Raw genomic sequence first — 68992 nt, 5'->3', positions numbered from 1 at the left:
CATGAGCTGAGACATCCCCAGCTCCTCAGCAGCCCCCTCCTCTACCCTCTCCAGCCCTCCACACTCTCTCTTTACCCCTTTTGGCCATTCTCTGCTGGTTCCCACCCTACACATCCCCTTCCATTTAGAGATATCATCAATTGAGTATCAGAGCTCAGCTGGCTGCTATTTCAGATGTAATCCCAAGCCCAAGGACCAGGCAGCACTGTTCAGTCTTTCCCTCAGTGCTCACGGCTGAGGCATGGCTGCTGAGTCAGCATTCTGCCTGACCCACTATGGCTCTCTCCCCATGGACAGATGGCAAACTCTTCACTCTTCCAGCAGCTCCTCGATAGTTTTACTGCCTGTTGCTTTTTTTTGGCCTCTGTTTACTTTTCAAGGTGAACTCAGCAGAGCGCTGGGAAAAGGAAACCTCCTGCAGAGTGTTGCAGCAGAGAGCAGATTCCCACAAGGCTTCATTCCACTGCAAACAGCAAGACTTTTGTTTGTTTTGGCAGGGTGAACTCAGCAAAGGCTGAGCCCTGGACCTCTCAGAGCTGGTTTTCTGTGCTGAGCACCTCTGGACACCTGCTTTGGTCTGGTCTCCCTGCCAGCTCCTTCCTGATGTCTCTGACCCTCTTCTAGGTCAGGTTTATTCTCCAAGAAGCCTGAGCCCACACTGGAAAGTGGTGTTGGCTGGAGAGTGGGGATGGATGGTCTCTGCTTCCCTCTCCATTGCTGGGCAGCATTTACCATCCTTCCTGCATGCAGCACCTCTGCCCAAGCCATTCCCCAGCCTGGGTCACACCTGGTGTGGCTCCTGCCTTGGGAACACCTTCCTTGTCTCCTCAACAGCCCAACACCACAAAGACAAGGAGCAGCTCTCTGCATTCAGCCTTGTCCTTCCATGTGAACAGGCTCTGGCTGCCACAAACTGCCCCAAGAAGCAGTAGAGCACAGGGACCAGCAGGAGCTGCTCTGGAACAAGCAGGTTCCTTGCCTTGTGTTGCTTTGCTTTCGTATGAAGCACGAGAGAGAGCAGCTGCCTGCAGGGCACTTTCCTGGAAGATAATGTCATGCTTAAGGAGGAACTTTGCTTTTTTTATTAGCCCTGTGATGTGTCAGAAGAGCCAGGTCATCTTTGACTCACTCTAATACCCCTGAGCAGCAAAACTGCATCTTGTGACTGATGAGTATTTCTTACTTAGCAGCCACATCTGTGAATGAGGTGCTAATGCTCTGGAATATCCTGCAGCAATTTGGGCATTAGGAAGCTGGAGAATATTAGCTGAAACTTCCCTGCTGTTTTCTTGGGAAAGGGAAGAGCTTTGAGAGGCCAGGACAGACATGAGAGCCCAGCAGCCTGTTTCTCCTTTACCTAGGAGAGCCTCAGAGCCTCTTTAGTACACAAGAGGTAAATGTGTCAAGATATAATCAGAAAACCTTGTTGATTCAGGTAATCACTAAAGATGCTTCAATCTCAGAGCATCAGCTTGCCAAGAAAAACCCCATCCAAACTGCCCTGGCCTTGTTTGAGTTCCCTGGTGCTGAGCAGCCAGGGCTGTGGGTGGCTCTGGGCAGGCAGAGCTGACCCAAGGAACCCACCGTGGTCCCTTCCTCAGTCAGACCTGCAGCATCCCTCCCAGCCAGCACTGAGGGACCTGACAGGGATTTGGGAACACAGGGGCATTTCCCAGCCAGTGTTTCTTTTCTTCCTCGTGGGGTGGCATCACGTGGCTCAAAGTCAAGTTCTCCAAAGTTGGGATTGCATCACTGATCCGTGTCTCCCAGCAACTGTGCTGTGTTATGTGCTGCAAAGCAAACTGCCCAGGGCCCAGCAGCTATTTTTAACCCCAGGCAGGCCACAGATATAGGATAAATTCCCAGGAGAAGCAAACACCTGCCACTGCTTTTGCTGTGCCACAGCTGAAAGCCACTGAAGACACAGCAAAGTGGAGAAACCCCAGCTGGGAGGATCTGGAGGACCAAAAAAGAGCAGCTGGGCAGCAGTAAGGTTGAGTTAGTGTTTCTACCCTTAAATCTCAGAGCAATCAAGGTGACTTTCCTGAACTGAAGCTTTTGCCAAGAGAAAACAGACAAGAGGTGTAGATGTGTCTCTTCTGCAGCCACATTAAACCCATCCTTCAGCCAGGATGGACAGGTCTTGAGAGCTGCAGTGAGGCACAGGGCAGCTCAGGGGCTTGGAGAGAGCAGGGGGATGAACATCAGCACTGGCACAGGAGAGCCAGGGATGAGCTGCTTTAGAAATGAGCCCCTCACATCTCAGCATAAACCCCCTTGTTGACACACACCTGCCAGAGGAGCCTCTTTCATCCTTCCACGTGAGCAGAGACGAGGCTGGAGCCCAGAAGCCATAAATTAATTGGAAGGGAACTAGCTGCCTTTGCTTTCAAACAGAGGCACTGCAGATCTCAGCAGGCCCATCACAGCTTTCTGCTGTTGCCTAAATGAATGCTCTTCTGGCAGGGTAGTTGCCAAGATGGGCTCTGCTGACACCTTTCTGGGGCACAGGGGCAGCTCTGGGGCCAGTCCAGAGCTGTTGGTAGAAACAACCTCCTCACCACCCACCCTGAGACCAGACCAGGGATTCCAGTCAGCCTCAGGCCCTCCATCATGTCATTAGTTCCTAATCAATACAACAAGCCCCTGTTGACAGACAGACCCTGGGGCAGAAGTGTCTTCCCAGCCTCGCTGGGTTCAGAGGCTCTGCTGCTCCCCTGAAGCCATCTCCCATTGCCAGGCCCCATTTGGTGCCCTCCCAGAGTGTGGCCTTTGTGCTTGGGGCCAGGGCTGTTTCACAGGGTCCTTTTGGATGGAAAAGCCCTTGAAGCTGATGGAGTCCAAGCCCTCCCCTCAGCACCTCAGCTCCACAGCTTTGGGACCCCTCCAGGGCTGGGCACTGCCCCAGCTCCCTGGGCAGCCTGGCACAGAGGCTGACACCCCTCTCAGGGAAACAGTTCTGCCTCAGCTCCAGCCTCAGCCTCCCCTGGTGTTTCTATTTATTTATTAAGAAATAAAATGAGCAGCTACCAGGAAGATGCACCTGAGTGGCAGCAAGACACAGGGGCCAAGCAGGGCTGCATCCAGCACAGCCAATGGGCACTGGTGGGAAGCAGGGGCTGGTAGTGGGCATGAGGGCAGCTCAGAGGGGTGAGGCAGGAGAATCAAGAGGGATGGGAAAGCAAGGCCTCAAGAGGCATCCAAATCTTGCCCACAGTGAGTCTGCTGAGGCCAGAAAAAGGGATATTGCAGCAAGTGAAGGGGGATGTGATGAAAGAGCAGGTGGGAGTTTTAGCTTTAGGAAAGGCTTAGCAAGGTTAAGCAAAGCCCTTGAGGTGGCCAGGATGTGATGACACAGGAGGAGGCAAGAGATGAAGAGAGGTTTCAGATTCTGACAGAGCAGCAGCATCCTCCTGGTGTTGCTGAGCTCAGGGAAACACTGAGCTGAGAAGCAGAGGTGAAAAGCTCAGGGTTGGCCGTGTTGGGCTTGAGCAGCTGGTGAGACATTCACGAGATGTCAGAGAGCTCCTCTGAGATATGGATTTGGACAGAGGGAGGAGAGCCCAGAGCAGAGATACATGCCTCTGAGTCATCACCATAGAGATGGTATTTCAGTGTAGCTGCAATGAGATTACCCAGAGACAGAGCACAGGAGGAGAGCCACAGCTCTGTGAACTCCTGCCACTAACGAGCCTCAGGCAGCAGCTCAGCTGTTGGCCACCAAGGAGGGCACCAGGTAGCCTCAAGTGGGACACAGTCCTGGCAACGCTGAGAGCCACAGCCACAGCCCTGCCTCACCTCCAGAGCCTGATTTGGGCCTTCTTCAGAAGATGTCTGTCTCTTCTCCGCTGGCCACACAGGGAATCTAGGTCCCCAAACCATTAGTCACTGAACTCAGGCACACAAAAGGGGACAGAGCTGAGCTTCAGCCCTCCCTCTGCAAAACAGGGGGAACCTCACACAGCCCAGAGGGAAGCCACAAGGAAAAATGCCACGATAGCAAAGGAACCTCTGGGCTCAAGGGGAGGGGGAAAGAGGGACCACAGAGCAATGCCAAAACAGGCTGCTGTGAGGTGACACAAGAGTTCCATCACCACCTGGCCAGGAACAGAAAGCCCACATGGAGCAGAGCTGATGGAGACTGAGACCTCTTGGCCTCCTCCTGCAGCATGTCCTCCCTGATCTGCAGCACCTAGAAGAAGGTGGGACTGAATAAGGAAGAAGGATGTGAATGGTGCTTTGGGCATTGCACCCAAGCCTTTTGCCCCCAGGCTTCATGCCCCAAGCTGTGGTTAGTCCCAGAGACTCTGACCAGGAGGTGGCAGGCTCAACTCGTCCACGGATGGTGGCGGCTCTTCTGCAGGAGGGTCTGGCCTTGGGACAAAATCCCTGGTAAGGCAATTCTAACCCATCACCTCAAAAGGAAACCAGAGCATCAAAACGCTGGAGGAAGAGGAGGGAAATAAAGGAGGAGACTGTTTGAGCTTCTCTGAAAAGCAACCACAGCTTGGGAGAGCTTTTCTGCAAGCAAAGACAATTCCTGGCAGGGACACGGTCGCGTTTAACACGGCTCACGTGGGGAGAACGGCCACGCTGCTGTTGGAGGAGGCTGCTTCTCTCTGCTCCTGTTTCAGATAACTAATATGAATCAGTGGAGAGGAGGAATACTTCTGCATCTCCAGCCATCCCTCCCCACCCCCTGGCCTTCTGGTCCCTGGGAGAGCATTTGAAAAATTGCAATTGCTATAATTAGAAGTAACACTCACTTTCCAAGAGGAAACTGTGCAAAAGGTTGACTTCCTCTTTAATGCCACTTCAGCTCGTTAAGAGCCACATATCTGCAGCTCCAAGGGTGAGGGGATTTACTGAGCAGCAGTCTGGATCTCTCAACAAGAGTTTCCTCCCACTCCCAGGTGAAAGACACCAGGTGCTAAAATGCAGAGGAGACTGTATGCCCTCCCTCTGCAAAGAGCAGAGGCCAGAGGCATTTTCAGTGACTCATTATCTCATCATTATTATGTGTTGCTCCCCCCCCCCCAAGGCTAATTAACACTGCTGCATACATCAGTGGCTTGGGAATGCCAAAGACATGGGGAACTTCGTTGCTGGAGCTTTCAACAGAGCTACAAGCCACAAGTGAGCTCCTTGTGATTCCATACAAGGAAATATTCACAACAGACAACAAAAATAGCCTCCATCACTACACGTTATGATCACATCAGAGAGCTCCCAATCTCTGCACTAATAAATGATGCCCTCCCTCCTCACCAAAGCCTTCACCCAGAGCTCTGCAGACACTGATTAACCCTCCCAACACCCAAGGCTGAGCTGCAGTGACACGGGCACAGAGGGCAGGCAGGAGTAAAGCACAGCAGGGCATCAGCAGCGAAGCCTGGACGGTAGCAACTGCTCTCTCTTCTCCAATAACCTCAGTACACAAGGCAAGTTTACAGTGTATCCTGCCCCTTCCAACCTTTCTGAGACCTCAGGGCCAAAAGAAGCTGCTACATTTTCTCCCTCTCCCGAGTTCTTTTTGCGCTGAGCTCGGGAAGTTGTGATGGAATAAAGCACAGCCAGAAAGGCTGTCAGCCTTAACTCAGAGCTACTGAGAGCCACAGAAGCTCCCCACTGCCCCTAGCACAGGGCTCTGCTGGTTAAACCTCTTTGCATTCAGAACATTTGCCTTCCTTCTAATTTGAACATGCATTTTGCATCCAGATGTTGCTCTTCACTCAGCCCTATTGTGCCACAGCTACCTGTGCAACGTCATTCAAGCACCCCAATCACATCTCTTCCACAAGCCAAAGGCAAAGGGTACTTTCAGCTCTCGTTGCAGCACAGCACCAGAGCAGTTACTGGAAATGCTCCTCTGGCCATAGCAGCTCACAATCACAGAGCCTTGGGAACTTCTGCAATGAATTTGCTCCCTCAGACCTCCCAGACCCTCATTAAACTCATCAAATAAACTCAGGTTTTCTCAAACCATCCTTGACACAAAGGGCATTTCAGCAGTCAGCCCCAAGATGGTTTTCTTAAGATAAAATTAGACTCAGTTCCTTTATCTATCAAAAAAAACCCCTTAAAAACACATTTTCCCAAACTTTCAGACAAGAAACCAGGCCACATATTTTTCACTCCTTTAAATCCAGCCTCAGGAGTCAGATGTGCCACCCCTGTGTGGTTTGTTGCCTTTGACCTCCTCTCTAATGCCAGAATTAGATGTGTGTGTGTCAGCCCAAGCTGCTGATTCCTCCTGCCTCCCCCCCAAAACATCTGCAAGGCAGCGAGCTGCTTTCCACAGAAGCTGTGGCTCCCATACAAGGCCAGCTGGAAAGGCTTGACCAAGTAAGAGATTTACTTGGCTGAGCATCATTTAATTCTCTACAACTCAGAGTGGGTGGGGGCAAAATACAATCAGAAAGCAAAACACCATCCCATGTTGCTTGCTTCCACAGGGGGAGTTGAGTTCCTGCAAGTGTCACACTCACCCCCAGACAAGTGGGGAAGAAACTGTGTGGTGGGAAGTTAAATACCTTCCCTTCTCCCACTTGCTTCAGAGGGAAAAATGCCTTGGATGGCTAAGGTCCTCCACCAAATCTGCTCAGGGAGGCTCAGGTCACCCTACATGTGCCTGTGCAGACCCAGCCTTGTAGTGTTTTGAAAGAGAAAGGTGATTGTGTCAGGCAGATGGATGGATGGATGGATGGATGGATGGATGGATGGACAGGTGGGCTGTTGTCTAAATAGCCTTCATATTTTTCCTATGACATTTGTTTGCAAGGGTTTAAATTATGATTCTTCCTTACACTTTGAAAGGATCTTAAATGCTTAAATCCCTATGAAAAACTAAAGTACCAAAGCCTGGCTGCAGATTACATTCTTTAATCCAAAAGGAAAGCAGAGCACTGGGGTTTAAGGGCTGCAGAGCTCTCGTAGAAATACCCTCCAAATACTGAGCTCCTCCTAAGGATCAACCTGCTACAAAAGTGGTTTGGTGCCAGATTTGGATCCCAGCTACATCACAGCTGTGCTGAAGTGAGTCCACCAAAACTCGCTCCTCCTTCTGAGTGAGAGATCAGAGTCTGGATGTGCAGTTTGTCCTGCTCAGGGACACACCACGAGCAATAACTTTTAAGGCAGAGGGCCCAGATGCTGGCAGAGGTATGGGAGAAATCATTTAGCTGCATCTCCTCCCAGTGAGTGCAGGGAGAGAGCTGCAAGTCCCAGAGAGAAATGCTTTCAGCAGGATGAGCTGCTGCTGCCCTCCAAGCAAAACAGCCATACATCCTATGTGCTCTGCTTCCCCTACTCAGAACCACAGCAGCACGAGGCTCCTGTGGTGCCTGGCAGCCTGCAAACACGGCCCAGCACTGCTGGGCTGCCCTCAGCTGCAGCTGGGTCCAGAGGGTCTCTGTCAGAGTTGGACAGTGGTCACCAGCTCTCCAATCTGGGTTAGCCTTGCCCATCCCCTCCATGCCCAGATATGAGGGGGACATTGCAGGAGAGGCAGGTTGCCAAGGGCAGCATCAGCCCAAGCCCATTTGTAGCATAAACCACAGATGATAAAGCCCCAGGGGAGACCTCCAAGTTCCCCTCAGTCTTTATTTATCATCCTCTTTGTGACAGCCAGCTTCCACCTTCCCATGCTGAGCACAGCATGCTGTCTGCAGGAACTGCACTGCTCACAGGCAAGCCCTCAACTTCCCAGCTTCTGCCCCAAAACTGAAGCACAGCCAGAGCACAAGCCAGCATGACACCACAGCAGCCCTGACACCATCACCCTGCCCATCACCTGCACTCATGCCCTTCGCTTGCTCCCGTGCTGCACCGTGGGAGAGGAAGCTCCATTCTGCTTTAGCAAGAACTGTTGCTCTCTGCTGTGGAATTACAGAGGTGGATCTACCAAGGATGGGGGGGAAAAATGGAACAAAGGTCCACCCCCAACAGTGGGAGTGCCCTGTGTGATCTCCTCACCATGGGGACTTCCCTGCCAGAGGAACATGATGGTTGCCAGATGCAGCCTGCAGCTGGGTCTCATTGCCAGGGAAAGGCTTCTGACTTCTGACTATTCTGTTTACTCTGCTAAAGACCATAATCATTCTGCTAATTGTTTGGATTTGTTTGGGTGGGTTTTTTTAGCAAGCTCCTATTTTTGGGAGCCCACGTGCTGCGCTCCCTCTGCTGGCAGGCTCGCTTGGGCTGGAGGAAGGGGGAAAGCAAATCCCTGCAAGAAAGTCACACCACAAACCCTTCCCAGGCTCTGGCTTTGCTAAATGTGCTACGACCTGAGAGTGGCATTCTTCTTCCAGCTTTATACCTCACAGCTTGGTTGTGCTGAGTCTGGCAATTAAAAAAGATGGGTGTCTTGGTAAAAGTCATGTTCACAGCAATGAGCCAGGTCTGTGCTGCTGGTGATGGTTTTGAGCTGTGGTGGTCAAAGGAATGCCCTGAGCGTGGGTAATTACACTCAGGGGGAAACTGTGAGTGACAAAACATGAAAGCAGAACTTAAAAATCTTGATTACAGAAAACCTCCTAAGGGCAGGAGGCTTCTCCCAGGGAGAAACAAGGGGATGCTTTGGAAAGGCACCTTCCCAAGCCCATGCCAGGAGACACTTCACAGTAGGATATCTGAGTTCTCCAAGTTCAGGCTGCACTTTTGCTTCATGCAAGTGACAGACAGCACCAAACAGGCCCTGGACACAGCACAGATAGCTCATGATAGGCAGCCCTGCACTTCTCTGCCCCATCACACAGCACAAGTGCTGCTGGTTTCCAGCCCAGTGCTGCAACTCGGCTCCATCTCAGACAGCAGCGCTGCTGCCACAGGATAACCCAGCACCTTGTCATCACAGACACAGAGAATGGGGGGTGGGAAGGGCCCTGCAGAGCTCATCCAGCCCAGCCCCTGCTACAGCAGCTTCCCCTGACTCAGGGGGCACAGGAACGTGTCCAGGTGGGGTTGGAAACCTCCTGAGAAGGAGCCTCCACACCCTCCCTGGGCAGCCTGGGCCAGGGCTCCCTCACCTCAGCACCAAAGGACTTTCTCCTCATGTGCCAGTGGAACTTCTTGTGTTCCAATTTGTGCTCCTTACCCCTTGCCCTGTCACTGGCCAGGACAGAAAAAAGCATCTCCCCATCCTTTTGCCATCCACCCTTTAGGTATTTATCCTAATCATGACCCCCAGCCTCCTGCTTTCCCATGGCACCCTGATTTTCTCTGATAACTTGAGCAAAGCCCAGTGCAAGAAAATCTCTCATGCTTCAGAGAGCGATTCTCAAACACAGAACCACTGTTGAGAGCCCCAGAGCAGCCTCCTCTTTCTGGAAAGCCCAGGAGTGGGATGAAGCCCAGTGCCTTGCAGCATTTACAGTGCTACTTGCATCATCAGGAGAGCAGAGAAATCTTTTGATGGACACGAGTCCAAGGCAGCAGCCAAGCCATAAAGCTAAAAGTAGGGGAGATTTTCATCAACCCTTTTCAGTAGGAACATTAGGAAATGGTATGGGCACTCTTCAAATCAGCCATAGCAAAGGTAAGACACCCCCTCATACAGATACTTTCTTGCTAAAACTATTAATAAACATTACATATTGCGTCAGTCCCTGAAGGTCAAAGCAATCTTTTTCCCTAGTGGAAGCTCTTAAAGAGGTTTGGGGAGTTTTTTTGAGCTGAATTTTATGACTGAATGTGCTCCTTTGATGAGGGCAATTTTACATCTGCTCAGGTAAAACACGTTGTCCATTTGCTTTCTTCCGGGGTTTTATTGTACCTATTTGGCCAATGACGCCCAGCTAAAAGGAATGAAAGAAGCTGGGAAATAAAAATGGAGCTCCTGGAACTGTTTGCCTTCATGGGTAAAAGAAAAAAGGCAACAAAAGCAGGCATGGGAAGCAGCATGCTTCAGTCCCTGCTTACTGAGATTGCACTCAACACCTTTTCCTCATATAAAAACCCACTCAACATAAAAACAACCACCCTTAATCCTTCTCCTAGCTAAGCCATTTGCAGAAGTTATAACATGCAAAGGAAAAAGATGGCTGTGGCCAGCCCAAAGGGAGACAAAGGCTGCCTGGCACAGCCACCCTGCTCCAGAGCTGCCTCATATCAATCCCCCAGAGCTGGGGCAGGGAGTCGAGAATCAACACAGCTGCAAAAGGGAGCTGGGAGTGGAAACCTCTCTAAGAAACTCCAGCATGTAGTAAATTAAATCATACAAAGTGGCTCTTATCTCAGCTGGCAAGAGAGGGCAGTGAAGGGAGTGATACATGAGGAAAAACCCAAACGGGTTCGCCTGTGAAAATGATGATAATGATGAAGTATCAGCGCTGCCACGTGCCAAGAGCTCGGCCACCATGCAGCAACAGCACGTGAGGCACAGCCTGCCATGCCCAAGCCCCAGAAGGTTTGTTGTTACTATGCTGATGGTGAGAAAGGGTGCAGAGGAGCTCACGGGAGCAGCCCCAGAGGCAAAGGACACGCTGAGGAACCGCCGTCATGTTCCCTCGCACCGCCCCCAGCAACCAAGGCAGGGGAAGCCCTGACAGAAATCAGGTGCTGGTGCTGCTGCCCTGTGTAGACCTCAGAGGAAACCCCAAACCTGTGTGTGGGGAGCCACAGCCAGCCAGCTGACACAGATCTGGGTGAGAGCTGCTGCTCTCAGGTGGGCAGGAGTGGTGAGGAGGGGGGTCAAATGATGTGCCCTGCTCCTGGTAAGCTGCTCAAAGGGCAACAGGTCCTGACCCCAAAAAGGAGCTTCCCTTTTCTGTCTTCTTACATAAATGTCTACATAATAGTGAGCATCAGGCTCTGCCATGAGGCAATGCTTCAGCCCAGCGCTGGCAGCACAGAGAAGTCCCTGCCATGCCTTGTGCCACGACACTGAACTGTGTGGTATCAGCATTCAGCAGGTAATTCCCCAGGGATTCTGTTCCTCAATCTGGGATTTCTCCCAGGGCCTCCTGAGGGGGGGAAAAAAACCCAAAGAAGCCTCACAACACCTCAGGCCTGTTTCTTGGGTGCTCATGAGAAATCTGACCCATGGTGTTTGAACCCAAGCAGCTGCCTTTGGGGTTATTCTCAGGCAGGGTTGGCATCATCACAATCAACAGGCTCATGAAGTTGCCTGTGTTAGTTACTGAGGTTTTCTAGAGAGCTTTGCTGAGTCAGTTTGGGGTGGGGTTTTTTGAGCCTTATCATGTTTTATTTAGGAGACTTACTTAGTATAAAGGATTCTAGAGATTGAAGGAGCCTTTTGCTGGCAAGGGCAACATCACAGAAGCTGAGTTTCTGCAGCTCATACCCCATTCCCTTTGTATTATCAGTAATTACATAATGTCAAAAGAACCTTTAAGCAGAAGATGTAGGAAGACAATCTCAGCTCCCCAAACCTCTGGTGCTGAGTTACAGAACCACCAGTGAGGGACAGGTGGCAGATGACAGGCTGGGGAGAAGGCTAAAAGAGATCTCTAATTCTATCAGTTTAATGAGTCCTTTCCTTATCAGCTTCAGCCCTTGTCCAGGTCTGCTAAGATCAAATAACTATGAATTTGTGTGTGGCAGCTCCTTTTGTTACACAACCGACCAGATTTTTGACACGGAGCTGAGCTGTTCTCAAAGCCTGGCTGCTAAATTGAGCATGCAGAGGGCAGCTGAGCTCTTCTGAAAAGCCAGATTGTGAGGCTACAGGGCCTCCACCCACCCTGGCAATACCCACAGGCTGCCTCCAAGCAGTTTTCACCCTGAGACTTCCCCAGGGTGCAGAGCTAGCTGTGAGAGTTGAGACAGCCACGATGCTCACACTGGGAGCCTGTGTTCAGCTCTAACTGCTGTGGCCACATCCACAGCAAAGCAGCAGTGATCCAGCCTGTCTTGGGAGGTATTTGGCACTGCCCTGGGAACTGGGAAACAGTTTGGGGAAGGAAATCCATCCTACCTTAATTTGCAAAAGCGTTTTCCATCTGAAGCAGCCCTTGCTCTCCTCTTCCACCCAAGGAATGGCTCTAGCTCAGGAGAGGTATCTGTGGGGATAACCTTTGCCCCTGGTCTTCCTGCTCCTCTATAACTTTTAGGGTGGTGTAGAACAAGGGCTTCACTTGTCTCCTTTTTACCATCATGAAAACCAATGTTGTTTTACCTTGGACCACACGACTACCAGGGGCTGACCTCCTCTCAGGTTACTGGATAAGCACTAATGTGCAACCATTTATAGAGCTTGAACCCACACGAAGGCCACTTCCATCCACCAGCAACAAGAAACCTTGAAGCTAAAAGCCAAACTGCAGGTGGACTTGGCTTTATTAGGCATGGGTATTTTGGGTTTCTTTTTTTTCCCCAGCAGATTTGGAATTGAGTTGTGTTTTATAAAGCACAGATGAAAAATGGGCCTGTATTTGTCCACAGTATTTTCTCAGTGATGCACATGCATTGCCCAGCAAAGTTCTTCAGATGTTTATTGCCTTGCTCTAGAAGTCAGGAAATGAAGTGACACTTTGTATGGAAGAGACACAGCACATTTCATGTGCATGAGGACAGGCTGAAACAAGGGACCTTTTGAGCCACACAGCTGAGTGCAGGGGGTTTTTTCCCCTCAGATGCTTAGGTGACACTTAGCAGGAAAATAGATTTCAGTTTTGTAACAGGAGTTGACAGAACTGATGCCTTTGGAGATTTAAGACACATGAACAGGCAGCTAGATCTGCACTGGCTCTGGTTCAATTAAGTGCAGCAGAGTCAGCCTCCTGAGCTTGTGCTGGCGAGCAACACACAGCAGGGAGGTGAAAGCCTGGATGTTGTTCTAGGCTCACCAATGCAACCTTTTAATGAGCCATTTATGAGTGAGCCTTATGAATAACCCTTTTACTCTGAGTCTGGATTTATTTAAGGGTGCTGATAGAAATTTAAGAGGGTTTTTTTTCAACTCCACATGGTTGAGGAGAAAGTCCTTTGGTGCTGAGGTGAGGGAGCCCTGGCCCAGGCTGCTCAGTGAGGGTGTGGAGGCTCCTTCCTTGGATGGCTTCAAAACCCACCTGGACATATTCCTGTGCCCCCTGAGCAAGGGGAACCTGCATTAGCAGGGACTGGAGCAGCTCTGCAAGGCCCTTCCAGCCCCCACCACTCTGGGATTCTGTGACCTGAACTGCTTAACAGCTCTATAGATGAGCTAAAAATCATCTGAGCTACATTACCTGTACAGTAAAAGAAGCCCAGACACACACTCCATGCCCAAATACACTGGCACTGAAAGTACGTCAAACACACACACACACACAGATGCGTGCACAGGCTCAGGAGGTGCATCCATCTGCATGCCTGGGTGTGCACAGCTATTTGGAAGTGTATTCAAATCTGTAACAAATGCCTGGCCAGAACAGAAACTGCTTTTCATTCGCAGCCCCAGCAGATGCACACGCTGCCACAGCCATCAGGCCAGGCTCTGCACATCCAGCCTTCTTAGAAACCACCTCATGCACATTCTCTTGAGGCAAAGAGGTGTTGTGCTGCTGCCTTTGAACCTGCAGACCACATCAAGAGCGAGGAGGAGAACAACACACCGAGGACCTCAATAAACAGGGATTATCTTGTTTGCTGTAACCGCTGGGAAATGGCAAAGGCAGCCTCGAGCTCTGCAGAAGTCAAGTACTTTGCCCTATTTCTATAATAAAGGCTTCTCATGCATTGCTGCTTCCCACATGATGTGTCCTGAGTCAAACAGAGCTCAGGGTAGGTGGGGCCTTCACCAGACAGCCTGGTAAGACTTCAAAAGTTTCAGTTCCTGAACAGGTTTTGTAACAACAACACCCTGAAGCGAGAGATTACGAGACACTGTTTGCTCATGAGCCACTGGGGCTTCAAATAAACTCCCTGAGATGCTGACCACAGCGTGCACAGCTCCCCTGGCAGCACAGGCAGAGAAAACAGGAGCCCTTCGTGGTACCTGAACCTGTCAGAGGCTGGTTCATGTAGAACATGACTGACATCCCACTCGCAGAGTCCAGTGTCATCCTTCCAACCACTTCCTCCTCCTCATCACAGCATCCTGTGTGATTTCCTGCACTGTTGTGTAAGAGCAGCACAAATGAAAGGATTCCTCATCTAGAGAAAGCCATTTTCTGTCTTCAGCAGCTTCTCTTTCAGCTCAACTTACAAAACCCTTCCTTAAAGCAGTTTTCTGACAGGTTTCCTCTCTCCTCCTCTCTCTGTCTCGTTCTTTCTTCTTTTCTCCTGGAATTCACATTGTTTCTCTCTACAGTCAAAACCCTTTTCCTGGCTGCTTGGTGGAGTTGGGGTTTTTTAATAACCCCCAAATTCACCATTTCTGTTACAAAACCTAGTTCCAGAGCTCCAGCACAGCACACTTTGTGTTACATGCACAAGAGCTAATTTCTCACTGAGATCACTCATCTTAATCACTCCCAAACATCTTGGGCTTTATTTCAAGAAGAAATTCATTTCCTTCCCATCCTCATCCAAAATCCACTGTGAAGAACAAATGTATTCAGAGGCATTTGCATGCACTGTGCAGCATTCCTGCTGCTGTTAGGAGATCACCCTCCCCCTGGCACGTAAAGCTGCTTAATGCTCAAAGCCAAACTCTGACACTGCTTTGATGGATCCTAAATGGAGGTAAATTGGCATCTTCTGGCAGCTCCAGCAACTGGGTTTTGGCAGAAATTGAACCCCCTTTACACACAGATTCTTTGAGTTCCACTTGAACTGCCACCCACTTTCCTTTGTGTGTTATAAACCCTCCCAACACCTAAATGCAAGCAATGGCCCTTCCTGCTAGCCACGTTCATCAAGGTGTGAACCACCCTAGAGAGAGCTGAGGCAAAGGCAGACTGCTCATGCTCCACCATATCCCTCTGCTCTGAACATGTTACTCTCTGCACCTTCATGGCTTGGAGTCAAACCAATTGACTCAATCTCTTATGATTAAGAGCACTGTCAATGAAACAAGCCCCAGGACGAGTGGAACACAGGAGGAGCCGAAGGCTTCTTAGCGCTGTGAGGACCAAATGCATCTGTTGCTCCTGACCAACAGCATTTCTTGTGATAAGAATAGTTGCTGGTTACCACAGGCTGCCACATATTTATGCACAAATTCCAGCTTCTGGGAGTTAAAGCAGTATGCCTCAGGCCAACACTCGTGTGAAAGCAGACAGCTTTGGTTCACACGGCGTGCCGGGAAACCATCTCAGCTCCTGTAGCTGGTCCAGGGGCTTGTAATTATTCCCCAGCAGCTCTGGCAGGCACCCTGCCACCTTTCAGCCATAGCATCTGTGTTTAATCCCCTTTAGTATCATTTTCACCTATCACTGGCTGCTTTGTGTTAAGTTGCAGTCAGCTACGTTGTACATGAGGGGCTGAAGCTTCAGGTTTTGCTCTGGAATAGTGGTGTGACAGCAAGGAACCCACTTCAGTAGCAACCACCTTAATTCAACAGGAGCTGCTGCTTTATACAGACTGTTTCCAGAAGCTGTTGACCTAACCCTGCCTGTCTGGGCTTCTCTGTCGTGATGACATCCTCAGTGGGAGTCCCCTGTGTGTGTGTGACAGTCTTTTACTGGAGAGCTGTGGCTTCTCAGGGTTGGGCTCCTGCCCAGTGCTCCCCAGCTGCCCTGCATGCTGCAGCTACACAGCAGCAGCATCACAACTCTCCCAGCCACAGGTTTTATGGATGCTGATGTTTGCAATCTCTCCTGGGCTAATTACCCTTTGTGACCTCAGTGAAACAAGGACTGTGCTACTTGACATCTTCCCAGGCCTCTTTGAAGGATCTGTTGGTTAATGTGTGTGGAAGGTTAGAATAGCTGTGGTGCCTTCTGAATGAACAACAGACAGATTGGGATTTCTGGGTTGCCCAAATATTTGATGTCCAGTAGCTTTTACCCTCTTCATCACTTTCAGCCAGAAGTCATCAGCACACTCGTTGCAGTGTGTAGCAGCTTTGTGCTTTCTCTACTTGGCAAGGTCATGGCAGCCCTTTGTGGCCTTGACTCATGCCCTCAGCTCACACTGGAGCTGGGGTGGCCACTGCTGACCTCAATGTTTGGGCTGAGACTGAACCACAGTTCCAGGAACGCTGCCTGTCCCAGCTTCCCCACTCATGTGAACAGTGGAGCTGCAATGGCTTTCTCTGGTCTGTGCCTACCCCCCAGTTCCTTCCTTAGATTTGGCTCAGTTTAGGTCACAGACAGTCTTGGACTTGAAGAGGGCTGTGAATCTCTCAAGATGCACTTGATAAGCAGATATGGCCTGAGCTACTGAAACAAAACACAAGTCATGGCAGACTCTCCCTGGGATCCCTGATCATTTCCAGTCTTCTTCTTGTACTGTGCAGGTGACATTATTCCCTGTGAAGCTGTGTTCCTGATGCAGGTGTTCTGCTTCCATCCAGACACAGCTTTGCTCAGGACTGGAAAACACTTTTCTTTAATCAACTGAAGTGGACTTTGAATGTCATGAAGTGGCAGGGACTAAGTACACCCTGTATGTAATGCCCCATCTGTCTCCTGGGAAGCTGTACAGAGAATGGCCAGAGGACCTTTGGGCTCATCAGAAACATTACACTTGAATGAAACCTGAACTAAAACCAAAGGGGACAACCTGAGCCCACAGCTGGCAGTGATATGTAATTGCATATTTTGGAACCACACTTGAGAACAGCTTCCAGGAGCTTCCAAGCAGAGAAGCACAAACAGGTCTGGCAGGTTGTTTCTCCTTGCAGGAGAGAGGTCTCCTTGGGTTCTCCAGGTCCCATCCCAAAACTAGATTAAGCTGTTGGGCACATTGCAGCTCAACTGCCTGCAAAAGCTCTCAGGTGGACCAGGCCTGACTGTTTGCCTTGACAGCAGAAAAGCTGAACAAAACAGTGGAGCTCTAAAGAACCCTGATCAAATAAGCCTGGGTGGTTGTAAGAGGGATGCTGTGTGTGGTGGTACAAATCCCAGTGGAGGTCAGGGTCATTATTAGGCAGTGAACAGATGTCCCATGGTGATGAAAACAGCAGAGCATGAGAACTGCCAAAGATGTGAGTTTGCTAGGGTTGGAGTCCAGGTGAGCATCAAAGCCACAAGCAAGTTGTATATCTTCTGAGCCTGGCAGCAACAGTTTTATTCACTGGCCATGCTAAAGAAACTAGTAAATGAATACTAACAGCAGTGAGATCTCTTCCAGCCACTCCCTTGGCCAGATGGCCTGTTTTTTCATGTAAGGTATACCAGGTAACACAACACATCTCTGTCCTCATACACAAATATAATCCTCCTCTCACCTCCCTCTTTGTTTCCCCTCCAGCTTCCTTTGCACTTCACAGCTCAAATAAAGATGACTTCAAGCCAGAGAGATTCACACACACAGAGCACTATTCCCAAACCAAAAGCATCCCTCCACTTAACACAGCCCAAGAGAGAGCAAGGTATTTGCTGAGTCCACTGCCAAGAAAATGAAAACCATGCTGGCCTCCCACACCTTCCTGATGGATGACTGTTACTTCTAAGAAGCCAAGCCTAGCATAGGCAAAGAGCAAAAGAAAGAGGCCAGGGTTTCAGGCTGCTGAGAGCTGCAGAAAGCCTGCAATCACCTCAAAACCTGAGACTCTGCTTACCAGGAGCTAGGGTAAGTGAACCACCTGAAGATCTCAGCAGGGACCAGGCTGTAGCAGTGCCTAATGAAAGCAATGTGTCAGAGCTTTTCAGCCCTCCCTGAAATGTCCCTTCTCATTCATTCTCTGTGCAATTCAAGCCAAGAGGAGCAGAAATTAAAAGTACATCTCTTCCTTCTCCACATGTTCACGTTTCTCCAGTGCTTTCTGTGGGGTGCACCCTCTAATCTGTGCTGTGAAATGCCATTAAACTGAGGGCAAGCATCTCACCAGGCATCACACGTGCCTGCACCTGGCAAACTTCTCTGGCCTTACGTTAGAGAAGACATGAAATCTCAAATGGAAGTCTGCACCACAGACCTATGGTCCTTTAGGCCAGGTTTGAGCACTACTGGATCATTTAGCAGGATAAATTCAAGCCAGATCATGCCTGGGCACACAATTAACCCAAGTACTTAACACAGAGTTTATGCTGGCTTTGTGCCACCAGCAGAAAGAAAGACAATATCTAAGCTGGCATAAAGCCTACCAATACAGACTTCATGTCTTAACTTTCTATGAACCATTCTGCATGAGCTCAGTGCTTTGGATTTGTGTGGTCTGGCATTTTGGATCCAGATTTCCTCTGCCATCAACCTAGGAGTGCTGTTGCCATGCCTGAAGTGTCTGTTTCTCCACAGCATTGTCTTATGTCTTCTCATGGAAGCCCTCTGTCCAGTTTGAGGTTCTTGTTGTGGTCCATCATGCTGCTGGTGTATCTGTAACACACACTCAGGATCTCTCTCTCTCATGGCAGCCTTTCACTGTTGCTCCCAAGCTCCTGCAGAGCTGTGTGTGCATGGCATTGTGTGTACATTTAGTAACACAAACACCAGTGTTGTTTGGCTGCCTGGCCCAACAGATGCACACTGGCTCTTTGCTTGTGCACTTAGTGTAACGTTGCTCCTGCAGCCACAAGAACTGGCAGCACCCATCTCTTAATGCATCTTTCCAGTGGTCCTCAGTGGCATCTGATTCCTGGAGGGACCTGAGCTTCAGCTTGTCTCTGCACCACAGAACTCAGGTTGGATAAGTCTGGGCTTGCCTTCATTCATGGAAGGTGCTGTTTTCTAAGAAAACCAACAGAGTGCCAGGCTGCCATTCACTGAGGAACTTGGAAGAATCTACTCTCTGAGCTGTTTTACCTGCTGACACTTCTCACCCAGTCAGTTTTTAGCCAAGTAATCCCCCTAATTTCCAGCTCCAGGCTGGGGTTTCTCTGTGTAGTCTTTGGGAGAAAACCCATTCTGGAAAAGTTGCTTATTTTAGAACCCACAGCCTCAAGGAAGATATTTTCCCCTAATCCTAAACTAAATGATATCATACTTGGCTAGTGCTGTAACCATGGTACTGAAGTTATTTATGACTCTGAAATTAATGCTATAGTTAGCAACACTGGAACAGGGTTTCTTCTATGCTACTGTCCAACTGCCTCCCTCCCCCAGCACGAGGCTCCACTGGAAAGCAAGACAGAGTGTCTCCAGAGGGTCTTTAATTTGCAGTAAACAAAGTCAGCCTTTGCTGATCTCCAAAATCTGGCAAAGCACAAAGTGGATATTCACAAAGATGTATCTTCCAAGCAAAACAAAGCCCTTGGCTGTGGGTTTATTGATCTTCTTTTGTGAGGGGATTTATTTGGGTTTGTTTATTCGAGCTCTTAAAGTAAATGGTGATTTCCCTGCAAGGATCTGGAACTGCAGCGTGCAGAGCCAAGGGCTGGCAGGAGGAGGGAGAGCTCAGTGATGCACTGCTCATCAGCTCTAAGATCAGGGAATCACCACGAGGGCAAAGAGGAGAGGTCAGCTTTTATGGCTGGGACACTCTGTGAAGGTCACCTCACAGAAATGGGATAGCTTGTGTATACAAGGTAGCTGGGGAACAAACCAACGTTACTCCAGTCTGGTCCCTCTGCAAAGATCTCAGAGAAGGTTGGGAAGAATCCAGCAAAGAACAGAACAGAAGAAACACAGAAAACCACACAATGCTGGATCCCTCCTGGTCAAAGATCAGGCAGCTCCCTGCTTCTGTGCTGGAGGTGACTGAGAGAAAAGCTCCCGGGTGCATCCTGAGGCTGAGACAGCAGCCCAGGGACCCAGGCACCTCTCTGCCCCTTCAGGAGACTTGGGCCAGCAGCAGTAGCCTCTGTGTAGCCCCTCCCACAGCACATCACCTCTCAGGTCAGGAAGAGAACCACACAACAAGGCTGCACTAAATGCATTGCTAAGAGAAAAATGAAGAAGAAGAAAGCAGAGGGAAAAGGAGAGAGAGAGCCCAAGTACGAGACAGTGCTGAGGTGCTGCACTGAGCAGCCCATCTGCTGGGCCACACCAAAGGGCAGGCTGAGTGAGTTCAGGCAGCTCACAGCACAAAGTGGGCAAGCTGGGCTCCATCCCCTGTGCCTGCCTTTGCAGAGCACACACAGCCCAGTGGTTTTGGTTGCTCATGTCACTACCATGGCTTCCTTCCATTTAACAACCTGACTTCAGGTCACTCTGCTGCCTGAATTAAGCTTTTTGTGCTGCCTCTGAACAGCAGCTGACCCAACAGTCTAATTGTGCTCATCCAAGAATAATGAGGAACCCAGTTGTTACCCCTTTGATTTAGGGCTTTTCAGATACTCTGGCCTTCAGCCCAATCTGCTTCACAACCCAAGCTGATGGAAGAAAGGCTCCAGAGTCCCTGAGAGGTAGCTCAGGCATTCTGAGACAATGCACTGGGGCAGAATGCAGCATTTACTTGGGGGTTTCAGTTTTATTTTGGTTGACAGCCTAACCTTGTCATTCCCAGAGCTCCCATCCTCCCATTGCCTTCGTGGGATTTGAGACTGGGAGCCGCTTGCCTGGGTCTGGCTGTCTCTGACATGATTGCCTTCTTTATTTGTTGCTGGTTTAATTTTTTCTCCTTTTGACCACAAGCAAAAAGAAATCAATCATGTGCTACCCTGACAGCAAACTGCCAGAGGCCCTTGAGACTAGAGGCGTTTCTCCTGCCCTGGGAGAGCATAAATTTCCCCCCCCCCCAAGTGGCTGATAACTTGGACAGGGTTCAGGTATGTTTGTGCACATACCAGCAGTTAAACTGATTTCTTCTACTATCTTATCTGTCCATTTCTGGTTTTAAAGGGGAGGAAGTTTGGCAGGCCAGTTACTCTTGGAATGCACTCAGTAAACCATGGGCAAGAGAAGTGAAGAGCATAAATAGAAATAACCATAGGTACAGCAGCTGGGAGCCTGCCTGCTGGCTTCTATTCCTAGCTTTACCCATGACTCACTTGGTGACCTTAGAAAGCCACTTCACCTCTCCCTGCCCCAGCTTTCTCACAGGCAAAAATCACCCAGTTCACAGGTCACCCCAGGCAGAGGGACCCTGGGTCTCCCAGCTGGGTGTTTTGGGAGGAAAAGCCTCATCCTGCTCCCTCTGGCAGCCCCAGGCCATTGCACTGCTCAGGGCACAGCAGGCATGGCACCTCTCTCCCCAAGGGCAGCTGGCAACTTCACCAAGAGAAGTTTGTGAAGCTTTCTGGAATCCTTCAAGGAAAGGAAAAACATGATAACAGAAGTGTGACAGCACACAACACATCCCTGCTCTGGCCCAACTCAGTTATACACTGCCCACTTCCCTCCTCATTAACAGTGGCCAAAACACTGAGATATAAAAGCCAATTTGCTGCTTGCTCTCCATTTCTTTATCCAAGACCAATTCCTTGACAGCAACAACTAGACCATGACACTGTTAAGTCTGGGCTGTGTCTGCTCCCCTGCCTGTGCTGCCCACCCACCCTGCCCCAGCAGCTGTAAACATGTCTCTCCACTTTATTCCTACCCAACTAGAGCAGATTCCTGGGATGCTGATGCCAGATAGAGCCCTGGCCTTGGACTGCCAGTCCCATAGCAGGAACAGGATGAAGCTGCACTACTACACCAGGAACCTGCAAACACCCTGGAACGAGCTGCTGGAAATACTGAACCTGTTTATTTTGCAGGAAAAAGCTTTTTAGTGGTGCCTGGGACCCTCCTGTGCCAGTCAGAGGGGTGCTCCCCTGCACACCTCACCCCTGAGGCTCCAGCCATGGTGCAGCACAGGGAGGGTCAAAGGCTTGGTGCCAGCAGGAAAGCTGCAGTTAAAGCCACACACAGCCCATGTACACTGTGATCCCCCCCCTGCGTGCATGAGGACCACAAGCAGCTCAAAGGCATCCTGGATCAGTCTGATTTGTGTGTAAAAACAGGAAACTGCCCCTCCCTGTGCCAAAAGAGAGGAAGAGCTGTGTCACTGAGAAAAGGGGAAGGAGCAAACAGCTCCCTTTATCTTACCCAGGAGCATGTCAGAGAGGACACCGCAGTCAGTTTGGTTTGGGGGTGCTTCCAAGTCCCAGAGCAGCAAGAGAGAAGATCTCTGCTCCAAGAAGGCTCAGGCCAGGCAGACTCAGAGCCCTCCTGTTTTCTGCAGGAGAAGCAGGTGTGGGGAGTTGCTGCAAGCAGCAGGGCCAGGACCCTCCCTGAGACACCTTGAGCTCAGGCATTTCATCTGGGCCTCTGGTTCAAATTCCATTTGGGCTCGTGGCAGCTGGACCCAAGTGCTACCAGATGGTTGTTCAGTGACCTGGAGGAAATGAATCCTCACACACCAGCCAGCCAACCCTCCCCTCCTCCTGCAGCAGTCACAGCAGGGAAAGCTGAGATTGATTCAAGACTGAGGCAAAAGCAAGCCTTTCCCTTCAGAGACAGCTCCTCCCACACTGGAGCATCTGAAGGTCCTTGGTTTTGACATTTTTACTTCTGTGATGAAAAACATCTAAAGAGAGTGCAGGGATGTCAAAGAATACCTTCCCTCTATCCCACAGCCAACGTGGAAAGAAGAGGGGCAAGTGAAAAACATCCCCTGGAGTAAGGGGAATCAACCACTGACAGATACAAGCTGGGCAGCAGCACCTGAGCCAGTGTTTCCTCAATGCACAGCACCCTGCTGTCCTCTCCTCCACCATCTCATCTCTTCAGATGAAAGAGGTGGAATGCTTCTTAGAAGACTCTGAAACTTGGAGGAACTCTTTAGAATAAGCCAAACCAGCAGGTGGATTGGGATGAGGGAACAGGAACAGCCAGATGTCACAGCCGCCAGCTTAGGAAGAAATTGTTTCCCAACCTGTGCAACAGCTTCAGCCACGACAAAGGGCCCTTCAGTGCTCCCAGTGTGGAAGAGCAAGAGGAACAAGCCACATGAGTTAGCCTGGGAGCATCCTAATGTAAGGTGTAGATCCTGCAACTTGGTCATGTTTGCTCTGGAATTGTGTGTACATCATCACAGCTTCACCCACCTCAGTGCCACCTGATGGGTTAGAAATGGGGGCTGGGTGGTGGTAAACCAAAAGTGTTGCTCTGTGCATAGAGGTTGTTCCCAGCTTGGCATCTCAGTGAGATTCCTTTGCTGTCTCATAGCTAGCAGGTCACATACACACATGATTAGATGTGTCCATAGAAGAATCCAACCTGCAAATAAAGAGCTGCAGCAGAACTTGTGTGTTTGTTGTCACTGCTCCAGACTGAGATTGTGTGAGGGGAAAAAAAAACCCCACTACCCAGTTCAGATGGAGGAAATGGGAAGCACAAAGATTCATCACTCTGCTACTGAACAGAGCAGATTCCCAGTGAACTGTGAGTACCAAACAGTTGGAGATGAGGAAGTGATGGGCAGAGGCTTTTCATGCAAGTAGAACAAAATCAGAGTGTAGTTCTTGGGCTGGATTACACAACCATTCCCCTTCCACTCTCCTGCAAAGCCTTTTCCTTATAGACACTTGACTTCTCCAACCCTCCTCTCGAATACGCCTTCCCCATCTCTAATCCTCAACATCATCTTCCCCCTGTAGCCAAGGAGCAGAGACATTTCAGCAGCTCCCCAAGGTGCCCACAGGAGCTGCCCCACCTGCCTGTGGGCTTTGGTACAGAGGCCAGGACAAACCCTGCTCATTTTATAGGTGGAAGGTCTCCAAAGTGGCTCTGAAAACTCACTGTTTAAGAAAGAGATGCTTTGGATCTGTTGCAGCAGACACAGGTGGGAACAGGCTGGATTTAGCCCAGGTTTTTCCATTCTCCACCTTGGGACGTGAAGGAGAGGGCCCAGCTGTCCAGATCTCCTCTGCCAGCCCTGATTTCAGCCACAAGAGTAAAGGGAAGAGTCTGGCCACCTCACTTTTGTCCTTGACATCTCTACTTCCAACTGCTTTCTGAGACACTTCATAACAACTTTTCAGCCATCTTTCCAAACAGTGCTGAAAGCTTGAAAGAAAGTCTGAGATGAAGCCTGTGGTGCTGATGTGGTGCCCTCAAGGCCTCCTCAGCTCGTGCCACCCCCCAGCCAAGCTGCTACCTTACAGCAATTCCTTCCAGGAGGACAGCTCTCTGGTCCCACAGACAGGCTGTGGGGCTTTTAGCACCAGTCCTTTTGGCTAAGGCTTCTGCTAAGCTCCTTCTCCCTGCCTGCCTGCTCCCAGCTTGGCACTGAAAGCATCCAACCAGCTCAGAATGTGCCCAATCTGCCTTTCAGCAGGCTGGCATCTCTCAGGGGACCGACCTGGGTGCCTCTGAGGGCACTAACCCTGGCTGAAGCTTTTCCCACGCTTTGGGCATCAATCAAACGTCAGATCCGTGCAGATTCTCAAGTGTCTAATAAGGTCTGACTCTGTGTGTTGGTCTTTCTCACAGCTGCAGCCCTGGCAGGGTCATTCTTTACCCAGCTGGTTCCAAATGCAGGACCTGAACCCTTTACCTCTAGTCTGTTTGGGATAAAACTGGCCAAAGGGTTAAAAAAGTATTTAGAAGAGAGGAATTTGGAAGAACATGAGTGTGCTGCTATACAGTGGGATTGCACAAGCTCTGTTGCATTAGGAAATCAAAGTAATGGACCCTTTTCCCCTGAAATGGGATACAATTTGTAGTTGGTTTGCTCCTGGCAGTGCAAAAGCCCCTTTGCAACTGGTCCTGCAGAGAGGATCACTTCAGAGCTTCAAGTTGGTGCTTTGTCTTCAAGTTGGAGTACAGGAGAGACAATCCCTACACCTCAGGCCTCTGAAATCATCCCATGAGCAGTCACGGGGAGCAAGGGTGAGATGCAGGTTTGGAGCACAGCTGATAGGTAGAGACAGGAGATTCATGGCCAGGATGAACACCACCTGCACAATCTCAGCTCTGACAAGGGGCCTCATGCAGGGTGACAGTGTCTCCTTGAGCTCCTACTTGGGCTGGAGTGGCTCAAAGTACTGCTGTTGCTTCCTCACAGCTCCAGCCCTAGCTGTGTGGTTTTCAGTTGCTCCAGTCAAACTACCTTCTGCTGCTTGAAAAGCTTTAAAAGGCCCAGGTAGCTGGTTGGAGAAAGAGGCTTTTCTACAGCAAAACACCTCAGCAGGCCCCATACAGCCCTTGTATGCCTGCCAGCCTCTCAAGCAGCACACTGAGCTGCAAACACCCTGGCAGGACACAGCCCACTCTGCCTGTCCAGCCAGGCTGATATTGCAGGCTACTTTGGAGATGGGGCTTGAGCCACCGTTGACAGGATTTATCCATCAAACGGTGCTTTGCAGCCCCCTCAGGAGCCTTTGCTGTGCCCCAGCCCTGACACAAACTGACTCCTCTCAGCCGTTCATCAAACAAGGCTTCCAGCTCCCTGCCTGCAGTCACGGCAATCCCTCGGGAGGAAAAACGAGCTTTACAGGTGCTGCTTGTCCCAAACGCACAGCTTCCCTCTGACCGAGCCGAGGTCACCTCCGAAAATCAGAGCAAACGCTCCTGGAAGGTCCCTTTCGGGGCTTTTCCCTTCGGAAACGCCCAGCGGGTACCACACACCCGCTCCCGGCTCCAAGCGCTCCCGGGCAAGCGACGCGGCCGCTCCCTGCCGGGGGATGAACCGAGCCGGGCCGGGGATGGAACCCAGCCGCAGCCCGGGGATGGAACCCAGCCGCAGCCCGGGGAAGCGGGGCCGGGGAGAAGCGGGGCCGGTACCGGGGGCCCCGGAGAGCCGCTGCCGGCGGAGTCGGGCGGCATCTGCGGGCAGGCGCCGCTACTGCAGCCGCTGCCGGGGGCTGGACACGCGCAAAGAGCCGGCGGAGGAAGGGAAGGGATGAAGGGATATGAAGGGATGGGAAGGGATGAAGGGATGGGAAGGGATGAAGGGATGGGAAGGGATGGGAAGGGGGGCTGCAGGACCGACTCGGGGAGGCTGCGGCAAAGCCTCTGCCACCGACTGTCACCATTCCAAGGGCTCAGGATGGGTTGTGGCTTCGGTCCTTGATGCGGGCAGGACGCTGCCTGCGCGTCCAGGAGCCCCCGCTCCCAGCCCTGCTGCTCAGCCCAGGCTGGCACTGCGGGGGGGCAGCTTTCCGTGCTCAGAGCAGTGTTCTGGGCTATTGGTCAGAGCATTTGTGATTGTTAGAAATTGCTTCCCTGCCCTCTCTGTGTGTGTTTGAAGAGAAGGTGTCTGGGCCAAACCGTGGCACTGTCAGCAGGTAGCGCTGAGGCTTTGGCTCGGCGCCGCTGTGCAGATGCTTTGGGAGCTCCAAACAGTTTGTCCCAGGGGTCACTTCCTTTAAACCAAACACTCACGGTCTTCTCATCACCTGAAGAGACAGAGGGACTGGATGATCCTTCCAGGTCCCTTCCAACCCTTAAGATTCTGTGGTTCTCAAGTGGTGGAGTCTCTGTCCCTGGAGGCATTTAAAAGCCACGCAGACGTGGCACGTGGGGACGTGGTTCAGTGGTGGCCATGGCAGGGGTGGATTAGCAGTTGGGACTCAATCTTAAATGTCATTTCCAACCTAAACAATTGTGTGATTCTAAGAATCATGAGGAACCACAAGCCCCAGATCTTCACAGGGACGTCTAAAACTGCCAACCACGTGCCACAAAGCAGCTCCTGAAGATGTGGGAACCTTTCAGGGCATTTGTGAGCTTCCAGTTAAATGAAGGGCTAAAGCAAATGGGAGGGCAGGTGGCCCTGGGCACACAGCAGGGACAGCCAGGGCTCCAGCTGCAAGGGGAGGAAGGACCCTGCTACACCCACAGAGGTCCTTGGGCAGATCCTCCCTGGGCAAAGGCTCCGTAGCTCTCAGCAGAGCGAGCTGGATTGGGTGAGAAGAGGAAAATCTGGAGTACTGGGCAGAGCAGGTGGAAATGCCAGGAGGTGCTGAGCACTGAGCCATCCCCTGGGCAGGGGCAGGGCTTGGGAGAGGGGTCAAGGGCTCAGCTCAGCTATGCTGCTGACACAGAGAGGGAGGGATCAGGGTTTGGGGCTGAGCAGACACACGTAGGGGTCTCATTTAATCACGTTCCCCACGCAGCAGAGCACACGTCTGGAGGATTGAGAGAGACGTGGTTTGATCATTGTCTCTCCCAGGGAAATGGTTTTTAATGAGGTTTTAAATAATAAAGTGGGATAATTTCCCTGGCTGGCAAGATCATGAAATTTTTATGCCTCCTTTCTCTCCCAAAGTTTTATCACTCTTTATTTTTAGCGATACTTAGTCGCCGCCTTTTAGGGAAAAGAAAAAGGCAACAAAGCCACTGCTGCAGGGAAATCCACCTCTGGGCAAGGGCTGGGAAGCAGCCCCGGGGGCAGCTCCACAGAGCAGGGATCTCACAGGGACGGGGGGGGTTGGTGCAGGGTGCCAGGAGTGATGGAAGGTGCCAGGATGGGGTGCAGGCTGCTGGCACAACGGTGCAAGGATTGGGTGCCAGGACTAGGTGTATGGTGCTGAGTGCATGTAGTAGGTGCTGCTGCAGGATGCTAATGTCGGGTGCCCATAATGGGCACTGGTGCTGCTGCTGTCCTGGGTGCAAGGTGCCGGTGCTGGGTGCCCATCCCGGTGCGTGTGCTTGTGTGCGTGTGCGTGTGTGTGTGTGTGTGTTTTGACGTGAGGAAGTGCCAAAGCTGCAATTGCTTTAGGAAGTCAATCGCAGGGGCCGGGGGACGCCTGCGCAGTGCAGGCGCTCGGCTCCGCTCGGCTCCCGCTGCCTCTCCTCCCTCTCCCTCCGGTGCCCAGCCCGGAGGCAGCGCAGAGGCGGCGGCCGGGGGGCGGCGGGGCAGCGGACGGCGCTGCGGGCGGCGGCGCGGATGCCCGGACCGTGAGTACCGCCGAGCCCCCGCCCGCGGGATGCCGGGGAGGGGGAAACGCGCACGCACACACACACACACACACACACACACACAACATACACACGCGGGGACGGGGACACACGGGCCCATCGCCCTCGCTCGCCCTGTGCCCAACCCAACCTTCCCTCCCGCCGCTGTCTGGGCCGCCCGGGTGAGACCCCGTTTTGTACGGCCCCTCCCCGTGCAGCTCTGCATGAGCCCCCCGCGCCGTTCATCCTCCCTTTTGCACGGTTCCAATCCCCCCCCCCGCGCCTCCCCGCCCCAGACACGCACCGGGCACCGCGGCGCGCTGGGGCTGATGGAGGGGTCGGGCTGTGTGTGTCTGTCTGTCTGTGCGTGCGTCCGTGTGTCCGGCCGCTGCCTGTCACCATGTGCGAGGGCTGCGGCGGGGGGATGCTCCGTGGGGAACGGCCGCCGGGGTGGGGGGGATCCCGAGCAGCGAGAAGGGAGGGAGCCCTCCCCGCCGCATCACCCCGGGGGAGGGCAGGGCTCCTGCGAGGAGGAGGATGGAGGGGGAAGGAGGAGGACGGCACCCTCCAGCCGCAGGGCCGGCTGCACCGGGGCTTGCCCAGCCCCCGGGGGGAGCTTGCAGGGCGGATCTCCTCCCGGGAACCTCCCCTGCCCAGGGCTGCCCCGGCCTTCCCCGCACCCACAGGTGGGTGCCAGGGCGATGCCGGAGCATCCACGCACCGGCTCGGCCGGGCAGCTCCGGCTCCCCGTGCCCCTGATGCAGAGGTGTACCGTGGCTCGTTGTGGAGAGCCATCGGCAGCCCTGACCCGCCTGGCCGGGGCAGCGGGGAGCAGCGGGGCCGGGGGGAGGTTGGCTGAGGTCAGGGCGACAGCAGCGGCACAGCCACGGGCTTGGGCAGAGGGACCCGGCTCGGTGGGGTCAGGGCCGTGGCTCTCCCCTGTAGGGATCTGACACCTGCCTGTCACCCAACACGAGCCCATCCCACGGGCAGCGCCGTGGGATGCTGTGGCCGGTCCCGAGGGCGATGGAGGGTGCGGCGGCCGGAGCCGCTCGGCGCTGGGCACGGAGAGGTTCCCCCGGGAAGCTGCCGCTCGCCACCGCTTCCACGAGGCTGCTCTGGCGCAGATCCATGGCCTTATTTAAGAAACTAAACCAAAAAAGAGTGTGAAGTGAGTGGGAGGGATTCCCCCGCTGCCAGGGGAGCTGCTTCCCCTCGGGATGCGCCTCCACCGGCCCCGACAGAGACGCTCGTCCCGTGTCCCGCCGGAGCCCCAGCGCTCGCTGCAGGGGTGGCAATGGTTTGCTTTGGGAGAACTGGTCACCCCAGTGGGCACATATTTGAGGCTGTGTCCCAAGGGAGAGCTCCACATCACATTTCCCTACAAGGGTTTTGGCTCCTCCATGTCAGCCCTTGGCCACAAAGTGACTCGAGCCGCTGGTCAAAATGCGGTCGTGTCCTTCAGCAGTTAAACAGCCCCCTGCCTCGGGGGGTTATGGTGGAGAAGCAGGAGTTTAGTGACACTCAGTCAGGGTGTGAGTGACCATTTTGATACTGGTATTAACAAAAACAAAAGGAAGAGCCAAAGGCAGATGGTCAGGTGAAGCAACTGGGACGCAGAGAGGGTAAAGGAGGAAAACACTTTGGCAGAGTAAGTTCATGCTGAGTCTGCTCAAGGGGCAGGAGCAGCACATCTCTGCCACCTCCCCACATGCATCCTCTCCCATCTTTGCTTTAGAGTCTCACTTTTAGGCTGGACTTGGGCTACAGCATCTTGAGTTTCCACTGGGGTCATGCAACGGGAGTGGGTGAGCTCAGTGCTCAGGGCTCATCCCTGTGAGCAACAGGTCTAGAGCTGTGTCTCTCCTTAACCTCTGCAGCCTGAGCCCAAGCTGCCATGACTTTTCCCCTTTCATTTTCATCTTTGTGTCCTCTGGATACAGTTACTCTGAAAAGCCAGCTCAAAGGGAGGTCAGGGCCGCTCTTAGTGCCTCTCCTGAGCCATTCATGGGATGCTCTGCTTTCCCCTTCCACCTCCTCTTGCTCCTTGGGCCAGCTTCTTGCACCAACCTCCTCAGCCAACTCCCCCCCACCCATCCCCAGCCCCCCACGAGCAGGGTAGAGCAGGACAGAGCAGCCCTGGCAGAGCCAGGCCTCAGCCATCACCACCCTGCTGCCCCCGCGGGCTCTGGGCTCGCTCCTGGAGCAGCTTCCGGGTGAGCCAGTGCCCAGGGCCCTCACAGACACTTCCTATTACTCAGTTCCTTATTGGTCTCTGCACATCTCTTCACACATTTCCATGACAAAAAGCTCTTCAGAGCGGGGGTGGGTCTAAAGCTGCTTGTTTATATACATTATTTCATAGCTACCTCTTGATGTAGGGGGAAGAGAAGACACTGGACCTTATCGCTGGTTTATTTTCATCCCCCAACATGTTACAACATGTTTTGAGCCCGTGGGGAGGATGGAGGAAGAGAGTCTGTGGTGTAAGAGGGGAAGAAACTGAACTCAGCAGCTCGTGGGGCCTCCAGCAGCCCCAGCCCAGCCCCAGCCACTGCCCATCGCTGCCCCCAGCTCCAGGCAGCTCAGCAAACGGGCATCCACCTTCCTCTTCACACCATCCTGCACTCCTCACCTCCTCCAGCTCCTTGCCATCAGCACAGGGCTTGGCCAGCACATTTTTTTCCCCCCAGCTGCTTAGCCCCAGGTTTCCTGACGCAGCACAGGGGAGGGGGGCTGCAGAAAGCCCCCACTCTGCATTGCAGCAGCAGCTGGGGAACCACAGCATTGTGTGCAGCCACTTGCTCCCCTGGCTGCTCTCCCCACGAGCTTCAGGACACACTGAGCTTTTTGAAAGGAGCTGGATGTCTTAAATTCCACCACCTCTGTGCCTTACTGGGGCTGTGCTGGTCCCTGAGCCTTGGGGGGAGTCCCCTGCACAGCCCCCCCAGCCTGCCCAGCACCTGGGGACATGGGACTGGGGGTAAGGCTGTAGTGAGGGCAAAGTCCTGGCTCTTGCTGGATCCAGGGCACTGTATAAAACAAGGCAGCAGCCCCTGAGTTGTGGCTGATGCTTTGCCCTTCTGTGAAAGCACCAGAAATAGAATTATTTGTGTTATTTTTGGCTGGAAATCCACTGGGTTCCTCCTTGGCAGGGACTGGAGACAGAAACCTCTCGCCTGTGACTTCCCCCCCTCCCCAGCTACTGGGCTGGACACGGAGGGTGATGCCCCAGATCAGCCCCTCAGCTCCTCCAGGCCTGTGGGACCTCAGCCATGCTGGGAGAGCAGGGGAGAGCTCTGCTGCCCACCAATCCTGCAGAGCCTCCTGCCTTTGGCCATTCCCTGGCAGCAGAGATTGAACTTGGGGGTGGGGAGAGAGGGAGGGTGAAGCAGCAACAGCAACAAAAACAGTGGCAAAGTCCTTTGGGGTTCAGCTTTAACATTCATCTCAGACATGGAAAAAAGGGGTTTTCCTGCAAGCAGGCAAGTGGATGGCAGAGTTTTCTAACAAGCCACCCTTCCAGTTCTCTAACCACTTGGAAACAGCCTCAGTTGACCTTTTCAGGGCTCTTTGCTCAGGCTGTGAGGTTCTGCTGGGTTTGGGGGCCCAGCTCTGCCACACTCCACACTTGGCTTGTCAGCACTTGCTCACCCCAGAGGCAGCAGCACTGCAGAGGCTCCTGGGCAGCGATGGAGCAGAGCCCTGATGTCCCTGAGCCCAGCCACACTGCAGGGTGCAGGGGACAGGCTGTGGGTGCTCCTGGGCTGGATTTACTGCTGCTGCAGTGGAGAGGGGCTGGGGGAGCCTACAGAAAGGGTTTGTGGTTAAGGGTTTGGGTTTTCCCACTGCTCCCTCTCCTGCAAGCACGAACACAAGCGAATGCCCGAGCAGGTTCAGTGCAAAGGGCAGGAGAAGAGCAAACAGGTACATATTGGCATTAGCAGGCAGCAACCCCGGAAAAGGAAGGGAAAGCCTTTGAGCTAGGCTTGGAAAGCAAGAAAAAACAAGGAAAGATGCTGCCTGTGAGTCTGGTGTGGGGTTGGTCATGAGGAGAGAGCTTGCAGAGGGGATGTGGGGCCTAGGAAATGTGTTGGTGTGCCAGTGATGGGGCTCCTGTGCCCTGCAGTGCTACAGATGAGCCCTGCAGTGGTACAGCTGAGCCCTGCAGCATCCTGGGGCTCAGTGAGGCCTGTCACACTATCTCAGTGAGATCCCCAACAAGGGTCTCCACTGTTCCACTCACCCCATCCCACAGCCCTGAGTGGCAGCAGCGTGCCCAGCCAGAGTGGCTGTGGCTCCCAGGGCCAGGAGCCACCTCTGTGGCACAGGGGCCATGGCAGGGTGACAGCACTTCCTTCCTCCCCGTGCTGCCAGCTCCTCCCTGGGGATGGCTGAGCCAAACCCACCATCTTTCTTCCCCTTTGGTTGGTTAAATAACTGGCCTGGCTGGTCAGAGAAGCTGCTGGGAGAGCTGCTTGTTGCTCATCACAGCTGGGGCAGGGCAGAGCATCTCTGCTGCCCCAACACCTCTGAGGCTGCACCTCTGAGGCACAGGGCTCACCTCCACACCTTGGGGTTCCCCAGAGCTGAAACAGGGTATTGAGGCACCAAATCCCCCTTCTCCTGGGTGTTAGGCTGCAGGACAGTCTCCTGGGAGACTCCTTGCACAGCCCCTCACTGTTTTAACAAAGGGCCAAGGTCTGATGTGGGATGAAGGTTTCTTCCTGGTACCAGTGACAGCTCATCTCTACAAGCTCTGGTCCAGGGCCCCATGGTGGCACTGGGTCTGGGGGACATTGAGGTGTGCCCTCAGGCAGCATGGGTCAGGGCTGGCAGCATGCAGTGGGTAACCTCAGGGGCACAGGGAGCAGTGTTTGGGGAGCTCTGCCCCTGGTGCAGCCCCAGCCCAGCCAGTCCTGCTGCTGCTCGAGCTGCCTCAGCCCTGCCCTGACCACATCAAGGCCGTGCTTGGGGCAGGGAGCGTGGTGGGAGAGCAGGGCCAGGCCTGTCCTCGCTGCAGCCAGACCCACATGTGCCTCCTCCCATGCCCAGGCAGCAGCTCCCACGCTGCCACAGCTCTCCAGTGGAGCTCTGGGCTTGGGGTTTGTTCTCTTGTTGAGGCTGAGGGGAGAGTCACCCCTCAGCTGCATCAGGGAGTGCTCAGAGCCACAGGAGGTGACTCCTTTGGTCCTTTCCCTGTGATGCAGGGTCCCTCCTTCTCACCCCCATCCCAGGTTGATTCTCTGTCTGGTTCCTTGTTTCCTCAGAAAAGGCCATTCCTCATCTCATCCTTGGTCCTCCTCAAATCCCCATCCTCCAAATTCTCTGAGTTGAGGCAGAACTGGTTCCCTGAGAGGGGTGTCAGCCCTGTGCCAGGCTGCCCAGGGAGCTGGGGGAGTGCCCAGCCCTGGAGGGATCCCAAAGCCGTGGGGCTGAGGTGCTGAGGGCTGTGGGTCAGTGCTGGGCTGGGCAGGGTGAGGGCAGGGCTGGGACTGCAGCAGCTTCAAGGGCTTTTCCAAACTGAGATGATTCTGTGATTGTGTGGTAACTGCTCCTGTCCCTCCCCTTCCACACAGCCCCTGGGAGCACCTGGTGCTGCCTGTGCTGCGTGTGCTGGGATGGGGATGAGCAGCTCCTGGGCTGACAGCATCCCATGGGTGAGGAGCACCTCACCACTGCCCCCACAGCTCAGCTCTCACTCTCCCTCCCCAGCCACACCAATGCCATCTCCTTCCCTTTCCTCCTCCTTCCGTTTCCTCCTCCCTCCCTGCTGCTGCTGGGCTCCATCCCTGCGGTTTGGCCCCTGCTGAGTATTGATTATCCTGATCTGCTCTCACATGGATCATTACCAAATGCTTCCTAGGAGCCTGCCTTAACACCAGTGCTGTACCTCTGCTAATTGAAACAGAATTGTCAGGGTTTGCCTGGGTAAATCCCCCAGCTGCCTGTGGCAGGTGCTATTTTTACACTATGAAATAATGAAGTGCCATGCTGTGCCCGTCGTGCCAGGGCAGGGCCATGGGGCTGCTCAGCTGGAGAGGCTGGTGGGGTCCTTGTGGGGGGTTTGGGGGGAGGTTTAGCTCAGTGCAGAAATCCACCCCAGCTCCAGGGGAGGAGAGGGGCAGGGAGCAGAGGAGGTGGCTGCTCTGGCATCATCCTCACCCTGACAGAAGTGCTCGTGGTGGGAAGGAGCAGGGAGGTGTTGGGACACGCTGCAGTGTGTCCCAGCTGCCGTCACCAGCACCTGCCCCTTCCAGTCCCTGTGGATGGCAGAGAAAAAACTCACAGCCAGGCAGAGAAACTCCCCCAGAGGCACCAACTGTCTGCTGCCACGGGCACAGGCACAGGCACATCCACGGCGTTATCAGCAGCACGCGCCCGGCACAGCCAGGGCACGGCCACGTGGGCACTGTCACCTCCACAGCACCCACAGCCACGTGGGCACCAACACCCCCACAGCACCCACAGCCACGTGGGCACCAACACCCTCACAGCACCAACAGCCACATGGGCACCAACACCCCCACAGCCACGTGGGCACCAACACCCCCACAGCACCCACAGCCACGTGGGCACCAACACCCTCACAGCACCAACAGCCACATGGGCACCAACACCCCCACAGCCACGTGGGCACCAACACCCCCACAGCACCCACAGCCACGTGGGTACCAACACCCTCACAGCATCAACAGCCACGTGGGCACCAACACAACACCCCCACAGTACCAACAGCCATGTGAGCACCAACACAACACCCCCACAGCACCAACAGCCACGTGGGCACCAAAACCCTCACAGCACTCACAGCCACGTGGACACTGTCACCCCCACAGCACCAACACCCCCACAGCAACAATAGCCACGTGGGCACCAACAGCCTCACAGCACCCACAGCCACGTTGGCATCCTCACCCACCCCCACACCCCACCGGGACCAGGGGACCCCCAACCCCGCTGGTGCCCATCCCTCGTACTGGGGGGCTCGTGCCTCTCCCTTTTACATTGCCAAAGGCAGAGGAGGGGGAAGGAAAAGCGGGTCTAAGAATAGCTCCTAAAGCTTCCTGTGCCCCCGGCAGGTGGCTGGGACGGGCTGCGGGGGCGGCAGCAGCTGTGGGGCTCCGAGGTGACCCCATGGACGGGGAGGGGGCCGAGGGTTGGGTACCAGCCCCCCATCACCGCAGTCGGGCAGCGCCTGGTCACACTCGGTGGCCGCCTTCAGCCAAATTTGGGAGAGGTCGGAGGTGCCGGGCGGGGAAGCTGCCGGCTGGGCTCAGCCCTTTAAGAGCCACCGGAGAACCCAGAACGCAGGGGCTGCCGAGCCCTGCCTGCGCCGAGCCCCGCGGCGCCGGGCTCGCAGGGGCGGGTGCTGGGCAGCTCCTCCGAGGCACGGACACAGGGGCTGGAGCCGGCGCTGCTCCGCGCCGAGGCACCGCTGGGACGGGGCAACGCACCGGCCCCGCTGAGCCATCCCCGGGGGCTGCAGTGGGTAGAGGGGCTGCTCCTACCTTCATCCACTGAGCCATCCCCAGGGGGCTGCATCGGCCCCCCTGAACCATCCCCAGGGGCTGCACCAGCCCCCCTGAGCCATCCCCGGGGGCTGCAGTGGGTAGAGGGGCTGCTCCTGCCTTCATCCGCTGAGGCATCCCCAGGGGCTGCACCGGCCCCCTGAGCCATCCCCGGGGGCTGCAGTGGGTAGAGGGGCTGCTCCTACCTTCATCCACTGAGCCATCCCCAGGGGGCTGCATCAGCCCCCCTGAACCATCCCCAGGGGCTGCACCAGCCCCCCTGAGCCATCCTCGGGGGCTGCAGTGGGTAGAGGGGCTGCTCCTACCTTCATCCACTGAGCCATCCCCAGGGGGCTGCATCAGCCCCCCTGAACCATCCCCAGGGGCTGCACCAGCCCCCCTGAGCCATCCCCGGGGGCTGCAGTGGGCAGAGGGGCTGCTCCTGCCTTCATCTGCTGAGCCATCCCCAGGGGGCTGCTCCTGCCTTCACCCTGGGAAGCACCAAAGGGAATGGCTGGAGAGCTCGTGTTGTGGCTAGAGGATAAAAGGAGCCGTGGTAGGGGTGGGTGCTGAGGGCTCGCCGTGGCCACAGTGCTGTTGGAGCTGGTCCTGCCCAGCAGCAGCTCAGGGGATCAGAATGAGTGCAGTTTGGGGCTGAGCACCAGGGAGGTGGCAGCAACAGGGGTGGGTGGTGGTGTGGAAGGGTGAGAGTGGCCTTTGGCTGATGGGGGGGTTCCATCTGGACACGGTGGGGCGTGGGAAGAGGCTGAGCTCGGGGTCCCTGCAGCAGGCTGAGGAAGCTGCACTGGCTGAGCCGACGAGGGGCACATGCCTCAGCCCTGCCGGCGCAGCCCCACAGCCCCCAGGGACAGGAGAAAGGTTCCAGCATCCTCCACTCTCTCCTTCACCCCTTTTCTCCCCGTTTCCACCCGTGCTGAGCCCACGCCGCCAAGGCAGCAGCCGCCAGCAGAGGCCACAAACCAGCTTTGGTCGCCGGTGCGGTGCCGGGGCCGGAGCCCCCTGTGCCCACAGCACTCAGAGGGCAAACTGACTGGAGGAGACAAGCGACGGGCACCTGCTTCCTGTCTCGTCTCTTTTCTTGTGGGTTTGGCGTGTTTTTTCCCTTGAGGAGGAGACAAAAAACCCTCAAACAGCTTCTTTGTTGAGTCAGTGCCGGGCAGAGCAGCCGGGCTGGCACATCCCCCCTGGGGCACCGGCCCCTTCCCTCGCTGCCCACGGCGTGGGGGGAAAGCACCATCCCCGGAGGCAGGCTGGAGCTGCCACAGCCCGTGCCCAGGGGTCGTGTCCTGGCGTCGTGTCCTTGCCAGGCTGGCCATGGAGCCCTGGGCCGTGTCCCTGCTGGCGGCGGCAGCCCGCGGGTGCCGTGTGTGGCGTGGCAGGGCCGGCTGGGCCCCGCTGCTGCCCCGTTCCCCGCCGGGGCTTTCCCAAAAAAGGCCTGAACTCTTGGGTTGAGTTTGCCACTTCCCTTACCACTCCCTTTCCTGTCAGAGGATGTGCTGGGCCGCTTTGCTTTTCTCTTTCTCTCTCCTTTTCTGTGCCCTGGCCCTGCCCTCGGCCCCGGCGATGCCGCGCAGCCCCTGAGCCGGCCGGGCTCCCCCAGCCATGGCCAGGCCGCAGGTACAGACGCTGCCGCCGTGCCCACGCCGTGCCCCCCGCGGCACACGGCACGGGGTGGGTGCCCGGTGGGCTCAGCACCACCGTGGGTGCTGCTCTGTGCCCCCTGCAGGGCTGGCTGCAGCAGGGGACTGTTGTGGCCCGTGGCTGCCGTGGCACTGGCACCCTGACCACAGCTCCCGCTGCAGCCGGCACGGGGCGAGCTCGGGGGTTGCTTTGCTGGGAGTGAGCAGGGCTGGGATGGGGTTGAGCAGCTGGAGGTTGTCCTTGGAAAGGCATCTTGGGGGGGTCCTGGGTGTGCTGGAGGAGGGGACGGGGTGGGTCAGGCTCCGTGGGGGTGTCACAGAGCCCAGGGGCACACGGGGACTCTCGGGCCGGGCGCTGTGGCCACTGCCAAAGGCTGCCGGGGTGCTGGAGGGGCTCAGAGGGTCTGGGTGAGGGCAGCTTTTGGGGGTGTCTCTTCCTCTCTGGCAAGGAAACGTCCCCTTTTAGTGGGCTCTTCCTCTTTTCTCAGCCTCACGTGTGTCCCCTCCTTCCCCTGGCACTTCCTGAGCCGCTGCTGCTGGGCCCTGGGGCACGCGATGGGCTGGGAGCTGCGGGGAGCTGCTGGGGTCATCCAGGGCTGCAGGGGGCTGGGAAACCAGCCCTGCAAACCCATGGGCCGGGGACCCTTTGCAGCCACACACCTCCCTTCTGCCATCCATGCCACAGCACCCAGGATGGGCAGCGAGCTGGTGCTGTGCCTCCTGGCCGGGTGCTGAGCGTGGGCACGGGGAGGGGATGCTCCTTCCTGGGGGCTGCTCTGGCTGAGGCTGGGCTCCAGCTGCAAAGTGCTTGGGGGTCCCCACAGAGCAATGCCACAGGCTGTCCCTGGGCTGTGGGCAGGGAGGCAGGCAGGGCTTCCCCAGCCCTCAGCTCTCCCTCCTGCTCTCGCTGTTCCCACGGCCTCAGCACCACTCGCTGTAACCAGGGCACAGGGGCGTGAGTGGGAAGGGTGGGAAGGGGCAAGAGCAGGCACGGGAAGATGGCTGGGGAGGGGAGAAGCAAATAATGAGGGGGTTAAATGGACCTGAGGGCAGGGCAGAGCAAGAGGGAGCTGAGCAGGGTGACAAGGTCACAGGCTCCTGCCAACGCTCGGGGCTATAAATAGGGACAATTGGGAGTGAAACACAGACTCTCTCCTTTTTGGTTGCTGCAGGAGGACGGGAGCAGCGGGAGGGAGCTGAGGGAAGTTCTGCCAGGCCGTGGCTGTGCTGGGGATGGGGCAGCCACAGGCTCAGGGAGGGGACACCCCAGGGACAGCCCTGTCCCCAGCTGGGACCAGCACCTCGGCTCCATCCCCCTCTGTGCAGGACTCAGCCCTGAGGCAAGGAGACCTGAGGCTGCTCAAGGTGGGGATGCTGGGGCTGAGGTGGTCTGGGGCTCTCCCTGCCCTCTGCCCCCTGCTCCCATCCCATCTCCTGGCAGAGGAAGGACGGTGATTGCTGGCAGGGCCAGCTGTGACCACATCCTGACCACCACCCTGTGCAGAGGCGGGTGCTGAGCTCCTGCCCACGAGCATCCTGGCTGAGGGCTGGGCAGGGACAGACAAGGATGAACAAGGACAGGCAGGGATGGGATGGGCAGGGACAAGCAGGGATGGGCAGGGACAGGCAGGGATGGGATGGGCAGGGACAAGCAGGGATGGGCAGGGACAGGCAGGACCCATTCTGCAGCCTGGTGCAAAGTGCTGGACTCAGCCAGCACTTGTCAGGGGATGAGTTTTGGTTGAGAGCTGTGACATTTCCCCACACCCCCCATTTCCTTCCACTCACATGATGCTGTAGAGTGGCTCCGACTTCCCCATCCCAGACCCAAACTGGGGGGGGCTGGTCTGTGACTGGGGGGGAGGGGGGGGCAGGGCTGCAGTTGGCCTGTGCTGACCCTCACACCCTGCCCAGCCCTGCTGCTGTCTGGCCAGAGCAGGGGAGGGGGTCCTGAGCCATGCATGAGGCTGTTAGAGCATCTGCCAACGTGTTTCTCCTCCTCCCCTTCCTTTTGTCACACTGCTCCTTCCCTGCCATTCCTCTGCCCGTGGAAGCCGTGGTGCTGGAGGGGTGTGAAGGTAACACAGAGCTGCTCCTGTCCCCACAGGCTCCGGCCCAGAGGCCGCAGGGACTTTAGCCCGGGGGGGCTCAGTGGGACAGGACGGCTCAGCCACGGGCTGGGGGAGGCTGAGAGCAGCAGAAGAGCCCCTGAAGCAAGACCCAACCCCCTGCCCTGTGTATGAGGCTGGGACACAGGTGAGGGGGTGACCAGCTCCAGGGAGCAAGGGGGAGGAAATCACAGCATGGGGAGGGGTCTCCTCATTTGGGGATGGCTGAGGAGCGCCCTCAACACAAAGAGTTCCATCTAAACACAAGAAGCTCCTTTGGTGCTGAGGTGAGGGAGCCCTGGCCCAGGCTGCCCAGGGAGGGTGTGGAGGCTCCTCAAGAGGTTCCCAACCCCAGCTGGACACGTTCCTGTGCCCCCTGAGCAAGGGGAACCTGCTTCAGCAGGGGCTGGGCTGGGGGAGCTGTGCAGGGCCCTTCCAACCCCCACCACCCAGGGATGCTGTTTCCCTCTGGGTGCTTGCACACGGTGGGGACAGATCCCCCTCATGTCCCCACTGCCAGGGCGCAGGACCCACGTCTGCAGGACACTGCTTCCGATGTCCCGGCATGAGGCTTCTCCGACAACGCTGCAACCCGCCAGCAACCACCGCCCCAACGCCTGCTGCTTCTGCTGGTGCTGCTGCTGCAGCTGCTCATGGTATGTCCCACCCCCCAGACCACCCCCAGCTCCCACCCAGCCCCTGAGCATTGCTCGCCCTTCTCACGCTGGGTGAGGACGAGGCGGAGCCTGTGCCCGGTGCTCTGGGCTTCCTGCAGCTCCGAGCAAGTGGTTTGTGTCTGAGGGCTGTGGGGTCCTCAGCAGCCCCCAGCCCTTGGAAGTGCAGGAGGGTGGTGGGGATGGAGCCTCCAGGCTGCTTGTGTGGAACCTCAGTGCACTTGGGTGGCTCCTGCCCAGCAGCCACAACACTTGGCAACACACAGAGCTGAAAGTGGCCCCAGGAGCCACTCACGGCTGTCCTGCCATGGACAACACCATGTGGGCTGTGCCAGGGAGCTGCCCAGCCTCTGCCCCCGCAGCCTGCCCTCCCCAGGCACCCATGGGCACAGGGCTGTGTGGGCAGCAGGATTTTGCTGCCTGTTTTGAGCAGATGAGGGCAGGAGGGGTGCTGGGTTCCCCTGCCCAGGGTCACTGCTGCCTCGTCCCTGGGAGCCCTCCCAGGCAGCTCTGCCTCAGGGCAGCAGGTGCGGAGTCCAAGTGGTGGCCAAAGCCAAGGGCTTAACCAGGCACTTGGATCTCTGAGGATCCCCAGCTCCCTGCTCTCTTGAGTAGCCCAAATTCTGGAGAGAGCCCCTCTGCTCTTCTCCACCCCCAGCATCAGCCTGCTCTGAGATTGCTGCTGGCTTTGGGCTGTGCTGCAGCTTTACAGCACCGAGCTTGGAGGAGCTGCAAACCCTGGCGCTGAGCCCCATGCCAAGCCCTGGTGCCTCCCAGGTTGCCCTGTGCAAACCCCTCATGTCCTTGGGGCCCGTCTCACCTGATCCTCTGTCAGTTCCTCCCAGGAGGGCCCTGAGCAGCTCCTCACACAACCTGCCCCAACCAGCTGCTCCCTCCCTCCCAGCTGCTGCTGTGGGCAGCGTGACCCTTCCCTCTGCCCCTCCTCTGTCTGCAAGAGCCCACGAGCATGGATGGGACAGGAATCCCTCCTGTACCCCATTCCCAGGGCCAGCAGCCACTGGTGGCAACCACACTGGGGCTGAGGAGTGCCAGGCAGCGAGCCATGAGGGCAGGGACGTGCCCACAGCCTCACCCACCCCAGCCCTGGCTCCCTGGGAGCAGTTTGCACGTCGACTCTTGTGCGAGGGGCCGGTGTTGCAAGCAGGAAACGCTGCAACCCAGGGCCCAAGGGAAGCTGGCTGGTGGCCACCAGCACCCCAGGGCTGAGGGGACAGGGGACACCAGCCACTCCCCAGCACCTCCATCCTCCACCCTGGACCGATGCTGAGCTCTGCCCACAGCTGCTGTGCCACTCGGGGTGAAACACCCTCACACAGTGACAGCAAAACAGCCCCTGGCTTCTGGGGAGGATCCCAGAGGGGTGGTCCTGGTGCCCACAGAGGGGATTTAGGGGAGCAAAGGGCCAAGGTGGGGGTCTGGGTGCATCCCCAACGCCCCTGACTACCTCTCTGTGTCCCTGTCAGGAACGAGGACCGGGAGCGGCCGTGGAGGGCATCCCGGGAGACCAAACTGGAGACCATCCCAAACTGTGAAGCGTGGTGAGTGCCAGGGGCAAGGGGGAGGGCTGACAAGGCACAGCACAGACAAGGGCCTCAGCAGCTTTGAAGCCATATCCCAAGGTCAGAGCCTCATCCTGCTCTTGAGACCCACTGCCCAAAGCACCCAACAGCCACAGAAGGGGAGGGGATGGGCTGTTCCCAGGGGGTTCAGTGCTGCAGAAGGAGTGGAGCAGCAGCAGTGCACTAGGGGATAATTCCTCTCAGGGAGGACAGGGACAGACAAGCAGCCACTCCAGGAACAGTGAGCCCTTGGGGGCTGAATATAACCTCCCACCCAGCTGTGGGTGATCTGGCACAGCAGGGTTAGGGGGCAGAGGTGTTGATTAGCCACTGGATGTGATTGGCCCTGCCCTGTTTTAGCAGGTGATGGTGTTTGCTGGGGAGCAGCCTCCCTCTGTCCTCCACCTGAAAAGGATGAGGGATGCAGGTTAAGGCTCATCTCTCCCCCTTTAACTCAGAAGTGTCATTCTGCAAAGGAGACAGCTCGAGCTTCTTTTTGGGTTGGCCCAAGGCAGCACCAAAGTACATCCCAGCTTGGGAAGCTGAGTTGGGCCAGATCCCCCTTGAGCAACCTCCCAAAGCCTGTGTGAGAAGCAGAGCAGGACCAGCCTGGCTGCGAGGCCCCGGGGGCCACGTCCTGTCCCTGTGCCATGGGGCCGTGGCTGAGCTGTGCGAGCAGGGCCGCGGCAGGGAGCCCACAGCCCTCCAGGGCTGCCCCTGACGCCGTCCCTTTGCCTTCCCCCGGGGGCCCTGGCAGTGCCAAGCCCACCCCAGACGAGGTGCGGGGCTGGGCACAGTCCTTTGAGAAGCTGATGAAGAGCCCGGCGGGTCGCAACGTGTTCCGGGAGTTCTTGAGGACTGAGTACAGTGAGGAGAACATGCTCTTCTGGCTGGCGTGTGAGGAGCTCAAAACCGAGTGCAACAAGCACACCATCGACGAGAAGGCCAGGATGATCTACGAGGACTACATCTCCATCCTCTCACCCAAGGAGGTATGGGGCAGAGCCCCCTGGGTGCTGCTGCTGAGGCTGAAGCCGGGCTGAGGGGCTGCTTGTGAGGGAGGAAGGCTCTGAGCTGGCTGCTGGGACGGGACGGGGTGAGGGTGAAGTCGGCAGGGCCATGGGTTTGCTTCGTGTGAGTGGACTGGGGAAGGAACCCACCCCAGCCCCCCCATTACCCCTGGAGCTCAGCCAGCAGCGGGACCATGGGCTGGGGTGTGCTGCGGGGCTGCAACCTCGGGAGGGCACCAGCGGGCTGAGGACGCTGCATCCCAGCACCGGCAGCCCCGGGCCGGGCCGAGGGCTCCCCGGGCCGAGAGCTCCCCGCGGCCCTTGTTGAGGCTCCCCGGGCCGAGGGCGCCCCGGGGCCCTTGTTGAGGGCTCCCCGTGCCGAGGGCGCCCCGTGCCGAGGGCTCCGGATCCCCGGGGCCTGCTGAGGGTCCCCGGAGCCGGGCACCAGCGTGGCAGCACCCCAACCCCCGGCCCTATGCCCAGCAAGGGGACATGGGGGGCACCCAGAGACCTGAGCTCTCCCCAAAGCCCCTTGGCCCCGCCGTGAAGAGGCTGAAGCACCCCGTGGGCTCCCTGCTCCGGCCTCGGTGCCACGCTGCTCCCCACAAGAGCAGGCCCAAGGGTGGGTTAGGGGCTGAGGGTTTGCCCCTGGACGTGGGGGGGTCCCTCAGCCCCCTCACGTCTGTCCCTGCTGCCCAGGTGAGCCTGGACTCGCGGGTGAGGGAGGTGATCAACAGGAAGATGCAGGAGCCGTCCTCGCACACGTTTGACGACGCTCAGCTGCAGATCTACACGCTGATGCACAGAGACTCCTACCCCCGCTTCCTGAACTCTGCCATTTACAGGTCGCTGCTGCACAGCGTGTCCCGCTCCTCCTCCGAGTCCTGAGCCCCGCCGGCGGGACCGGCCCGGCGCCGGGAGGGCTCAGCCGCCTCCTCCCGTCCCTCTCGGCCCCACCACGGGCAGGGGGGGCGGTTTTTAGCTTTTTACCTACGAAGCGTGAGGCCGGTCTGCGGCGCCGGGGGCCGCTGTGGCAGCGCAGCCGGGGCTGCCTCGTACTACTGAAGCCGGCGAGCTCGGGGCTGCAGCCGGGGCTCTGCTCCCAGCAGCCGCCTTCGGAAGAGGTCACTTTATCCCCTGCCCAGCGCACCTGGGGACAACAGCAGCTCCCCGATCCCCAGTTGAGGACTGGGCTGGGGCTTGGGGGGTTATTTTGGGGTGGGGGGGAGGGAAGAAGGTTGATTGTTGTTGGGGTTTTTTTTTAACTCTTGGTTTGAAATGCTTTTGTTGTTGTTGTTGGCTTTGCCTGGGGGACTCGAGGGGGGTGGGGAGGGAACCTCAACAAATGTCTCTGTACAGATAAAGACTTGTCAGGTTTACACTGGTGGGTCTGTTTGAAGTGGCCCCGGGGAAGGAGAAGCCTTGGGGTTGGGGGTTGTGATGGAGCAGAGGGCAGCAGCACCTCCTGCCCACAGGCTCTGAGAAGCTGCAAGGAGCAGCCAGAAGGGACTGTGGGGGCTGAAGGATGGGGCTGGGAGGGGGGAGAGTAGGGGTTATACTCTACAGCTGCCTCCTCTACCCTCCCCAGCACACAGGGGACACCCCACACCCGTCACCCCACACCCAGAGCACCCCACACCCTCCTTTTGTGGACCTCAGCAAAGGGGAAAACGTGGTTGGGGATTCTTTGCCCCTTCTTCCCCCTGCAGTAAATCCACCAGAGCCCTGAAAGCAAAAGCTCCCACCAGTGAGGAGAAGCCCCAGGGTCTGCTCTGGTCCCTGGGAGCAACCTGGCACACGGAGCAGCAGCCAGGCCAGAGCTCCCAGGGGCTGGGAAGCAGCCCAGGGACCATCTGTGTGACAAGAGGAACAGGAATGGGAGCATTTCACTACTGCCAGGGTCCTGCAGCCTGCCCCAGCCCCACTGCAGAGCTGCACAGGCCTCCTTTTGCTTTTCCCCCTTGCCCCCACCAGCCCCTGCTTTCCTATTTATCTGCCCCTTCTCCTCCCTCAGCCCCTGCAGAGACCAACGAGGGGACTTTGGTTCTTTTTATTGAAGATGTTTTTTAAACAAACAAAGAAACAAATTCTCTTGGCTGCTCTTTTTGTTTGTTTCCTTCCTTCCTTGTGGCCCAACTGGGGGGAAATTCCTGTCACTAAGTGGAGTTTTGTTTGCCAGGCTGGAAATACAGGTCAAGAGAATGTGGGTTTGAGGGAGAGCAGAGAGAGCTGCTTTGGGCAGGAACGTGGCTGGTGGCAGCAGGGGGGGTGGTACTGGCAGCTTTCCCCCAGCACTGGGGAGGTTTTGAGCTCAGGGTGCTTGGGTTGGTCTGTGAGCAAATGAAATGTTTCCAAAACACAGCCCAGGTGCAGGTTTTGGGGCTGCAGGAGGTGGGAACCTCTTCCCCTACCCCAGGGAGCTCAGCCCAGGGCCCCTGCTGTCCCCAGCTCATGTACTGCAGCTCTTGCTCCCACTCCTGGCACTTTTGCACCCCTCATAAGCCAATGTTTACTTCCTCACCCCCCTTCCTTGTGCAGGGACCTCCCAGGGTCCTTGGCAGATGTGGCACTCGGCTTTGCTTGGCTACTGGCTCCTTCCACCTCAGCCCTGCCAAGCCCTGGGCTGAGCCTCAGCTGTTTCTAGAGCCAAGTGCTAACAGCTCCCAGCCTTGTCCCCATCTCCTCCAGGTGATTCTCCTCTGGAGAATATCCTGTAGCTGCAGCATTTCCCCTCCTCATGAGCCTCTCCAGGCTGGTGTCTCAGGCTCAGAGTAGGGAAGTGCCTGGGGCTGCCTTTTAACTCCCATCACCTCCCCCTCCTTCACTCATGGCCTCTCCCTGAGTCCCAGGTTCCCTGCATGATGGGCCCAGTGTTTAACAACCCTCTCAGGGAAAAAGTTCTGCCTCAGCTCCAATTTAAACCTCCTTTGGTGCAATTTGAGGCTGTTTCTTCTCATTGTCTCAATGATTACTGGAGAGAAGAGACTGACCTCCCTCCCACTGCAGCCTCCTGTCAGGGAGAGTCAGAGAGTGCTCCTGTCTCCCCTCAGCCTCCTCTTCTCCAGGTTCAACACACCCATTCCCTCAGCTGCTCCCCATCACACTTGTTCCCCAGCTCCAGTGCCCATCTCTGGCCACTCTCCAGGCCCTGAGGGTCTGTCTCCCAGCTCCTGAGCAGTTCCACACCACAGCAGCACAGGCCCATGGGTGAAATAAAAGCCAGAAACTGACAAAAATGTTTAATATTAGTCTTGAAGAAAAAGCAACTGTACTCAGATGAAAAAATAACGACTAGATGTGATGTGTCCTGTCCTGCCCTGCACAGGCCCTCACACACCCCAGCAGCAACAGGAGGGGCTGGGCCCTGGGGATGGGGCAGCATAGCTCAGCAGAACTGCAAGAGAAAGGGAGTTGAAAGCTGGGTTAGAAACCCTCAGAGCCAGGGGGAGTGTCTAGGAGACAGGGATGCAGGTGGTGATCTTGTTGCTGAAGCTGGTAGGGGCTTGGGGATTGTTCAGAGGGAGGCTTCATCCCCAGGGCAGGAGCCACAGCTCCAGTCTGAATCTCCCTGCTGTGGCTCGTTGGTAGCAGCATCATTCCTGCTCACCCTGGGCTGGGAGATCTCTGCTCACCCCCCAGCTCTGTGCACACAGAGCACTTGGACAACCCTGCATGTCATCACCACCATCTCTGAAGGGACATGGGGAGCATGGGAAGCTCTTGTGAAGCATAAGAGGGGATGTGAGGAGGTAGCAGGGAATGCACCAGCGAGATCTGCCCCCGGCTGTCTGCAGGGATGGGGCAAAGCCAGAGCTCCTCCCTGTGTGTGGGGAGGAAAGATCCCTTGGCTAGAGGCAGTGAGTGTTTGGCAAAGCCCCCCTGAGTGCAGCCCTGCCCTCCTGAGTGCAGCCCAGCCCCCCTGAGTGCCAGGGCCAGCCCCTGGCCGTACCTTCCAGCGGTTGCCACACTCGTTGCACACGACAAAGGTGGTCATGGGCTCGTCAGAGCTGCGGGTCTGCACCTGGGGAGGACACAAGGGGCAGGAGGGAGAGGTGAGCACATGGCCCTGGGGAGCTCCCTGACCCTGCACCCACCTGCACTCACTGGCAGAAATCCCTGCCAGGCTTGAGAGGGCAGAAGGAGCTTCCCTGGAAAACAAGCCTGGGTACGGTTTGACAGACACACACACACACAGCTCCTCTCTAGCCTCACACTACCCAGAGTGGTGTTTTGGGGCAGGAGATCTCTCTCCTCACCCTCTCTGCTGCCAGTTCCTTGTGGGTGTCTCTGGAGGTGGATGTACCCATAGCCTGTCCCTCCCTGGGCAGGGATGGAGCCAGCAGTGAGACAAAACCCTCAGCCCATTGAGCTCCACAGCAACAGATGAAAAAGAGCACTCAAACCCTTCCCCTCAGAGCACTCCCATGTCCTGGCCTCACAGGAGCACGCTGTGGGTTACCAGGTTCTGCACATTTCCAGTCTGGTTTGTGTCTGAGCCATTAAGGAACTATGATATTTAACCCAGATGTGGCTGCTGCCTCTGCCAGAAACACATACTTGACTAAAAATGAGATGTTCATGGCATTTGGACACCACAGGGCAGATCTACACTGGAAACACTCTCACTGCCTGCACCACAGGGATGGCAGAACCACACTGAGGGGTACTTGTGGTGATCTACCTGTGTAATTGCCCAACATGCAAGTCACAGTGTGTGCAGGATGCAAGCTCCATGCTTTGCAGGAGTGCTGGGTACCTCAGTTCTCTAATCCTCCCCCCAGGTTACTGCCTGCTTCCCAGTGCTTTCATAAATGCCAGTTCAGAGAATCAGAATGGCTTGGGTTGGAAAAGACCTTTAAGCAGCCCCTGGAGTCCAACCCTCTTTTCACCCTGCCCAGCCCAGCACTACCCCATCTCCTCAGCACCTCAGCTCCACGGCTTTGGGATCCCTCCGGGGCTGCTCACATCCCCTGTGCCTGCTCACATCACTGCTTCATTCCTCCTTTCATCTGTTGCACCTTGTTTGATTTTAAATAAGCTGGGATTAGTCCAGCTCTAGCTGATCTCCACTTTCAATACCATCAACATGCCTGCCTCAGCCTCTGCAGCCTCTCTCCTCTACACTACCCACTCCTTTCTCTTCTGAAGCTCCATGTTCCCAGCAGCTGCTTTCAACCTGCAGCTCTCCCCCAGTACAACCCCCTGTCCTTCTACACAGGAGCCAAGGAAAGTTGCTCAAGCTCCAAGGAAAGATGTGTGTGCTGTGCTAAAGTAGCCTTGAGGGTACAAAAAGGGTTCTCTGCAGTAGTGACAGAATTTGTGCTGTGCTGCAGAACCCATCAAGGGGCAGCAAGAGCTCGTGGCCATGACAGACCATGTCCTGGGCAGAGATCTGCAGGGGCAGGAGCAGAGCATGTCCTGGGCAGAGATCTGCAGGGGCAGGAACACTAACCTGGGTGTAGGTGCAGTTCTTCTTCTTGCATTTGCCACAGGTGAAGAGGTCAGTCTGTGTCCCTCCTGTCTTGGCCATCTGATGCTCCCGGATCGCTTCCTTGGTCATGGCTTTCCTGATCTCTTTCAGCTCATTACTGGCCATTTCCTTCCAAAAACAGAGAGCAATAAAGTCACATCTGTCCAGTTTTACCCCCACACCCACTGCTGGAGAGTCAATGGGAGAGGGGGACCTAACAGATGGGTACTGAGTCACAACATCTCTCATTCCTGGTTCATACTCAGGCCCCCGAGATGATCTGAAGTACAAGACTGCTCTCCCCAGTGCTCTCTCCCCACACACTCCCACAGTGGCTGCTCAGAACCCTGCCACCCTGGCAGCAGCCCAGCCCCCTGCTTCAGCAGAACCCACAGGACACATCCCCTGCCAGAGAGTCCCTCACCTCTGAGCTCATGACAGCGATCTGCTCGGGGGTGATGGCCCCACACAGCACGTTCCTCTTCAGCTCAGGGTTTTTGGAGTCCTTCAGGTTGGAGATGCGGCTCCTCACACGGTTTTTGTACTTCATGTCGGTGTTCTTCACATCCTGGTATATGAGTGGCAGGCAGTCAAGGAGCCTGTGAGCCACCCAGAGCCCTCCCAGCACCTCCTGCAGCCCTGGGTAACAGGACACAGCCGAGGGTGCCGGGAGCCAAGGGCAGTGGCTGCTCCAGGGGGGGTTAATGCTGGATTTGAAGCAGCTTTATACAACCCCAGAGTCCAGGGGCTTTCTGTTGTGGCTGAAATAACCTTTCTTTTCAGTTATGCTCAGGTTCTTCAACCTGCTTTTTCCCCTCAGCAAGAGAGAAAGTCCTTCCACTAAGAGCCCAGCTGCAGCTCCTACCCCAGAGCTCCCAAGCCAAGCAGACCCCTGCCTCATCTCACACCAACATGCAAGTGCTCCTCATTGCTGCACCCTTCCCCTTGCTCTGCCTGCATCAGCACAGTCCCTGCAGCAGCGAAGCTGCACATCTATGGAAGCAGACCTGAGGCAGCACGTTGCTGGGAAGGACAAACTGGGGGGTTACAGTTTGTTATGGGGCAAACAGGAAGGAAACAAACGTGTCCATTGCACCAGCTGCCAACACCTGGAACCAGACCCAGAACCTCGACAAGCAGAGCTGCAGCAGGACACTTCTGCCAAGACAGACTGTTCCATTTTCCCTCTGAGGCATGCAGGCCCTTGAGGGAGCCCTGTACAGTAAGGATATATTCTTCAATCTGGGCTGCTATGTGCTCACAGTCGGCGCCAATGGCCACGTGATCATCTGCAGGGCGAGAGAAACAGGAGGTGGGTGACTTGCAGGCAGGCAGCAGGGCCCCAGGGGCATTGCTCCTGCCAAACCAACCTAGAACGTTTGCTGGTTTGATTACCACGCTCTTCCCATCAACTGGCATCTTGGCCTTTGCTCTATCTGCCCTTGGATCCATTTGGAAAGGGAATCAAGGCTTTATTTGTGTCCTCACCTCAGGACTCTGCCCCTCTCCTCCTTACCCACAGCAGTTCGAGTGCAGTAGCTGCCATGAGCCTGGGCACTGGGTGTGTGACCAGCACCATGCAGCTGGGAAGACAGAGCAGAGCAGGGCTGAGCTGAGTGGAAAGACTCGAGGGGACTCCTTCCTAGCCATCAGAGGGAAAGGCTCTTTCTAAGTTACACAAAGGATTTACTGCAGCTCTATCAACACACACAGGGGAAGGCTGGAAATAAAGACTTTGAGAACTTCTCCATCTGCTGTCTACATTCCTGGGCTCCAAATTAATGCAACTCTGCAGCTGCTTGCACCCCAATTTCCCAAAGGGATCTGCAATTTGGACAAAGCATAAGGGGTTCCCAAGTCTGACTTTCAGCAGTGCTGAGCACCTGCAGTTGCCTCTCACTTCAGATGGCACAGCCTGAGTGCAAGAGAGTCTCCTTCGACCCCAGATCCCCCAAGGACAGGGGTGTTTTGGAGGGTCTAAGGGCAGATGGTGATTGGCACAAGCATCATCACAAACCAATTCCATGTCCTGAGCTACAGCTTCATTTTGTGCCCCAGGGGTAGGCAGAGATGACAGCTTCACTTCAGAGCCATCAGACAAGACTGAGACCTAGAAAGGGAAGTGAAGAGCTGCAGACACAGCTTCTGGCCAGAGCACCCCGGGCTGCAGAGCAGAAGATCCCACATAACCCCATGTGGGACATGTTGCTGTGCCTCTGGCTCAAGGAAGGGTCCAAAAAACACTGCAAACAGTTTGTCAAAGGGGTGACAAGGGGCTCAACTGAGCTGACAGCAATAATCCTTGGAAATCACTCTTTCCATCTCAAGTCCTGATCTAGGTGGGACTTGCTTTGGCAGAGGGGTTGGACTGGATAATCTCTGAAGGTCCCTTCCAACCCCTGACATCCTCTGATTCAACAAAGCTGCTCCAGAAGGCTGAGGTGTGTCAGAATGCCCCAGGAGGAGCTATGAAGCCCCTGAGGCCAGGCAGGGTTCCCCCAGCACTCACCATCAGCCTGCAGAGCTGCTGTCAGCATCTCCCTGCACTTGTTGCGGACGGCGTCGCAGGTGACAGGCGCGGGGGGGAAGGTGGTGATCTTGGGGGTGGTGGGAGTCTTGGGAGGCTCCTGCCTTTTGTTGGAGCTAAAAGAGAAACTTCATCTGTGTCAGAATGTCTCAGTTTGGGTCAGTGAGAGCAGAGAAGGGATCAGCAGGTAATGTGGCCAATCCTTTCATCACAACACAAAGCCAGGCAGAGGAAGGCAGCGCAAGGACCCCTGTCCCGAGTCAGCACATGGGGTGAGACCAAGCCCATGAGCTCTGCTGCCCACAAAGGGCTGCATCCACAGGGCAGGGACTGTCACCAACCTCTGCCACCCCACACAGCACAACTGCAGCACCACTGGGCTGCTCTGTTTCCACAGTTCAAAAGCTCGTCAGGCCCTTGGAAGAAGCATCCACAAACTGCTCAGCTCAAACCACAGCAGGAGGCTCGTTTCTGGCTCAGACAGAACTGATGCTCTGTATGAGGGAGGCTGCATCATGAGCTTACTGTGCTTCTCTTTGACCAGTAGCTGAGGAAAACCACTCTTTACCAGCCACTTTTCCTGGTCAGCACTGCAGGAGGCTGTGAAGGAACAGATTTGTGTCCAAACACTGCAAATATCCTGAAGCCACTAGACATCATCAGTAACTCAAAGCCACTTGAGACTTCTTGGGACTATCAGCACTCTTGGTCTGCTGGCACAGTGTACAGAGGAGGGCACTTCATTCCTCTGTGGCTTCCCAGGACACCATGTCCATAAATGCTCTCAGGAGAAAGGGAGGAGAAGCAACTGCTAAGGTTAATCTCAGCTGGTTCATCTCACATCCTTTACTGCCAACATGGCAGGGGCAGGGGAGAGAAGAGCTACACCAAGAAAGCACCCTAGTTCTCTGTGGCTGACATGGAGTGCAGCACACTGCCTTCTGGGGCAAAAAACAGAGAAGCCACCAGCAGCCCCTCCAGAAGGAGCTGCAGGGCTGAGGCAAACAAAGAAAATGGCTCCTGCAGCTCCTACAACAACAACACAGCAGAACACATAAAAGGATCTTCCTTCCTCCTGCAATCTGGATAAGACTCGAGATTACTCATCTGAGAGCAGCATCCCTGCACAGCCACACACAGCTTCAATCACAGAATCAGCTGGGTTGGAAAAGACCTTGAAGCAGCTCCTGGAGTGCACCCCCTGCCCTTACCCTGCCCAGCCCAGCACTGACCCACAGCCCTCAGCACCTCAGCCCCACGGCTTTGGGATCCCTCCAGGGCTGGGCACTCCCCCAGCTCCCTGGGCAGCCTGGCACAGGGGTTGACACCCCTCTCAGGGAAACAGCTCTGCCTCAGCTCCAGTCACCCCTTGAGCCCATTTCCTCTTGTTCTATCAATGATTACTGGAGAGAAGAGACTGACCCCAGCTCCCTGCAGCCTCCTGTCAGGGAGTGTCAGAGAGTGCTCCTGTCTCACCTCAGCCTCCTCCAGGCTCAACACCCCATTCCCTCAGCCCCTCCCCAGGACACAGCCCCTTCCCCACCTCTCACACCCAGCTCTGGCCACACTCCAGCACCTCAGCGTCCCTCCTGCAGTGGGTACCTGCTCTTGCATAAGCCAGGTTAGCACAGGACTAAGAACTGCTGCTTCACTCACAAAAACAACTTCATTTCCACCTGCAAACAATCACAGGCACAGGCAGGGGAATACCTCAGTCAGGTCAGCTGCCAGGACAGCTGCTGGAGACAGCCAGGGTGCAGAATGGCCACCCAGCCTTGCCTGTGGGCCAACAGACCCCATCACCCCAGGGCTGGGCTTGCTGCCAGGCTGTATGCCACAGGAGACCCCCCCTCACACAGCTCAGGTGGGCACACACCCTCAGCATTGAGGCCTCTTGCCCATAAAGCCTAACATCTGTACATGGAGTGATTGAGCCCTGCAAATGCTGCTGGTAGAGAAAAAAAGGACTTGGGCTATGATGATTCCCAGATGATTTCACAGAGCCTTTCCCCTCACCCTGTTAAACCTAGACAGCAGAACAGCACTTTTCTCAGCAGTGATTGCTCTGACTTTGGTGTTTGGGCCATAAAATGAACTGTATTTATGGCCAGTGCCTGGTAACATTAATGCAGCAAGAGACAAAGGAAAAGAGAGAAACCCTGATACTTCACCCATGCTGTATGAAGATCCAAGTGGCTTGGCAAGTGCTGTGAACTGAGTCACTGCTGCCAGCTCTTTGCCATCAAAATGAGTCTGTTATGAGCAGGCACTTCCACTACACTGGAAGGGACCAGTCAGCCCCCAGCAAAACAGCACTAAGCTGGAAACCTTCCAAAGCTGCTGCTGCACAAACAGAGCCAGACAACTTCAGCAACTTAACCTGGGAGTCTCCACTGCTGCTAAGTTCAAATCCAGCCTGGCTCTGCAGCACCTCCAAGCCCTGGGATCCTAAAGGCTGCTGGATTTCCACAGTTCAAACAGTTCAGGCCCTTTTCAGAATCACCCATCATCTTCAGGTCAAACCACAGCAGGAGGCTCACTTCTGATTCAGACAGAACTGATGCTCTCTATGAAGGAGGCTGGATCATGAGCTTACTGTGCTTCTCTTTGACCAGTAGCTGAGCAAAACCACTTTTTACCAGCTACTTTCCCTGGTCAGCACTGCAGGAGGCTGTGAAGGAACAGATTTGTGTCTAAACAGCTCCAAACATTCAATAGGATTTACACTGCACAGAAGACACCCAAAGAAAAAAAGGACCAGCTTAGCAAATAATCAATTAGATGATGATGTTCTCCCAGCTGGGAAGGGTCCTGCTGTGCTGCAGCAGCTCTGTGCAGATGCCAGGCAGCACACGAGGGGGGATGTAGCAAAGCATGCACAGGGCAGGAACAACTCAGCTAGAAATCACAGCTGATCATGTTGCACAAAACAGTTTGGAAAAATGAGACTTCCCAAAGGACAAAGGCTTGAAAGCAGACCTCCAGTACAAGGAACCACTGAGGGTTTGCAGCAGGGGAGGCTCGGGAGACACGTCCTGAAATAGTGGGAAAGCTGTTGCAAAGGAAGGTGGCAGGGAAAAACCCTACCACCTGAAAGAGAACAGTGTGGAGAGATGGCCTTAGCAAGGCAGGCTGTGAGGGAGAGCAAGTGTCAAATCATAAAGGCAGTTAGGAGAGGGAAGGTAGTGCCACGGGCAGCTGTGGGAATGTCTTACCCTGAGGGTTTTCAGGGCTGTCAAAGCAGAGTCTAGAGCAAGGCCTGGTAGGGACAGCTTGGGCAGGGGTTGTGCTGGCCTGGGAAGGGGAGGCAGGAGAAGCTTTCCTGAGAGCTCTTCTAGCTTGAACTTTTGCCTCACTTTGCAAGCAACAGGGACACTTAAGATGTCCCAGCACATGACACCGTGTGTGGGCTCAGCACTGACCTTCCCTGCAAGCCAGGCCTGCAAACTCATACTTGCCCAGGTAACACTTGATTCTCAGGAAGGTTCTATCTGCAAATGCTATTTAGGTGGTTATTGCCTGGAGGTGGGGGAAAACAAAGCTGGACAGGACACATGGTTCTCCCATTTCTGTTAGCTGATGAGTGGAGGCATTCGCCCCCAGACACAGAGATGTCACCACTGCCCTGAGATGACAACTGACCACTCACAAACATGAGACAGACTCCTCAGCCATTCCAGAAGCTCTACAGAAAGCCAGTTATTAAGCTTCAGAGGTTCAAGATTAGAATAGCTGGGAAACAGAGGCTAAACACACCAAGAAGGTTTATTTCAGGAAATCCTTGTGGTTCACACTGTTGCTGTTCAATGGGAGAAAGAGCCTGTAAATCTACCCAGGCGACACAAGTCCATCCACAAAAAAGGGCTAAACTGGTACCACAAATGGTGGCAAAGCAACAGCCAGGGCCTGCAGGCAGAACTCAGGGCTGCACTGGAAGAAAGTCTCATGGAAGAGCTGAATTCAGGCCACAGATCCAGAACCTCCTAAGAAAGGTGGTTTAGAGAACCCTGGAAAAGACCAAAGCTCATGCTGCCAGAGACAGAGAAACATTAGATACAGCCCATAAAATGTACTACACTAATGGTCTAAAATGCTACAACACAACAGAGTATGCTTTGGATTACAGTAATGCAGCATATAACCTCCCAGGTGCCAGCTCCACGCTGGCTGGCTCAGAGCCTTCAGGTCTCTAGTCACTACAGAGGGATTTCTACATCTGTGCTCCAGAAAGCAAGACAGGTTTCAGGCCAAGAGCTATTCAAGTATTTCTCCCTGACAGAAGAGGGAGGTCTAAGCCAAAACCTATCAGACTAAGTGGCTGAAATATCTGAACACAAGCTGATGTCTTTGGTGTCTCGACAGCAGCCTCATCTGAACCAGCTGAGCAGCAAGTCAGGCTCTACCACAGCCTGTGCTTCCAAGAACAAAGACTCTTCACTGCTAATAAATTCTCCAAGCAAATCAGTAGTTTCTTGTGCAGCACTGAAGAACAGGCATTCCTGGCTCTGGAAAGAGAACCTGGCTCAGATTGACACCAGGAGCTGGCCACTTCTGCTGCTTTATGCTACGCTGACCCATTTGCCTCTGTTTATCCTTCACAACTAAGGGGATGCTTTGCCATTCAGAAGATGGAGGCTGCATACATGTAGAAAACATCAAGGAGGGGAAAAAAAATGAGCCTGCAGTACCTGGAGCACATCCAAGGCACAGGGGAGCTCCAGCAGCACAAGCCAGAAAGCTCTACTCCACGTACCCCAGCACAACTGACAAAGCAAGGGGCCAGTGGGCTTTTGCCTCTCTACCTACAGCCAGGATCCTGTTCCCAGGGAAAATATTACAAGCCTCAGCCTTCAAACCAGATGCCCTAGCAGGCCTGGCTCCTTTTGCTCATGAAGTGTCTGCTGCCACTGTGCACAGGGAGTGTCTCATGCTCCCTTCCCTTCAGGCTCCACGTTCCCCAAGGCCAACTTTCCAAAGGTTAAATCAGAAGCTGCCCTTGTTGTCTGGACAGCAATACTGCTTCCTGGCTTGAGCAGTATCAGCCAAGTCAGTAACACTTGCCTTCTCCTTTCCCCATGAGGAACAGCCAACAGGCACTTCCACACTTCTGCCCCTGCTGTGGAGGGAAATCTGCCTCCCTTCACCAGTGAGGGCATGCACAAAGGCTCTGACTCGTGGCTGACTCAGTTCCTATCCTCATCAGCAGGACTACTTAGCACTCCACATCTTCTGGCAAACTTGGGAAATTGGCTAAATGAGTTCAGGGTTAAACCTAGGAAGCACCCAGCCTCCTGGGATCTGAGGCTGACAGGAGCCTCTGCCCTCTGGAAAAGCTTTCAGTGGTATTTGCCCCCTCCACAAAATAAGGCCAAAATCTTCATTCTAAGGAGTTCAAAGTTAGCTACAAGCAAAAAGACATAACAATGCAACACACAGGAACAGGGGAATGTTTTACTGGCAGAAGAAACACCAACACATAACCAAGAGCAGCAAAGCATGACATCAGATGTGAATAAAGTCCAGCAGCTCACTAAAGCCACAGAGTTCTGTTGATGTGCATTTCTGCATTCCAGCTTGTGAAAGATCTCTGAGGAAGTCCAGACTTCTGGTGTTCAACCAGGGGTTGAAACAGGAGAAACTCACAACCCAGACACTTCAAAACCAGAGAAACATTCAGTTTCTGCAACATCCTGTGGTTAGAGGGAAATGTTACCTTTGGTCTCTGGAGTTACCAGTTTCCTTTGAGGAGGATGTTGGCAAGGACAGGCTTTTCTTTTTCTCCTCACTTTTCTCCTCAGATGCATCTGTAGTCAAAAGAAATGGATGTTAAAGGGTTCAGGATTGTTCTTTATGCTACAGCCCTGCACACACCACTCAACATGGGCCTAAGGCAAATTATTAGTCTCCCAAAAGAATCAGGAGACAGTAAAGCCTTCTGTGCTTTCCAACAGACCTTCTGCTTGCCTCCAAGTAGAATCTAATTCAAACAGAACCTTCTCTCACCAACCTAAAGAGCAATGTCCTTCCCTGCCTAGGAGATGAGCTTCCTCACAAGACACAAGAGTTTCTCTCAGACACCCTGGCTGCTGAGTGCAGATTAAGTCAAGTTGTCTAAAGCACCACTAAAAGCAGCATTTCCAGCCTGGAATGAAACCTTGGAGAGGACTTTCATTGCACTGCAGAACAAGTCTAACCCAGAAATCAGCTGTCTCAGCCTAGTCAATACACATCAAGCCTAAAGGTGAAGTGACAGTCCCAGCCAGGACAGGAAAACACTCATTTAGCCCATCAGGTAAGAGGCAGCCCTGGGGTGCAGGCTGGAGCCAGCCACACATTTGACCTCACCTCAAACACCACATCCCCCTTCCTTTGTCACACACAGCTGCCCAGAAGAGCAGTTTAAAAAGAAAGGACTGTTTGAATGTCACATGGGGCCACTTTGCCATAGTACAGAGTGGGAGACACATGATCTTGCCAACAAGGCAGGGGTAGAGCTGCCCTTCTCATCAACCATAACTCCTAAGGCTGTATTTGTAACCCCTCCATCTGTAATTTGATGTTTGTTTGTGCTTTATCAGCACTGAAATCCCTCAGGCAGAATTACAAGCTTCTGCTTCTCAGTATTCATCACCATGAAAGTCTTCCCAGCAGGAAACAGCTCATGTGAATTCATCTATGAGGTGCTGAACTGAGCTCCTTCTCCAAATCACCACTCAAAACTCCCTCCTGGCTGACAGCACAGGCTGTGTTCATGCCACACAGCACACAAGGAGGGGCAGAGGGCTCAGAGGTGTGCAGATATTGGTTCTACAAATGATGCTGCCAACTATTCTATGGGCAGATACACCTTAAGAACAGTCCTGAAGCTTTCAATGCCCTCTCAAGGATGAGCTGGCTAAACAGGAGCTACACCTAGATGAATGCATGGCCAGAGGCTGTGACTGTAAAGGCTGATTTGCTGGAATATGCTGGTCAGATCAACTGAGAAATCCAGGCTCCCACTGACATCATCTTCCCAAGCTGAATCTGACAGGAACACGCTGATTTTCTCACCTAGAAGTTTCTTCCAAGATTTGATGAGGGATTTGGCAAGTGATATCACTTCTTCATCTGTGCTCTGCTTCCTCAGGGCGTTCACCGACATCCCGATGCGGGTGGACTGCAAGTGAACATCCAGGTGAGTCACTCAAGAGCAGAGTCCTTAGAGCACCAAGAAGTCAAAGCAATGACCAAGACAGGAGGTGTCCAAGGACTTCCAGAATGATTCTTATCTCCTTATAGCTTTGGAAGGGTGAGGTGACACTCTCCAGTTTAGTCAGAAACAATCCTGTCACCCACAAAGCCCTCCTCACCCACAAAGCCCTCCTCACCCACAAAGCCTTCCTCTACACACCTGGAAACTAACATTCAAGCTTAAGAGTGAAACAATTCAAGATGCATATCTTGATCTCTGAACTGTAACCCTGTTCACACCTCCCCAGTGTCCCAAGTATCATCATTATAAAGGCTTCAATAACTTCTCCAAGAGCTGCCCTTTGTGTTTTAAGAGGACTTTTCCTCTTTTGAAAACCTAAAGAAGGATTTGAGCAGTCACCCACATTTACTCCATCAGCTGTGCACAAGTTTCAGGCAGCACACAGTGGTCCAGAGCTATTTAATGCTCACTTTGATGCTTTGCGGGAGGAAATCAAACAGCTTTATTCAGACAATGTTTTAGACTCATCCAGAAGCAGATTTCAGCTCTGCAAACTCACCTGCAGCAAGTCCAAAGTCATAGGCATATTCTTCAGTTCTTTCAGTAAATCCATTGCACCATCCTGGAGAGGGAAAGAGAAACAGGGTGAGTGCCTCAGCTTCTAGTGAAGAAATGCAACAGCTGTGAATAAATTCAGAAAGTGGAATTCAGAGAGGAAAAACACCAACAAGCCTTCCCTAAATCATCAGCAGGATGGCTCCTGTTCCAGAGAGACAGAAGATCCTACAGTCTGGAGGCACCTGAGACATTGGAAAGGGCAAAACAGAAGAGCACTGGAGCACTACAGATCTTTGCTGGTGTAAAGCACAACTGCAGCAGTAGTTTATTACCCTTATCTGTCAAGTTTACCACTTTTAACCTGAAAAATACACCCTGAATCACAATTGTCCCCTCAGCACACCCCTTAGGGGTACTCCTACCACCAGACTCACTGTGTTAGGGTCCCCGTGAATGATGTTATTAGCTAGTAAGAACAGCTTATCAGTTACAAGAACTTCAGGTCACTGCCCTAAAGCTCAGCATCATTGCCCAGAGATAGAGCTAAAAGTATCCTCTCTCTACTACATTCCCTAGTTTTCATGTTGCTTCCCCACTCTGCCCAGACAAGAGCTGACAGCTGGAGCAAATGCATCGAGGTGTGATGCTGAAGAGGTGGTCGCTTGAAACTCAGTATACAAAGTGTCTTTGCATCAGCTCTGCATCCCAGAACCCAGCTCCAGAAAAAATACATGACCAGGCAATCTGTAGGTACCTAAAATCGGGAGTCACCCAGGCAGGCAGGGACAGAAGCACTAGCCAAGTCTCCCTTTAGCAGCACTCAGACAGCCTGCAGCACGCCTGTCTCCCTCCATTCAGCTGTCTCTTTCCTCCCAGCCCCCTTCCTACCAAACAAGGCCTTCTAGTGTTCACATTGAACAGTCTGAAACACCAACCACTCCGAGCCCATTTGCAGCACAAGAGCTACCAGCGCCTAGGACTGTAGAGAAGGGAAGCAGCCTGCACTGACAAGGCCTTGTCTTCATCCCATCCTCCCTCATCCTCATGTTGGGATCTGTCCAGCACCCTACAGAACAGAGGCTGAGAAAGCCAAATCAAAGCAGAGTCAAAGCTTTGAGCGTGCACACAAGCGACTCACACCAGTGGAAACCACACGTTACCGTACCCGGAACCAGCGACTTCCCACTCGGGTAGTTTCACACCTTTCTGTTCCTCCAACAGCCAAGTGGACTCCATTAAGTCCAGCCCTTAACACCCCAAAATGACCAGGGGTGTTCCTGTCTCTGTTACCAGAAATGGAGACCACTGGCACAACGGCAGCAACAGAGGATCCACGCAAAAACTAGAGCAACAAACAGGACCACTCCAGGCAAGCACCCTGCAGGGAGAGTTGGTCAATTAGCTGAGAGGAAACAAACAGGCCACGGTTCAGTACCATGTGAAACGTTGCATACCGCTGGTTTAAGAAGCTGCCTCTGTCTCAATGGAGCTTGGAAGCAAATCCTGCAAAGCTGCTCCTTTCCTATTTCAACAATGGCGTTGAAAACCTGCCGTCAACAGGAACAGACATCACAGGCTGTGGTTGAGCCCAAACATGCTTTGCTGGGTTGTTACGACAGCTACACGAGCGCCAGAGCCAGTCCAGCATCCAAAAAGCTCGCGTGACAACCGCACCCAGCACCCCAACACCCAGACACCACACTCCCCTAAACCATCCCCCTCCTGGTCCCTCGCCTCCCGCTCCCCACAGCCCCCTTCCCCCGCTCCAGGCGCTGATGCACAGTGGCAAACCCTCCTCACCCAGCCCGCTGAGGCACCGCTTGCACCATGCTGTTTGTGCTCCTACAAGCACCGGCTGACACTTCCATTCAGGGGAACCCTTGCTGCTGTCCCCCGAGGCAGTCTCACCCTGCAAGACCCCCCCCCCACCCCGTGTGCAGAGGGCAGCGAGGCCAGCCCTCAACACTGCAAAGGCAGAGCGAGCAGAAAGGGGGGTCTCACGGGACAGGGATGCAGGGGACAAGCACAGAAACACCTGGGTTTTCCATGAGACAGAGCCCTAGACACTGAGGGGGTGAGTGAGGAGGGTTGAAGATGCTCCCCAGGAGCACAGGGTAAGCGCCAGGGTGCTGAGCTGTGGACGAGCCAGGGGATTTGGGCACAGCGTGAGGAGGGTTCCCACAGTACACACGGGGGATGCGGAGCCGCCTCCCCAGACACGGGCGGCGGGATGGAACGGGGCGGACGCCACCCCACCGCAACCCAGCCACCCCCTGCAAGCAGGGCTGGGGCACGGAACCCCAGCTTGATGGCGGGGAGGCTTCTGCTCTTCCACGATGGAGAGGGAGACCCCCAAAATGGGGACCGGGGGAGGCCCCCTCACAACGGGCGCTACAAGCGGGGGGAAGGTCCTACAGCCCGGCAGCGAGGACGGGAGCCCCGGGACAGCGGGAAGCCTCGTCTGCCGGAGCAGAAGCCAGGGATGGGGAAGGTGCCTCAGCCCAGCGGGGCTGCGGGGGCCGCTCCGCCGCCACTCACCGCGCTCTTCTTGGCCACCATCTTGTCGAGGCGCCGGGCGATGCGCACGATCTCCTCCTCCCCGCCCATGGCGGAGGCCGCAGCCGGGGCGGCGGGCCGGGGGGCGGCGGGCCGGGGGGAGGCTGCCGGCGGCTGCCCGCTACCCACCTCAGCCCCGGTGCCGCAGTCCGGGCGGGCGGGCGGGCGGGAGGGCGGCGGCAAGGGCACGACGGGACTCGTAGTTCTCCGGGCAGCCGCCCGCCTCTTCCTGCCGCCCGGCCGCGGGGCACTGCGGGAGCTGGAGTCCAGCCCTCGGCAGCCCGGGCCCCGCCGCCTCTCCCGCAGCTCCCGTGGGCCGTTCCCCCTCCCGAGACACCCGGGACACGCGTGTCCCGCACTGCTGTGGCGGGGCAGCAGCGGCTCAGCCGGCCCGTCGCAGCCTGGCACAGCACCCTCCAGGAGAAATCCCTCCCCAAACCCCTCAGTGTTATTGAAACTGGTTCGGGAGAGACTCTAACGCTGATATCCCAAAAGCCGGTGTGGGAACACCCTCTGAGGCTCTGTTTTGTGGTTGTAGAAAGCAGCATTCTGTATGGCAGCGCTGGGTGCACGGGGGATAGTTCCCCAGTGTCATCAGACAACGTTTGTGTCACCCTGTTGTACACACACACACACACATTCATTCTCTCAGGATGTGTGTGAATTTTGCATAGTCATCATCTCCTCAGAACTCATTTCCACAGGGCATGCACCCTTAATTATGGAGGGGGTCTTCAGGACCCTCTGGTGATGGTTGTCTGGATGTTCCTTCACTGCAGAGCCTGTGCATTATCAGTGTATTTATAGAGCTCATTTCTTCTCACAGTCAGCAGCCGTCAACCACAAAGTTCCAGTGTTTTAGTCGGTGTCTCAGTCTGCATCTACGTCATCCAGGATGCCTCCAGATCGTTGACATCTGTATCCTGGATGTAAGACAGCTGAAGCAGGCACAGGTGAAGACTACAGAATGATGGCAAGAACAAAACTTTCCACTTTCAGGCCATCTGCATCAACACTCCTTTGGGTATTAGAAAGCTGCATTCCTTTATTACAGCACTAGTAACATCAGGGATGCCCCTGAGGGCTGACAGGGCTGGACCCCAGGGTACTTCCCACATCAGGATCCTCTGCCTGGTGTGAAGATTGAGTAAACTATATTGAGTAAAGCATCGTCCATCCTCTGGCATATGGCAGAGCAGAGGGGTTTGTCCTTACCAGGCTCTGATCCTTCTTCAAGGATACAGTCATTACCAAATCATGCATATAAAGAGACTGGGCCAACCTGTTGATGATGGCCTCCCCTCCTCAGGCAGAGAACCTTCTTATCCCAGGACGTCCTTTACAGCAATAGCATGTCTGTCCTTAGTCCATATACATTTCTTTTGATCAGTACCTTCTTAATATTAGTTCTAACTACACAGCCCCTCTGCATCTGGACCTGTATATTCTCTCTGCTATGATATTTTACCTGATTACAGCAGCACAGCCTGAGAGGTGACTCGAATCAGCCACCCCTGTGGTGCTTGGGGCTGCTGAAGCCGCTCCACCAGCAACCGAGCACCTCGGGAATATCACCCGAGGCTTCCAGCCCACAGCATGTCACCCTCAGCACCACAGTTCAACGAACAGAAAGATGTAGAGGGGAGGGACGGTTTGGGGGTGCCCAGGCAGGGCTGAGGAGCCCCCCTGTAGATGGCACTCGTAAGCCGTGTGAGAGCAGCCACGTTCCCCCCGGGAGCTGTGCAAAGGGACTCGCTCCTGAATGTGATTGCCGTCTCCAGCTGGTTCCTGGCAGGGGGAGCATTTCGACGCCTCCTCCTGCACAGCCGGCTCCGCAGCCCTGGCCAAGCGCGGATGTTTGAGAGAGAGCCCTGACTGTGCTGGTAAAGAGCGGCCGTGTCCTGCCCCGGCGGGGCTGCGGATCCAGTGACAGCATGGACATGTGCTACGTGTGGCCTCAGGCTGCACAGTTAGGTGTTGGGAACCAGGGCTCCCTGAGCTCAGCTCCAGCCTTGCTCTGGCAACCGAGTCACTGGAGGCAGAGTTTAGCTCTACCAGCACAGAAAGGTGGAGAGTATTGAACAGATTGGTCCTAAACCTCTCCTGGGTGGCTGTGCCCCAAAACTCTCTGTTAGGTACCTAAAGCTGCCAGCTTGCTGTTCTTTATGGCAGCTCACATGGGGTTGGACAGACCTCTGGGATCCCCTCGAGCAAGAGCTGCTCCCCAGATGTGTGAGACACGTTTTGATTCATCCCCAAACCAGGAGAGGTGGCCCCAGCCCAAGCCTGAGCTCCAGACCCTCTCCCTGGCATGACACCCGGAGCTACCTTGAAACTTCTTGGCTTTGCCCCACGTTTGCAAATGCAAGTTGCCTCCAACCCGCCGTCTGGAGCCTCTGCAGCATCTGGAAAGCCTCCATTCCTTGGCAGGCTCTGGCTGTGAAGCAAAGGGGTGCCATTTTAGAGAGGCCCACCTCTGGATGGGAGGAGGAAACGAATCCTAACCAAGGGACCTTCAGGAGGTCCTTGGAAGCGGGCAGCTGCCCGTCCTGTGTGTGGGCTGGGGGTCACGCCGGTCCCTTGGCGTCAAGAGGCGCGCTGGAGCGGCACCGCTGCCACTGTGAATGTGGTTTGTAGCACTGCGAACGCAACGATGGCTCCTCACCACAAGTATGGCCGGGGGACGTGTCTCAGATTCCAGAGCGCACAGTCACCGATGCCGAGCGCCGGCGTCCCCGTCGCTGCCTTCCTCTGAGCCACAGGCCCGGCACCCCAGAGTCAGATCCAGCACCTCAGAGTCAGACCCAGCACCCCAGAGATGGGCCCAGCACCCCAGAGTCAGACCCAGTACCCCAGAGTCAGACCCAGCACCCCAGAGATGGGCCCAGCACCCCAGAGATGGGCCCGGCACCCCAGAGTCAGGCCAGGCACCCCAGAGTCAGGCCCGGCACCCCAGAGTCAGACCCAGCCCCCCAGAGTCAGACCCAGTACCTCAGAGTCAGGCCCGGCACCCCAGAGTCAGGCCCGGCACCCCAGAGTCAGACCCAGCCCCCCAGAGTCAGACCCAGTACCTCAGAGTCAGACCCAGTACCCCAGAGTCAGGCCCGGCACCCCAGAGTCGGACCCGGCACCCCAGAGTTGGACCCAGCACCCCAGAGTCAGGCCCAGCACCTCAGAATCAGGCCCAGCAACCCAGAGTCAGACCCAGCACCTCAGAGTCAGACCTGGCACCCCAGAGTCAGACCCAGAACCCCAGACACAGGCCCAGAACCCCAGACACAGGCCAGGCACCCCAGACACAGGCCAGGCACCCCAGACACAGGCCAGGCACCCCAGAGTCAGACCCAGTACCTCAGAGTCAGACCTGGCACCTCAGAGTCAGGCCCATCACCCCAGAGTCAGGCCCAGCACCCCAGAGTCAGACCCGGCACCTCAGTCAGACCCGGCACCCCAGAGTCGGACCCAGCACCTCAGAGTCAGACCCAGCACCCCAGTGCCCGCCTCCCGCCATGGCCGATCCTCCTGGCCCAGACCCCGGCCGCTGCCCCCTCGGCAGCAGATCCCCCCAGGCAACACAACGGCGTGAAATCCCATCCCAAGGGTTAACAGGCCGGGCGTTTGCAGAGCGGGGAGGGTTTCTGGCTGACCTTGGCTGGGAAGCAGCGTGGCGTCGCTCAGCCCGGCCCCCCGAGCAGGGAGCCGCTGGCCGCAGCGCTCGCCGAGCCTGGGTGGAGGGAGATCCAGAGGAAACTCCACCTCCGCGGGAGCCAACCTGCCACGGCAGGAATTCCCAGAGAAATTCCCGCCTGGGATGATCTGTCAACGGATCCGTGAACTTTCTGTTACCTCTTGTGAAAGCAGCTACTTGAATGCGCTAAAAACAGAGCAGGGGCGAGTCTGTCGCCTAGCTGGGCTTAGGGGGGAACTTGGGAGGGGGCTTTAGCTGACCCCTGTGCTCACAGAGGCACTGGGAAAGCATCTGTTGGTGGTGCCTCGGCAGGCACAGAGAGCTGTTGGAGCCACCTCCAGAGTTTGCTGCAAACATAAAACCCCACAAAGCCTCACCTGGGTTTTTTGAATGACTCTCAGCTGGTTTAGACCCTGCAGATGGGCTGGATCAACTTGGATGAGCTCTCTTTGCTTCCAGGATCTCTAGCAGATCCAAGTCACCAGCAGTTGTTTGGAGATCAGTCACCCAACCCCTCCCATTCTCTTGCTCCCAATCACCACAAGCTCGATCTGGTCCATTTCTGGAGAAGGCAGAGACGAGGGGCTCTGCTGGGCCCAGCCTGGCCCACCTACCCACCATGAGACCCCCCCAGGGAAGCTCCGTCCTGAGGCACCCCTTAACTTAAAGGGTGCTCCAGGATCCGAGCCGTGGGCTCACGGGCTGTCCCTGGGCAACATGCTGGGCACTGAGACCCCATCCCAGGACGGCAGACAGCAGGGAGCTGGTAGACCTTCAGCCTTCTCCCAGCATCACAAACACCAACCAGGAGATGGGAGCAGCTGCCTTAGGGTGGGCTTTTGAGGGGCTTTGACATATCTCCCCTCGTTTTCACTTCCATGAGCCTTTCAAGGCTCCTGGCTCTGCTGGTTTGGGCTCTTGGCCATCTCCAATTGTCACAGCAGCCGCCACAGAAAGGCTTCTGCACATTGCTGGAGAGGCTGCCCGTGGCCAGCCACCCTCCTGCACTGGTGGCCAAGGTCAGTTCCTAGCACTGACCTCCCTGAGTACTCAGCTGCACCTCCCTGAGCTCAGGGCAGCTCAGATTTGGGAGAGGAGCAGGAGAGAGGCAGCAGAACTGATCACTTAAACGTGACCTCAGCAGGGTGAGGTGAGTGCCTGGACTTGATGATCCTGAAGGTCTTTTCCAACCAAACCAATTCTGTGATTCTATGACCTTGTGCCAGTCCCAGAGGCAGGGATCTGCTTTCTATCCCCCTCCTTGCTGCAGCTGTCTGCTGCTTGTAGTCTCCTAGCCCTGGCACCAGGGACATTTGACCCCAGAGGACAAAATCCTCCATCCAAACATTTAAGAAACCTGGAGAGTTTGCATTTCTGCCCTGCAGACTGTCCTGTTTTCTCCTCTGAGGAGCCAACCGGCCTCTCCAGACCTCATCTAGTGGCACAGACCCTCCTAAGGCAACAGAACCCAGCATGGCTCCCAGGAGATGCCACAGAGCAGCCCACAGAGGCTCCGTGTCCTCTTCTCCCCAGCCTCCCTCCACATCTGCCCATGCCTGGGGACACTGCCATCTGGACCTCCTGGGACAAGTCCTGCACCAGGAAGAGCCGCAGGAGACAGAGGAGAACGTGGCCAGGACCACCCTGGGTGGTGGCCCAGCCTCTGCCACCCCACGAAACGGGGAGCATGGAAGGGAAGATGCGGAGGAGACGATGGTTCCCCTGAGCCCTGCTCACTGCGAGCACTAGGGTGGAGTTTGGAACTCCAGCTTTGCAGATGCTCTTCTGAGACACTTTGGATGTTCCCTAAACCTCCTCCTTCTAATGATTTTAATTACACTGGCTGCTGTTCAAAATAATCATGACAGAGGGAGGAATGAGTGCTGAGCAGCAGCCTGTCACGCTTCGTGAGGTGTTCTCAGGGGATGCCGGGCCAGACAAGCAGCTGGTCCAGAGCTGTGCCAGACAAGTGGCTACAGGCTGCCAGGCCACACTGGCCACTGTCTCTGGGCCCTGTGCTGGCCCATGTGTGTGTGTGTGCGTGAGAGCGTGTGCTAGAGCTCAGGTCTCCTTTCTCTCCCCCTCTCTGTCTCCTTTTTATTCTCCTCCATAAAACATAGGAAGTTCAAGCCATTCATTTTGCTATTTGTGTCTCCCTCCCCACGCCCCGCTTCCCTCCCTTGCCCCCTGCAGCCTCTGGGCTCGCTGCTTGCCCAGCATCCTTGACCCCGAGAAGTCTGGTGTGTCTGCACTTCCCTTTTGGCCCATGGATAGCAAGGCTCTGAACTGGTGCCTTGATAAGTCTGCTGTGGGAAGGCAGGGGCTCCTGGGCTCTCACACAGGGCTTTCCCATGTAGCGTTTCCTATGCTGTCCCTGCTCGCCACTGTGATCTCCTGCCCAGGGTGGTGGGGAAGCTCTCTGGATGGCAGTACCCTTCCTTGGCAGCAGGTCTGTCCTCCTCAGGCTCTCGTGTCTTGCTCTGTGCCAAAAGCCACAGCACGTGGGGTGAGGCACCTTCCCAAGGAGGATGGTTAACTTCTCAGGGGCTAACGTGGCGCCTCTCAGCTCATCCACAGCAAAGGACTTTGACCCCCTCCCCAGCCTCCTTTACAAACAGAGCTCTGATATTGTCTCTCACAGAGTTTGGGGTCGATGGGTCCTGTGTCCTGCCTGCAAAGGAGTCAGCCCATGGCAGGGCAGCTTGGGCTGGGATTGAGACCTGAGTCTGAGGCTCAGATAGGGGTTGACTGGCAGAGAAGGGGGAAGGAGAGGCTCAGCGAGGAGGTCTGGGGCAGCACAGAGGGGCCTTTTTGCAGAAATACCCTCTCCTGGGCTGCTGTGCTGAAGCACAAGGCCCTCAGCATTTCAGCCATGGGCCAGGGGTCGTGGCATTCCCTCTGTCACCACCACCACAGGGACACAAGGACAGTGGCAGTGGCTGCACAGACAGACACCAGTGAGACAGCAAACGGGCAGCGTTTGGCCTCCTCCAGCCACAGCAGGTTCCCCCCACATCGAGTGCAGCTGTGATCTAACAGCTATCAAAGCTCCTAGGGCTGGGTCTGCACTCATGCACCTGACAGGGCTGCTGGGTGAACTGGGAGAATTGGGAGGAAGACCCTTTACGGCCAAAGTCCTCAGGGCAGGTGGCGTGCCAGAGGGCAAAGGCAGCGTGCTGCCTGCCTCGCTGCTTCACTCCCTTGGAAACCCCTTGGACAGCCCCTTGCCCCCGTGCTACAAGCACAGTGAGGCCAAGCAGAGCCAGGTCAGTGGGGTTTCGCTGTGCCCTCTGCTCTCCAGCTCTCCCCACAGCGATGGGATGGCAGATAAAGAGCCTTCCCCTCGCTTATCAGCCCATCGGCACCGCTGCAGCCGCCTCAGCTGCCCCAGCACCGAGCCCTGATCTCATCAGCACACCACACACACTTGCAGCTCAAACAATAACCTCCTTCCCTGCCTGACACAATTCCCAGAAACAGCAGAGCCTCCTGCTGAAGCCTCCCTGGGGGGAAGCATGCCAGCCAGCCTGTCGGCACCAGCACCGCCACGGCTGCCAGCCGCCGGCAAACGTGGCCCGCTGCGGGGCACCGAGGCACCTCTGCCAAAACAGGGCTGTGCTGGGTGGGGTGGAGGGAGAGGCCAAGCTGGAGTCCTTGGGGCCATCCTTTAGCTGGATGTGCTCAGGAAATCTCTCTCCCTCTGGGTGTTTGCGACCGGGCGCTTTGCCCTGTCCCAGCCACCCCGCCGAGGAGCCCGTGATGGCAGCCCCCAGCTCGGCCGCCCTCCCTCTGCCCACCTCCCTGCTCATGGGGCTGGGAGGCAAAACCGAGTCTCATCTGCCCCAGCTGGGAGGGGAAAGATGGAACCTGTTCCACTTGCTTCACCCCAGTAGGCCCCCAGCCCAGAGAGGCTGTTCTGCATCCCACAGCATCACTGAGCTCCTCGGTCTGCTGGAGCTTCTCCTCAGCACATTTGAGCAATGGCTGCTGCCATTTCCAGATGGGATATCTGGACACCTGAGCATAGCTGGGGGCTCAGGATGGGAGTTTACCCTGCCCTAGCTGAGCTGGGAGTTGGAGAGGGGCCTCTGGCACAGTCATGCTCTCCCCAAAGGCTTCCTCAGGGGCTCACCAGACTGTCTGTCCCACACAACGTGTCTCTCAGGGGACAGAGGTGCAGCAGCAGTCCTGCCAGAGCAGTGCAGGCTGCAATTAACACAAGTCCCATTCTCGTCCCTGCAGACCTGGCAGCAGTGCAACAGACACACCAAACCCTCATGCCAAAGGCACAGCAGCAGCAGCATCCCACAGCCGAGGTGGATGAGGAGCAGCACCAGGGGCAGAGCAGTGGCCAGGCTGCCAGTGTGGGTGCAAGGGGACCAGCCTCACCACATGCCCAGGGCAGGAGGGACAGCCTGGCTGTGTCCCCAGCATGGGATGCATTGTTCACAGAAACACATGGGGAAGGCTGAGGACAGACTTGCTGGCTGCAGCAGGCTTCCTGCCTCCCGCCTGCAGCCGCCGCCTGACATCACTGCTCTCGGTGGGAATGGCCACCCTCATCAGTTCCTGACCTCCTGCCCAGCTTTCCAGCCTCCCACAGCCCCCCATGGGGTGGGGATTTTGTGCCTGCTACCCCTCTGTTACCATGGCATGACAGCTGGCAAACCTGCATCCTCTTAACCACCACGGGCACGG

At 55.5% G+C, this 68992-nt stretch overlaps 2 protein-coding genes across 6 annotated transcripts; one reads left to right on the top strand and one right to left on the bottom strand.

The window, feature by feature from the left end:
- The first annotated feature begins 36808 nt into the window (after window positions 1-36808).
- RGS19 (regulator of G protein signaling 19) lies at window positions 36809-43277 on the top strand. Its single transcript, XM_062009017.1, has 6 exons — window positions 36809-36905; window positions 39036-39184; window positions 39557-39692; window positions 41195-41269; window positions 42048-42282; window positions 43000-43277. Exons 3-6 carry the CDS (start codon window positions 39592-39594, stop codon window positions 43186-43188), a joined length of 600 nt encoding a protein of 199 aa, XP_061865001.1. The 5' UTR covers window positions 36809-36905; window positions 39036-39184; window positions 39557-39591; the 3' UTR covers window positions 43189-43277.
- A 2231-nt stretch (window positions 43278-45508) lies between these two features.
- TCEA2 (transcription elongation factor A2) lies at window positions 45509-60772 on the bottom strand. 5 transcript variants are annotated; one of them, XM_062008939.1, is made up of 12 exons: window positions 59851-59948; window positions 59505-59597; window positions 59341-59428; window positions 58052-58114; window positions 57351-57456; window positions 56011-56101; window positions 50280-50413; window positions 49003-49059; window positions 48195-48349; window positions 47753-47899; window positions 46250-46321; window positions 45509-45694 (listed from the first exon to the last, which is right to left on the bottom strand). In XM_062008939.1, the coding sequence occupies exons 4-12, from the start codon at window positions 58103-58105 to the stop codon at window positions 45686-45688; spliced, it is 825 nt and encodes a 274-aa protein (XP_061864923.1). In that variant the 5' UTR covers window positions 58106-58114; window positions 59341-59428; window positions 59505-59597; window positions 59851-59948; the 3' UTR covers window positions 45509-45685. The 5 variants fall into 5 exon arrangements, with proteins under 5 accessions (XP_061864923.1, XP_061864924.1, XP_061864920.1 ...); XM_062008940.1 differs by lacking the exons at window positions 59505-59597; window positions 59851-59948 and adding an exon at window positions 60589-60772; XM_062008936.1 differs by lacking the exons at window positions 59341-59428; window positions 59851-59948 and adding an exon at window positions 60589-60753.
- Window positions 60773-68992: the final 8220 nt, after the last annotated feature.

This window comes from Colius striatus, chromosome 16 (assembly GCF_028858725.1).
Source record: "Colius striatus isolate bColStr4 chromosome 16, bColStr4.1.hap1, whole genome shotgun sequence".
Lineage (NCBI taxonomy): Eukaryota > Metazoa > Chordata > Aves > Coliiformes > Coliidae > Colius > Colius striatus.
Note: the sequence above shows the minus strand (reverse complement) of the source record. Positions and strands in the feature narration are given on the sequence as shown.

Excerpts from the sequence above, each read along its gene's own strand:
- TCEA2 (XM_062008936.1), bottom strand. The coding sequence starts at position 60,657 with ATGGGCGGGGAGGAGGAGATCGTGCGCATCGCCCGGCGCCTCGACAAG. Across the intron at positions 57,457-58,051 it reads TGACTTTGGACTTGCTGCAG|TCCACCCGCATCGGGATGTC; the intron begins GTGAGTTTGCAG and ends GTTCACTTGCAG. Across the intron at positions 47,900-48,194 it reads TCGCTGTCATGAGCTCAGAG|GAAATGGCCAGTAATGAGCT; the intron begins GTGAGGGACTCT and ends TGTTTTTGGAAG.
- RGS19 (XM_062009017.1), top strand. The coding sequence starts at position 39,592 with ATGTCCCGGCATGAGGCTTCTCCGACAACGCTGCAACCCGCCAGCAAC. Across the intron at positions 41,270-42,047 it reads ATCCCAAACTGTGAAGCGTG|TGCCAAGCCCACCCCAGACG; the intron begins GTGAGTGCCAGG and ends GGGCCCTGGCAG. Across the intron at positions 42,283-42,999 it reads CCATCCTCTCACCCAAGGAG|GTGAGCCTGGACTCGCGGGT; the intron begins GTATGGGGCAGA and ends CCTGCTGCCCAG.